Here is a 72,089-nt window from a genome sequence, read left to right on the forward strand (position 1 = left end):
CTATACTAATGAACTTCAGATATAGTGTGAGAAACAGAGTAAGTTATTATTCTCCAAAGCCAATCATTATTTAATTTTTAGGCATATCAAACATTTTGAGATATTTTGATGATCATAGACCCAAGGTTTTATTTTTATTTATTTATTTTTTTACACAGGGACACCACTTCTGATTTTACAAAACCCAAGCTACTGCATTAATGTTTTATTTATGAATATAGAGATGAGAGGTTTTTACTTCTCTCCAAAACTATAATGATTACAGTGCCCATCATTATAAAACTATATTGTCTCCATTTCCCTTTTTGTCAAAATATAAAATCTCAATTGCATCCACACAACCACAAGTAGTTATTTCTTTATGGCTTATTTCATCTAGTGTGGCTAAATTTATTTTTCTTCACCTTTACTACTGTTCTCTTGACATGCTTAAATGATGACATCTCTAGTGTGTAATTATTAAAATCTTGAACTCTTGGACTTCGTCTGCCAGAATCCTTTTCCTTTCATTCACATAGTGTCCTATGTGTATTGTTTTTAAGTTGGGAACTCGGCCCTTTTCTCTCTTCCCCCCTTCCCCCCACCACCACCCCTGCATGCATGAATAGGGGAGCTCTTCTTTTTTTTTCTCTAGCCTTTTATTTTTTCTCTTTTGCTTCAAGTTATTATTAACACACCTTATTAAATATAATATTTCAAGTATTTGGGATATTAATTTTTATTCTACATTAGGTCTATTCTCATTATTTCCTTCTGGAATCAGAAAAGTAAACTTCATATTTCAAAACAAATATAATTGCTGTATCACTTAGATATCCTTTCCCCCTGCTTCTCTCCCAATTTTTACCTTCTCAGTAAATTAGTATTTAATGACTTTGTTCCTGAGAACTATTTTTTTGTTTTTCCAACTATTTCCTTTAATTCTGGGGTAGTTTAAATTGACCATTAAATGGGGCCACCACCACTGCTCTGCTATATTTATATTCTGTTTTTTAACTCCATAAGTGTCTTTCTCTTTTTTCTTTGAACAAATTCTAAAGATGTGTAATGCCTTTCCCTCCTTGTTTTTCATGATAGCTGTATTTTTAACTTTCTTGCATATTTATTTTGTAGCACTTACAAACTAAATAATATACTTATGTCCTTTTTTGTAGGAATGCTTCAAGTACTTCACCTTGAACATCTGTCTTTTTTTCATTGATGATTTCTTTTTGCAGGGTATGCCATTTTGGAAGGAGCTCAAGCTTTTTTGCTCTTTGGAATTTATTATTCAATTTCCTTTTGTGTTTTCTGAAGAAGTACCCCACTTTTTGAATTATTTTTCTTTAGATCTGAAGATCTGACTCCTAGTTATTGGTAGAATTTCTTTTTTGATGTTATTGCAATTATTAAATTTAATTATATATAGAATTTGTGGCAAAAAGTTCCTTTTGGTAGGTAATCTGTTCTAATTTTGATTTAGGATTAGCTTTCACTGGTATTAATTCATCAAACTAGGGTATTTCCTATCATGTCTTGTGAAGAAATTGGCAATTAAGGTACTTTTGGTGTATAATTCTTATTTTGGTGAATTCCAAGAGTTCATAAAGATTAAAGAAAATATCTAGATCTATATCTTTTGGATGATATAATCCAGAAGTAGATATTAGTAGCCTACACACTTTTTCGTTTCTTTTCATTGTTTTTGGTCATGAATGATTCAGAATAAAGAATATTGGATTTGGAATCTAAGGAATTGGATTTAAATTTTAGTTTTACTACTTAATGCTTTTTGTGACTTTGTGCTAGGTACTTAACTTCTTTCCTTGGACCTGTTTTTTCATCTGTGAAATGAAGAATTTAGACTATATAGCACCTGAGATTCTTTCAGTTATGATCTGTACATCTATGATACAAAAATTATGTATCTTTAAGGTTTGCCATGTCAGTTCTGATGCACTTATGGACAAGAGATTTTTAAGAACACATTGAAACAATAATATCTGTCATAAATATTTAAATAGACATTTAGTGATTTTTATTTTTTGGAGTTAACGTTATTTTTTGAAAAAATTATTTCCTTTCCCTTAGTTTTCTCAATTTGAATGGGCAAAAAATTTGGAAAACCCCTCAACAAATAGGCATAGTCCAATGAATCAAATTCCTGTTTTGGCCAAGCATTATAAAAAGCATATTCCATTTTACATTTTAAGTTGACGTACTCTGGAAGAAAGTGAGTGGTGTGATTTATATTTGCTCTTCTGAAATTGTGATCAGAGTTCTAAGATATTTCAAAATTGTTTTTCCTTAGAATATTGCCATTGTATAAATTGTTCTTTTGGTTCTTGCCATGTCATTGCAGTAGTTACTATAGGTCTTCCCAGTTTCTTCTGAATTATTTCCTTATTCTTAAGGTTCACTTAATGATAGCTTATGATAAAATAATATTCTATGATATTTATATTCCATAATTTATTCATCTGTTTTCTAAAGGGGAGTGTTCACCTGCTTTTTAGCTTTTTTTTTTTTTGCTATTATGTTTTTTGGTAAATACTGGTTATTTTCCTTTTCCTTTGACCTATTCATAGGTATATGCCTAATAATGATATCTCTGAGTCAATAAGTAATTTGGGGGGCACACTTAAAGATTTCTTTCCTAAGAATAGCCTGACCAGTTACAGCTGCACCAACAGTCTAACAGTATGCCTAATTTCTAACATCCCTTCTGACATTTGTATTTTTCTCATTTTTTAAAAACAAAATCATAGTGAATTTCTTTTTTTTAAATAGGTATACAATATTATCATAAAATGTTGTTAGAAGAGAGATCTTTATCATCTGTGAGTAGTGTGGAAAGGAAACAAGACTGACAGTTGGTGGGGGAAGGGCAACTGGGAGTGTCTAGTGATACCACACCCAAAAGAAACCACTCCTCCTGAATGGAGGAGGTGACTCTTAAAGGGCCAGACTTGAAAAAATTTTTTTCTATTGCAAAAGGCTTTTCAAGATACAAGATGGCAAAGAAACTATTACTTGTCATGTGTCATCTAGCCTGGATTGGACATTTCTTTTTTTATGTTTTACAACTTATGTTTTGTCACAATTCCAGATTATATTTATTTTCTACTTAGGATCTGTGAAAGTTTGCAATGGCTGAATATAAGTATATATCACTTGATTTCATTCATTCCTACATATTCTATAGCATTATTCTTCTTGATCCAATTATACTATGCCCTAACAAAAGATGCACATCTACTTTTTGGGAAAAAAGCAAAAGACAATGAAATGGCTGTGATGATTTTAGCCATGAGGGAGGAGATGATGCAACTAAAGCAAATGATTAAACAACTGACTGAAGAGAAAAATGTGGCAAAGGTATTAACACACAATATGACATACCTAAAAATAACAATGTAGTTAAGCAAAATAATACGGTGGGGCTGAAAGTGGAATACCAATATTGCCACTCTGAGATCAAACAATCCTAGAACCAGATAGCGGCATAATTCATATTAAAACACATAAACCATTTACAATAGCTGACCTTGAAAGTCTGAAAAAACTGATGCCTTCCTGGTTTTCAGAACCAATGAGATGTTTGAAAGAATTTAAAGGAGCAATTAGGCTTTATGATCCAGATTTCCAGGACACTGAAATTCTTCTCTCGGAATTATTTTCAAAAAGGGAAAAACAACGATTCATTGATAAAACTAGAAACAATCCAAATTTAACATCATGGCCAAAGGAAGGAGCAGCCTTAGAGTTATCTAATTATGAAAATCTATGTTATCTAAGAAAAGCCAGAGAAGATCTATTAGAGGCAATGAAAAGTTTTGCAAAACGTCCAGATACTGGGGGACAATTTGAGAAATTGAGACAGGAAAATGGGGAACATCCATCAAAGTTCCTCGATAAAGTGATTGAAGTAGTAGAGGATATGCTTGGATTTGAAAATTTAACTGAACAAAATCTCCAACACATAAGGAGACAATTTGTGAAAGGCAGTAACACACCTATAAGATCATATTTTGAACTTCAGTGCCCAGACTGGGAAACACTAAGTCTGGAAGATTTAAGAAAAACTGAAATGTACATATTCACAAGTCATAAAGAAATCCTAGAGGAAAAGGATGAAATACTAAAAGAATTTAAAGCCAAGCTCAAGGAGGCAAATAGCTTTTTTAAACATAAAGAAATTGAAGAAATAAAAAATCTAGCCATGCTGCAATCATACAAACCCATAGGAAATTACACACAAAGCAATCAAAGGAGAAATGTACCCAAATGTTTCCTGTGTGGAAAAATGGGTCACATCATTCGAGACTATTATTTAAAGGCATAATTAGTCCAAGCTAATAACTAACAGAGGTGCTGGAAAAGGAATGTAAAGCATAGCAGCAATAACACACAAATAAATACAAAATGTTGTAATGGCAAAAAGTCAATGCAAGTACCAAATTTAGAAACCATAGAGAGATACCTTCAACAAGGAGAGAAACCAAGTTATTCACAACTAGTCTCAGGTGCTGCCAAAGAAAGTCAGTTATGAAGCCAGGTGCATGGGATAACATCAAAAAGGAAAAATGGGAAAGGAAATGGGAAAAAGGAAAAGAAAGGAGACTGCATGCAAATAGAACTTGAGGTTCCAAAAGCACAAAAAACTAAAGAACAGATAGAAGAAGAAATCCAATTAGATAATGATGTAACAGAGATTAAAGAGAAAATTTTTGGAACAGTGGAACAAGCTACAAAGAAAGAGGAAGGAACAGAACTGGCAACAGTCTGTAATACACAAACTTCAAATGAATTAATTGAAGCAATGAGCAAACAACAGAAAGGTCCAATGGGGAGGAAAATGCAATAACTGAGAACATTCAAATTAGCAGACCTCCTGGAGCCAATGACACAGAAAGCAGGGATGATATTACAAAAGAAAATAACAGTGACATAATAGAAAAGTCAACCTTAAATCTTTATGCAGAAGAATTCCAACCAATAGTAACTACACAAGAAAAAGCAAACACATACATTATTATGCCATCCTTAAGTCTCCATGAATATGCAATTCCATTGCAAACTGATGATGAATTGCAAAATGAATGTTCAAAGAAACAAGAAAAATCTGTAGCAGAAGAACAAAACTGGGATATGATAGCAGATCCACAGGAAGGAACAAAGACACAAGAACCAAATTTATCAACACATAATACAGAGTTACAGCATATTAATAGGCAAGAGCTTGCAAAAGAATTGGGGAATATAGAAATCACCAAGCAAGAGTCAGTGCAAGACACGAATTACACAGAATCACTATATTCAATAATGTTTGATTCAGTAATTGAAGAAGACCAAGAACCTTATGAATATATCAAACTTTACAATCAAGATCACAAAGAAGAGATCCATCAGTCAACATGAGAAGTGGAAATCTGACGAAACTTGATAAGTATTAATTCAACACAACACTCTTAGACACAAAACACAAAATCACAAACTGACAAATTGAGAGACCTTGTTTAAATAAACAAATGTCTGAAATTGTATTTATTGCAAAATGTAAATATGTATATAGTTAGTTCCATAAGGTCTTACGGCAAATAGAAAGATCAATAGTTATTTATATTTGATTGATGTCAGGATGTGGAACAATATATATTATTGTATTATATGTAAATAATTTATATAAATAGTGTATATACTATAATTAGGTTAGTAATATAGTGATAGAGTCTGTAAATATTTAGCATAGCATGTATATATGTTGTACATAAGATAATAATTACAATAAGTAGGGAGTAGATTAGAAGTAAGTCAAGTTAAACATAGCATAGACAATTTAGTTATACATAGGAATAGACAAGCTGCATTTGTAGATAGTAAACTTTTAATTGTTTATTGTAAAGCTGATGCTGAAATTGTGTTTAATGGATAGATAGATAGATAGATATAGATATAGATAAGTTAGTCTGCAAATAATAATATATATGAAATAGGAAAACTATTTGTTTTAGTTAACTTAGCAAGACCCCTAAGATTTGAATTTCTTGTAATGGTTTTGTTGTACTGAATTTATTGTAAAACCCCAAACTACCCTTACCCAAACTTTCCTGCAAAGAATTCCTTAGAGTAGATTTAGTAAGTTGGTAACCATATTAAAAATAAAGGTCTTGGGAAGGTCACAACAATAAAAAAAGGGGATTATTATGGAAAGGAAACAAGACTGACAGTTGGTGAGGGAAGGGCAACTGGGTGTGGCAGTTGGGTCTTGTGACTAGTAATTCCTTCCTGCCAGGCTTTACTTCCTTCCTGTTGTTGGAGGTGGGTGGAGTGTTGGCTTCCCAGTCTGAATTTGGATTGGGTCTTCTTGGTTCAGCCCGAAGACACAGGCCCAACCAGTTCTGAAGGTCAGACTTTCTTTTTGCTTTCTGTCTACTGCTAAGATTCTGAAATTGACAAAACTAGTGCAGAGGATGGGAGTGGGAGAAACCCTCCACCAGCCTGTGAGACCTGGCCTTAGCTCCAAAGCTGAAGAAGACTCCAACCTTATTTAGGGACATCCCTTGCCCCTCTGTCCTGATATCTCTAAAATCCAAACTGGTTATTAAACTTTATCTTATTTGAATTCACAGTCAGATAAGTGGACTATCTTTTTCTGGGGCATAGAGGGAGCTGAACATCAGTTCAGTCATTCAATGACAAACAGTCCTTATCGGTCCCTTGCTGCTTCCTCTCGGCACAGGGCATCTCCCTCCTTTGCCTCACCCAGAAATATTCCTCTCTCCCCTCAACTCCTCCATACCCTGCTACAAACCTTCCATTATCCCCCATTTTTCCAATTTCCCATCTTCTTTTCCCAGTAAATATTACAGTAGTTCTGGATTATTAAAAATATTGCACATTTTCTTCAAATATTCTTTAGTCTGATATACCCCTAATTAATTTCAAGCTCAACTATGCCATAACCTGAGCATCATTCATTTTAATCAACATTTCCCCAGCCTGGATACTTAGATCTAATTCCTATTGCTTTTTTTTTTTAGCTGAGGAGACAGTAAAGTGTCATGAGACTTGATTCTAAGGGTGTAAATCCATCTAGAAATTAGAATGCAAACTCCTTGAAAGCAGGAACCATCTCACTTTTATATTTGTATCCCAAATACTTAACACAATTTTCAGTACAAAGTAGGCACTTAATAAATTACTTGATTGACTGAATTAGAATATTTGGGAAATTTCATCACTGATCAGAAGCTCTCTTTTGTTTGTCTTTTACAACCAAACAAATAAAAGGATAGCTTTTAAGATACTGACAAACACTTTTGATATATATGTCTCATTGTCATATGTCTCATTTATTAATATTTAGTTAGTTATTTAACCAAGTTTCTTTCTAGTCTATTACAAAATGTTAACATATGGACCAAAGATATCTTGTTTGAGAAGAACCTTTAAGTTTTTGTTCTGCTGAAATTGTGTGTGTGTGTGTGTGTGTGTGTGTGTGTGTGTGTGTGTGTGTGTGTGCTTTAAATAATAAACAGACCCAGTGGAACTTCTCTGTCATTTGTGTGGTTGTTAAGAGAAGTGCTATAGAAAGTTGTCTGTGAAAACCATCCTGTTATCTTGTCATGTTATCATCAAGGATGCCCTCTTTAATAGTGAGGGGGGGGACTTAAAAGATGAAGGGACCAGAAAGCAGCTGTTTTGAGGGCTGAGTTATGTGTAACACCTTCCTCTTCCTTCACTAAGCTGGGCAACTTTAATGGAGCCAGTCAGTCCAGATCAGAGAGTAAGTCTACCCCTCACAGCTTTCTTCTTTAGATGAATTTGAAAATCCCCCTCCTATTACATAGATGCTAGGAAGGGTAGAGGGAGAGGGGAAAAAAAGGAGATACCTGCTATCTCTTTCCTATGGCAACTTTTGAGGGCGTGATCAAAAACTCTCTTCAAGGAATATAGCTTTGAGTTCCTCTAAGGGAAAATTATAGTCCTAGACTGTCTTCAGTTTAGGGTAAGAAGTCTCAACTCAGTCAGGCAAAAGGGTTGAGAAGATTATCTTTCCTATACAGGTCTTTCAGAGTCTTAGATAAGAAGAAGACCAGAAATCTTTCTCTGGCTCCAACAGTTTTTCTTTTTGAATCTTCATGGAACTCTACCATCCCCCACACAACTTGAATATTCTATTTGCCCCTCCAGAAACATTTTCTTCAACTTTCAGGTTTCCCTTATTTTTGGCTATTTCCTTGTTCCCACCTCAGTGCTTTCATATCCTCATTCCAGCAATATTTAATATAGATGGGAAAGCAGGAATATAGTTTGGTCCTCATGGATTTTTCTTCAGCCATATATTTTCATTTTGACTTTTGTCAAAAATTCTCCATGTGATTCCTCCACCTTCTAGGCCCACCCCAAATTCCTCTTTTCTATCCCTCTTTATTGGAAAGTACCCATAGCAATCCAATTTGTTCTCAGTCACATAATCTGGTCTCTCAGAGATCAATTTTGTCATATAAATTAGATCAGGTTACATAATCTTCAAAAGAATTAAAAAAATAATTGGAGGATTCCTGTTTTTTTCACTCACTTTACTCGTGAATCTTTGCTTTTTGCTATAGATATTAAAAAGACCCAATTAGAATGTACACCCCTGATGCTTATATTTGGTGAAACAGGTAAAATGACTAGGTACTGAACTAATTAAAAAGGAGAGAGGAGGTTGCTATTGCAATCTCAAAGACTATCTTTCTTAGTGTGTTTCTGAAAGAAATGTTTGTTCAATGAATATTGAATGAATTAATAGCCTTGGGAGCTTTCAATCAGTTGCATTTTGTGGCATGGTATGGAGGGGATAGCATTTATGGAATCCTGAGGCTTTTCCTCCAGGTAAGAAGATGCTTCCCTCATTTGACAAATGTGATATCTGAACATAGCATCTGTTAGACACTGGATTTTATGGTAACAGGGGAATTTGAATTTTATGTAGGTGTTCACATGGGTTGCAAGCACTTTATTACCAGGACCAAAATACTAATGCGTATATATCTGCTTTGTAAGAGCATAAAGCTTGCAGAGCAGACTGTAAATTTTAAACTTCCTTCATAGCTAACAAATCAAATGTAATGAGCTATATGAATTGAGAATATGAAAATGGAAATAACTTTCCTTGCAGTGAATGAAAAAAAATAGTTTTCTTTTCTCCTTATTTCTTTTCCAAAGTTAATTTCATGATCACTTTACTCTGGATACACTTTTTGAAAATAGGTAAATGAAAAAAGATATCACTCTAAATCCCTCAGTAATTCATTACAACAATGTATTTCATTTTTTAAAAATTCATTTGAATTTAAAAGCTGTGGTGTTGGCAGTAGTGAGCAATACAATGATGGTGTGTGATATCATTGTACTCATATCATTAAGACCAGAACATATCAGATCTAAAAATCTTTAAAGCCCCACAATGATGTACCTTAAAGATCCAGGGGCATCTAAGCCTATTAGGTAGAAGTCTGTGCAAATACTCAGGATCCTAGGATTAATGAAGCAGAATCAACTACGTTTCAAAATGTGTAGCAGAAGGAAGAGCATATCCTTTCGCAAAGCCCCAATCTAGCATTTAAAGCTAAGAGATATGAGTAACTCAAAGATAGCACAAACTAACATTAAAAATCATTACAAATCTAGTAGATAATAAAAGGAAAACACTGATTTTCCAAAGAGATCACTGGTAAAAGTAGCCCAAAACAAGAAGCATGATTAATTTATACCAGGAAGAAATGAAACAAGATTAAAAAAATAAAATAAAAACTCTTGAAGAAAGAATTTGGAAGACAAAAGTAGAATAGGAGAGAAGTAGTAAACCTTATCCAAGAAGCAGTATTCCTGAAAACTAGGAAAGGCAAAAAACAAAACAAAACAAATACACAAACAAAAATAAAAACAATTACAGCATGAACAAGAAATATTACTATAAATAAAATGAAAAATATAAGGGGAAGTTTAAGTATATGATATAAAAATAAGTTGTGTGAAAAAAGACTAAAGAGAGAGATTTTAAGAATTACTGGATTACATAAAAACATTTTTAAAAGCCTGAACATTATTTCAATAAATCGTACATGAAGCCTCTTTCTCAGCATATTACTTTTTTAGACTTCTCCATCATGCTTCCCAAACCTATTTGTCCTAAAAGATCACCTCAGTCCTGGATTTCATGTCTCAGAAATACCCTCTGATCCCATACCCCCTCCCTATAATTAGATTGTTTTCCCCAAAATTTAAGGTGAGAATCCAGACAAGACATTTCATTTCTCACCAGACCTCCTTAATGAGTACTTACTCATCCTTTTCATCTTCCCAGTGAAATTGCGAGTTGGCTACCGGAATAGTGGGGAGAAGGGATGGAGGGAAATATTATGATTCTTGTAAACAAGGAATAATGTTCTAAATTGACTAAATAGATTAATTTAAAAAATATTGCCATTTATGCATGTGTAAACAGTGTAGACTAGTAATATACAGTGAGAGGGATTCATTTAATAGGGATAGGAAATACAGCTATTATAATCTTGTCCTTTGAGTCATATATATACCTCCATGTGATGAAAGAAATTATATGACAGAAAAACCACATAAATATATATGAAAACTTGTCACAATTTCATCTATATTATTTAATCCAATTATATGTACTAATAGGCAAATTCTGTAAAGGGTATATCAAAAGACAGTGTAATTTTACGCACAGATGCATTTTTGTAATCCCAACTTTCTATATGTAGAACATAAGAATCTCCAAAGAACTGAAAGTTAATACCACACAGAAATGGATTGATTCACTGTAGCTAGGCATGTGCTACAATATATATAATCAATGAAAAATTCTGAAGAACAGAAATAAAAATGTTAAAAAGGGCTTTAAGGAATTGAATAATAGGAGAGAATGCTCCACTGATATCCTTAAGAAATCAGAAGAAAAAGAAGAAGGCCTCCAACACAATGATCAGATCCTTTGTGACAAATGTATGGAAAAATATAGATAAGCATTGCATAGGACGGGGAGGTATTTATAGTTTGCTATCTGTACAGTAGAAGAAATTTTCAAAATGATGAAATGAATAATTTTCATTTGAGTATACTTTTTGTCCAGGTTCCTATAGATGTGGCTAATTCCTATACAAGGCAATGACATGGGAACTGGGTATGGGAAAACTACTATTTCATTACCAATATCATTCCTCCATTGAAAACGATGTAATAAAGTACACAGTAATAAAGGGCCCATAAATGAATAGAGAAAATAATGGAATCAAAAGATTCACCAGGGCACATTAACAGGCATTCAAAACATATAAATCCTTACTTCAAATAACTGTGGCCTCTGAATAACTGAATGAACCTTCATTGATGTTTTCCTGATGTTATGTCTAAATTTGTCTCTTTGAAACCTCTACTTACTGCTTGCTACTATAGGACAGTCCTTAAAATTTTTTGATGATAGCTATCAGGTTCCTTCTGAATGTTTTCTCTTGGTTAAGCATTCCTAGTTTTTTCAACTAATCTCACATGGCATGGTTTATCATTCTGGTTCAGGCACGTAGTTGGCAGAATTGATTGGACAGAATAAGAGACTTGGAGTCAGGAATGAATAATTCTAAATCCTGCCTCTTGAACATAATAGTTGCATAACCTTGAGCAAATAATTTAACTTTCCTTAGCCTCAGTTTCCATATCTATAAAATAGTGAAAATGACAGTACCTATCTCAAAAGATTGTGAGGATAATAAGATAACAGATATAAAACCCTTTGCAAATCCTAAAAGTTCTATATAAATGTTAGCTCTCCTCATTATAATTACCATCTTTTTATCTTTCCAGTGCTTCCCATCTTCTCAGCATTTTATTTTCCCCCCTAAATGATGCCACCCCAAACTGAACATGACACTTCAGGAATATTGAGAAAATTCATCCTAAGGATGTGTAATAGAATGAGCAAGATACAGAAATGAGAGTGGGCAGGAGGGGAATATGGTTTGATTGTGGTAGGGGAATATTATGAGATCAGATGGTGCTATTAACACCTGAAGGAAAAATCAAATCAACTCCAAATTATTTCTCACAGTAGGCTCAGGGAAGGAAGTTGTTAATCCTAAAGGCACAAAGTCAGAACAAGAGTGACTCATCTGGTATGTTGTCCATTAGCATATTTCCTGACACCACCAGCTGTCAGAAAGGAAAAAAGTAAAAAAGAAACACTTTATTTTCCCTCACATTGCTTGGCTTTAATGGGCATTTGAATTTCAACTACCTGGTGGGAGGACATCTTTCACTTCATGCATTCATGCCTTTGCACTTCTGAGGTTTAAAATGTTTCCCCAGAAGGCCCATAGAATATATATTTTCCCATTTGTGATTGGATATTTACACCCCCTTTCTTTGAGTAAACCTTTTTCTATGAAGAGAAATGACTTAATGAAAGCTATTTTAGGACCCAATTATAAGAAAATATATGTTCATTGATGATTATCATGAGGGACGGAAATCATTTTGCAAAAGAAGTGTTTTTCTGTCCTTCCCACTGAATGCAAAGGGTATGTGTGTTGACTTCAGAGGTATAAACTGGCTCTGCATTAATCCCTATTACCACCAAACACAAAATCCCTTACATTCAGTGAGGGATAAGGGAAAAGTATCTAAAGCTAGGTTAGAAACCAACTAAAAACCCAAGACAGACAAACAATTGAGCCAAACAGTATTTTAAAATGTATCTATCTATCTGTATATATATATATATATATATATATATATATATATATATATATATATATATATATAATTGGTTAGGGAAACCAATTAGAAAAAGTGTGATATAGAGAAAAATATTATGGGTTTAGTTCCAGGATGGCTTCAAATCCAAGTTCTTTTACTTAAATGATCTCTGTGATCTTGGGCAAATGATTAAGCTTTTTTGAGCCTAAATTGTCTCACCTAAATTGGTTGAATTAAGAGTCTTCTAAGCTCTAAATCTATGATCAATATATCAAAGCACAAGTTCCTAATCCCTAGCCAAAGTTCTCTGTGTAGACAGATATTTTGGCACAAAATAGGAATTTTACTCAGTCCATAAATGGTATTATGTAATAATTTCAGCTTTAGCTAGAAACATATAGATGAACTAAAAGACAGAGGAATTTTCCTGAGGGGGAAATGGATACATAGAAAAGTAAGTTCTAATTAATTAAATATAATAAATATTTTCTTAAGTTTCTGCCCTGTAAATAGTACTTGGAATTGTTAAATTTATTTGTGGTTGAAACTGAGATATATTAATTAGGTGGTCTCCAGGGATTTAATTTCTAAAATCACAAATATAAATTACTAAATTAAATGGAATTTATGGTAGTTTATCTACAATATATACAATATAAGGAAGATATTAAGGGGGGAGAAGAGAGAGAGAGAGAGAGAGAGAGAGAGAGAGAGAGAGAGAGAGAGAGAGAGAGAGAGAGAGAGAGAGAGAGAGAGAGAGAGAGAAACTCTGGCTTCTTCTGATATCAGTTAGAATTTCTAAGCCCCAATAAGGGGAAGAGAGTCTCAAGAAAATGGCCTTTCCTAGAGGCTTCAGGCCTCCAGAAAGGTAAGGTAACTAAGTCAGCTTTTCACTCACCAACTGTAAAAATGGGGACTTGAACCTGGGACTCCATTTCCCAGAAGTCCTTGCTGACTTCCCAAAATGCCTTGTAACTTCACCTGGGCTGAGAGCGAGATGGGGTATTTAACCTAACTATAAAGGCTACTGGCTCTTTCCTACTTCTGCTTCCCAGCAGACGCATCTCTTTCATGATGTAGGTGAGGGTGTCTAGGCCTCTCTGGGCCTAGACACGTGCTTTCTTATTCTGTCTTTAATTCTTAATCTTTAATAAACCTCATAAAAATATAATACTCCTTGCAGAGAGAAACTTCTACCTTGAAGATAATATAATACTCCTTGCAGAGAGAAATTTCTACCTGCCTTAGTTTCCCCAAAAATTTTAATCTTTACAGTTTATGGTGACCACTAGATTGTATGAGAACTTCTCAAATTTTTTAGCCTAGATTTTTTTTAAGCCATGTTTCTCCAAGATGCTTTTATAGAAAACTCCTCTTTGGAATTTCTTGAGCCCTTCCCTCCCACCGTGCTTGGCTCAGCCACTTCTCCCTGCCTGTGTGCATTCCTGCCTGCAGCCCCCACCTCAGACCAGTTTGCTGTTTGCCGCTCACCTGGTTCCCGGCTGCTTCGTTCTGCCTGCCTGTTGCTCCAGTGGCTACTGCTCCTGGTCTTTCACTCACCTGGCCCACCTGATTCAACCCAGATCTCTATCACCTGGTGACCCACCCACAGGCCCCAGCAAAACTCTAGCCTTGGAGCAGGACTCATTTCTACCAGCTGGTAAAATGGGGTAATTTCCCTTAGGCTAAGATTAAGCCTCCACGTGGACTGGTGGTATCAAAGGAGGGGAGAAAGTAGAGGGAAAAAGAAAGTGATTTTTTTCAAACAGGAACTTAAAAGCATAGCTATTTTACAAGGATATCTTTTAATTGCATTGATCCTTTTATTTACTTCACCTGTGTATCAGGAAAAAAATTCAGCTCCCTACAATCATTTAGCTAAGTATGGGGAGAAAACTCTGCGGCTCAGCATACTGAGTGCCAGGCCTAGAGACAGGAGGTCCTGGGTTGGAATCTGGCCTCAGACACTTGCTGGTGGTGTTGCCCTGAGCAGGTCATTTAACCCCCATTGCTTAACCGATTTCCTGCCTTCTGACAATAGGCATCTAAATGGATAAAAATCCAAGAAACATTAAAGAGACTGGAGGTTATATTTTAAGGCATTTCAGACTCCAATGTTTTATAAAAATCTCTGTATTCTATTGCATTTTACTGTTTGCTTTGTTTATGGATTTAACTTGGTGATTTTAAGTTCATATATGACTACACTCAATATTATTCTGTTACACTGAATCATTTTAATGTACTGAGTTTTAACTACTGTTATATTCTGTTGCTTTTCCCCTATAACCATATTGAACAAATATCATTGTAATTAATCCCATATATGGAAAAACAGCTTTGCTATTTTTGCCTTTGTAAATTGTCACAGAGGATAGATGGACTTCATCCGAACTGGTTACAATTGTATAACAACCTTTGGAAAATTTAATGTGCTAAATATCTCAATATTATGGTGGCAATCACCTTTAAAGATTGTTATAATATTAATTTAATGTTGCCAAGGAATTTACTTATGAAATTCCCAAAATGAAACACTCAAGTCAGAATGGAGTTTATGGTGGTTTAATCACAAAGGGAGTAAGAAAAAGGAGAGGGAGAGAAGGAGAAAGGAGAAAAGGGAAAAAGGTTAACTCAATCTTCTGGCAGAGCCAGAAGAAGTTTAGGCCCAAAGGCCAAGGTAGAGAAGAGAATCAGTCCTTGACTCACGTGACTGATCTGAAGGAAAGCTGTCTGCCAGCCTCCTCTCTGCTTGAACTCCTAGCACCCACTGCCGCCTAGCCCTGACCACAGAAGGTGAGCGAATTCCAGAGGCCGTTCCCTACCTCACTTCCTGTGCCTCACAAATGCCAATGGTGACTCAAGCTTGGCTTAGGACAGCCCAGGTGGGCAGTTAGTTATTTCTGATTTGTCATTGACTAGCACATGCCCGTGTAGTGTGGGTGTGCACAATTTCGGGTGCCAGACCAAGCAAGATGGAGATTTTAAAATTCACAATAACTGATTTTAAGTGTTTTCTAGACATGATTTTTAGAATTTTTTTCTTAACAATCTCTGGTTATTTTGCCTGCCCTTAACATGAGGTGTAAGGCTCATTCTAGTAGCTAAAGTGAAATGCATTTTATAACCCACAACCTTCTTGCATTTCTAAATATGTGAATGGAAGTTGGGCAGTTAATCTCAGGACATTTTATCCCTAAAAAAGTCTCCAAAAAGGAGCATCTCACATTTATACTCTTCAGCTAGCTACTTTACTTCCACCATAATGATGTCTAGATTTCTTGATGATGTTCTAAACCCCAAAATAAGTTTTACTTTGTTTAAAAATATATTCACCAAGGTTGAAAGGTTTGCTATTATTGTAAAAATTGTGACAAATATCCATCAATTCATAGGTTTTGAAAAAATGCCATTCAGCAACTTATGTGAAATATGATAGTGTGTTTGTTTGCTATTGTAATTAATTGGGTTATTGAGAATTTTGGGGATATTGATAACTACATATTTGTACTACTGCTCAATTCATTTGCTTTCATTCACAGTGGATCATGGCCAGATATGAAGAAGAAATGGATCTCATCTTTGGTGAGAAAGCTTGTATTCTATATTTTCTTAGCTGACACAGTGTGTCAATGATTATAAGTTACATTTTCAAATTTTAAAACTTTTATTATTATATTTTTCTTGAATGTGCAATATACTTTTTCAGTTTTTTTAATTTTTCTCTCCTTTTTATATTTGAAGCACATGTCACCAGCATTTAGATTTTCTTTAACTTTTTGATTTGCAGTAATATAAGTTTAAAATACAATTGCTATAATACTAATGCATGTCCTAAAAGCTTGAGACTATAAAAATGATGCCACTAATTATTTTAAAAAATTATGGGACTTTGCTTAATAATTCTGTCTGATTCCAAGACAAGATATACACAACAGAGCCATTGCACAGGGCCAAAGAAAAGCCAATCCAGGATGGATTGAAGCACTTCTAAGCCAATACAAAGATTTTGAACTTAATGTGAAGACTTGGGCTTACTGTGTTTAACATTTGTTATGACATAGGCTTTCCTTGTGTACACACTCACTCTGAAAATACTTACAGATGCATATCCCCAAAACCTTGGCTCCTACTTGGCTTCTATATGTGGTCCCTTTTTTCTGTCTTTCATAGCATGGTACCTTTCTGTAATCCTGGCTACTGACTGGGTAAATTCATCATTGCTTAGATCATTTTACTGGGCCCTAATTCAAGAACCTGTTATAGATTTATTTTTCTTTTACTTAGAATTTTTACACATAAGACTTTGATAGACTATATTTTCATCCAGAAAGTTTTCTTTTTTATTTGGATTTTTCTGATGTCTTTTTAATTTCTCTTACCAATTGATTCATATACCTCATAACTCAGACATGCATCCCTAATTGATCCTGTATTTTTCAATCACCCACAACATCGGGAGATGTAAAAAAAAATGTCATTATTTAAATTGCAAAGTTTAAATTCCTTTTGAGAAGAATTTTAGGTAAAGCAAGATGATACCTCTCTGAATCCAAAAACTAAGCTGTTGGAGAAGACACCATGAAGAAGCCTCCAGACCACAAGCTACATAAGAAGATCAAGAATTGAACTTTGGGTGTAGTTGATTGAGCATTTATTTGTATGTACACTTTCATGCCAAAGGGGACTTCCCCCTAACTGGCTTTTTGTCAATGTGTCCAGCAATTATTGGTTTTGTTCTTTTTTTCCTCTTATCCTCAAATTATTGTAATCTTCAGGTTGATTATGCTTTCATGATCCTTTGGGAAAAAAACCCTTTTTCATAGAGGATCAAACAGGGGAATATAAAAATGGAGACAGAACCTGGGACTCCATTTACCAGAAGTCCTTGCTCACTTCCCAAAATGCCTTGTAACTTCACTTGGGCAAGGGCGAGATGGGGTATTTAACCTGGCTGTAAAGGCTACTGGCTCTTTCCTACTTCCACTTCCCAGCAGACACATCTCTTTCATGATGTAGGTGAGGTTGACTAGGCCTCTTTGGGCCTAGACACATGCTTTCTTATTCTGTATTTTCTTTAATCCTTAACCTTTAATAAACCTCATAAGAATATAATACTCCTTGCATAGAGAAACTAATTTCTACCTTCTTTGTTTCCCCCCAAATTTTAATCTTTACACAACAGTGACAGTCTAAAATAAGTCTGGGTGTCTGTATTCCAGTTGCTCCTCAAGGGTCTGTCTTCCAGTCTCTCCTCTGAGTCAGTGTCTGAATGAATGAGCTGAAACTGAATGCCTCCTTCTGCCTTTTGATCCTCTTTTTAAAGATTTTTTTTCTCTTGTGTCATCTCCCCCAAATTTTCACATCTACCAATCATAGCAGATGCTTTTCTCCAGGACTGCTCATTTTTTAGTTCTCACCTTCTTTGGTTAGATTTTCTCCAGGACTGTCCATTCTTTAGTTCTCACCTTCTTTGGTTAGCTTTTTATTTTTGGATTACTTAACACCTTTTTGTATTAATTCAGCTTTTGTAGTTACTTAACACCTTTTGTAGTTAAAAATCTAAAAATAGATTGTAGCTTACAATTCTAGCTTCACTATAAAGAAAGAGCTAAGTACCTTAATTGTTACAATCAGGAGATTATAATTTTATCTTCACGGTAAAGAAAGAGCTAAGTATCTTCATTGTTACAATCAGGACATAGCTAAGTCCAATCTTCACAGAATATAAAAACAGATGAAACACAAAACTTATTCTTAAGAAGTAGATAGTCTTACAGGAGTATGCATGAAGATAGCACCTTAAATTCTCTGAGATCTGGGAGTTAATTACAAGCAAAAATGATGTCCAGGCAAAACATTCTGCAAAAATTGAGGAGGGAGACTATATTTAGCTGGAGTAGCAAATGAAAGGAAGATTTCATAAAAGAATTAGGAAGGGACTAATTTGGGCTTTGAAGGTAAGGGAAGACTTCAGTAGGCTTAGATTGGTGAGAGATAGGAATCTATTATAGAAAAAAAGGATGCAGGGAGAAGAGGCAGGGTTACAGTCAGGAATAGAGTGCAGAACAGTTTGTTTTACCTGGTCCGAAAGATATAGTAGAACCTATCCACTCCAGTAGCATAATAGCAGATCCTCAGGAAGCAGTAAACCCACAAGAATCAAATTTGTCACCACATAACACATAATTAGAGAATATTACTGGGCAATAGCTAGAAAAATAATTGGGGAATATAGAAATCACTGAAATAGGGTCAGACCAAGACACAAAACCTGACTTAACAACACATGACACAGAATTACAACATGTCACTCAATGAAAGCTAGTGAAAGACATAGAGAGTACAGAAATCAGTGACCAAGAGTCAGACTCAGACCCAGGTGATATAGTACCAAATGGTACAGTAATAGTTGACCAAAACAGTGATGAAGAACAAGAACCCTATGAGTACATCAAGCTCTATCATAAAGTTCACAAAGATTTAAATGAATGGGACACAAATTGGTATAGTGAACACCTGAATTCAGAACAAACAATCTTTTCTGAATCTGATTCTGATGAAACAATTGAAAACATAGGAAACTCTTTATCAGTAGGGGAAATAATTCATATTACAGGAGTCAATAGTTATGAAGAATTTTGTAAGAAATATGACTTAGGGGTCAGTGACACTGAATTGGAAGTAATTTGATAGAGAACAAACTGAAAAAGGGATAAACAATTAAATACCATTATCACATCTGCTTTCTCCATCCTTGAGCATCCCATAACACAACAAATACCATCTATTGTAAAGACTTGGTACCAGGACTGGTTTGAGTTCTACAGGGTAACAAACAACATGAAACCTTATAAGAACCCACACTGGAACTAGGCGTAAGATCTGACACTTAATCCATGAAGTTAGCTTAATCAAATCAGGAAAACCCCTAAGCCATAATGACAAGCCCTGTCCAAAAAAACAAAACAAAACCTGAGACAAGTTCATGAACCCCAGTAAATGTAGATGAGAAACATCCAAGTTATTATTGGAGCATCTTACCCAAACAAAAATTATTGCATGAAACTGAAACAGAATAATGCCCAACACAGATAGTATAAACTTGGGTTAGTTAGATCAGGGAGGATTAGTGTAGCCTTTAAAACACAGGAGAAGCAGTTTCTTGCAAAACCTGGAAGTTTATTTGGGTGGATTTAAAATCCTTTAGAATTAGTAAACATATAAACAAATCTCCATCTTAAGCCTAGACTAAAATATCATTAACCTCTACAATCAACCACAAAAGAATATAATAACTGCCTTACAATCACACATTAAGAAAAATACCCATTCATTACATTAAAAAAAATCTCACTTGCACACATGAAGATGGCACAAACATCCTATATAAATTTTCACTCACATGTATCAACATATTCATCCTTATATGCATGCACATGTTAATCTCATACACATGCATGATCCTGTAGTTCTGGATACCTGAGATCATCTTCCAAGGTGAGTCGACTGGTAAGTATGTATCTTGTAAAAGTGAGGACATGGGACCAGTGACAAACTTAAAGCAACACCAAAAGATGGAAGACACACTGACAACTGGAGAGAACTTTGAATCAAAGACATTATGGGGAATGAACTTCAGGAAAATGGGTAAATTAAGATTAATTGCCAATCATATTAATTTCAATATAGGGAACTGCATCTACATACACATTAGATTCAACACAGGAAGAATGAAGAATACTTCTTCAGGCAACATAAGAAGAGGCTTTCCTGAAGAGGAATAAGTATGCATCCACCACGGCATATCTAGAACACGAAGAAATTTCACACTGACATTTGGGGCTGTGCCATAAATAAGGACAGCCCATAAATTGTATATTTGTAAATAGATCTCTAGTACCAGAGGATATGTATATGTGTATATAAATAACATGTAGCATATGTAAATGTGTAGAAAACCCAGACATGTACATATGCAACATAATAACGATCTAATCCATTAATATAGATAGAAAGGAAAGAGTTAACATACTAACCATTAATAGACAGGGACAGAGTAGTTTAGGGTGGAAAAGGGAATGTTATACCTAGAGAAGTAACATAGGGACAGAATAAATCAGATTTCATTTAGATACAAATTAATATATATACATACATATAATTGTAATGAATTGTTACATTGGAATTATCATTACATAAAATATAAGAGTTCAATTTTACTTAAGAGTTAAATTTTATATTGATTGCAATATGAGTGACTTTTGTATTAATAAATTGTTATATTGTAAAAATTTGTTGGCACATAATCCTAACCCTCTTCCCACAACTCAGTTTTAGCATAAGAGAGGAGCTTAGATTACCAAATATACAGATTAGTATAAGATTTATTATTTTGCAATGGGGAAGGTTAGATCAGAACAATAAGTAACACAGATAGATTAAAATAGACAGAGAAGGTAAGTAACTGGCATGGGCCAGGGTGGCATCACGCGAACAACAGGAAATGGAGGATTTGTGACAGAGACTGGCACATAAGAAAAGTGACAGGTTGAAGAGTATGTAGAACTGATCACTTTGATGGTGGAGGGGCCCCAGAGTTTGGAATATGGAGGAGGAAAAGACTCTGGCTGGTAGAGGGGTTGGTCTCTCAGTTGGGAGAAGCCAAAGAGTGAAGGTTGAAAACGACTTTCTCCTGAGGGTTACTCACTTTTTCCTGTCTGTGACTGTAAATCTTTCCCCCCAACATTTCCCAATTGAAAAGACTAGTGAAGAGGAAACCTGAGAAAGACATTTTAAATCTCTGTCTGACTTTACTTCAGCTCCTGTTGCCCTGGGTCTGAACTATGGCCAAGGGGCCAAACCCAGGTTGAGTCAACCTGACTTTCTCTTAGGGGGCTTTGGTTGATAAGGCCTGAGTTCCCCCCAAACTCAAGCAGGGTTTAGATAGAGTTTAGATAGAGTTTAGAAAGGGTTTAGAAAGAGGCAGGGACCCCCTTTCCCCCACCTTCCTCTCCCATTATTTCCCTGTTAGTTATTCCTTTGTATTATCCTGATTGAGTTGACATTAAAATAGTTATCTTTTCCCCAAGCTGTGAATCAAGTGTGAGTGAACAGATCAAGGGGAGACTCTTTGGTCTCAAGTAGTGGAGTGGAGACAAGAGGGACAGAAAAATGTGGGAGAGCACCCTTAGCTAAGGGGGGGAAGGCAGAAGGGGGAAAATCTCCAAACCCTCTCTCCTCTCTCTGAGCCAACCGTAAACATCAGCTGTCTCCCCTGATCCCCACTTGTTAAAGGGGGGTCTCCAATCTTTATATATATATATATATATATATATATATACTAATAGACTGAACCCCTCAAATACAACTAAATAATCCCTCAAATGCATAGTATATGAAGAAGAGAAGTTTGAGATCATATTGTTAATATGTAGGGATCCAAAATGTCATCATGAGGGGTTTAGAAAGCAAGAGAGGAATCACTAAAGATTTTTAACACAAGAAAAATGATTGTATAAAAATTCATTAGAAAAATCATTTGGCACCATCTTCCTGAGTTTAAATTCAGCTCCATATACTTATTAGCTAGGTACCCTGGGCAAATTACTTAATTCTGTTTTCCTCGTTTTCCTAAACTGTAAAATGCATTGGAAAAAAAAATGTCAAACCACTCTCTGCCAAAGTCCCCAAAAGAAATAGTATCATGAAGAGTCAAACCTGAATGAAAAATGACTGAACAACAACATAATCCTACAAAATATAAAGGTGGTGATTGAAACCATGGGTATAGATTAGATCATCAAGAGAGATTAGACTGAGAAGAGAAAAGGAGCTGGGAAAGAGCCCATGTTAAATAGTTAGGAGGAAGAGAGGAGGAGAAAAGAAAAAGGGAGTAAAAGTTGTTAAAGTGTTTAAAAAAAACCTGTGAGGGAAGAGTAGCAAAAAGTTTGTTGAGGAGAAGGACACCTAAAAGGAGGGAAGCATTCCATAATATAAATTAACTCAAAGGGATTAAAGAAGATGAAGAAAAAACAAACAAATAAACAAAAAAAGACATTGAATTAATCAATAAGGAAGTCCTTAGTGAACCTGGTCAGAACTATTTCAATAGAATAATGACAGATTTCAAGAAGCTGAGGGATGGGTGCCTAGCAAAGCATTAGAGGCATGTGTATTGACTATCCTTTCTCAAAATTTCACAGTAAGCAGAGAGGCATAATAATCATTTGGGTGCCATTCATGGTCAAGGGGTGTTTTTTAATGTGGTTTATTTTTTATATAGTAATTTGTTATTACATGAACACAAGGAACTATAATATATAATAGCTTATAATAAGTACACAAGAGAGGTCTAGATTAAGTGTTCTGCAAAATTAGATGACAGAAAAGAAGAAATAAAATGCCTTGGCAAAGACTAAATTACTCTACCTCTAGAAATCTGGAAGAGAAGTATGGCAGATCACTTGGGGATACTGTTGAGGTTAAAGACTCTAACTCAGTGATGACTGAGGATCATATGCAGATGATTTTTAATTCTGATGTCCAATCTGGGGTAGAGAAGAGGAAGATATTCAGGAGGAGAAAAAAATATAAATGGTGTCTTGTTCAATCAGTAGGATTTTAAAATAAAGGTAAAGAAATTTAAGGTAACAATGTTATAAAGAAAGGATCAGGAGAGGAAATCATACGGTTCAAATGAAGAAAAGCAAATAATTTGGTTTCGTTGATTCATACAGTATATAGTGGGAAGGAATATATGACAGGTTTAGAAATTTGAATGGTTGATAATTGTGGAGGATCTCAGAAGCTGGGCAAATCATTGGCCATCTAATGAAAAGTGTCTTAAGTCAAATAAGAAGAGTAGCTATCCTGGTGATGGTTATATCAATCTGTCTACCAATTAATCTACCAAATTAATATTAATACTAAATACTAGTACTCAAAAGGAGCTATAATGTAACAAGAATAGTATTAGGGCTGTAGAGATGTGTAGAAATTCACAAGACAAAGTTTAAACATGAAGCCAGTAATAAGTTTGTGGCCTCAAAAATGTATATATATATACAAAAATGTATATGTACAAAATGAAAGACAATCAAGATGAATATAAAATTTTCAAAAAGAAGTCATATTAAACCTTATAGGTTTTACATGATACCCATGGTTAAAATATGGCTTTGGGAGAATATATCTCCTTCAAAAGGAACAGGCTAACCCAGAATCAGAGAAGAGAATTATTATGAAAAGTTTAGTTGAAGACCAGGAGGGGAAAAGAAGGAAACAATACTGTCAACAGATTGTGAAAATGGTGTCAAATTGATATAGAATTGGAGACCTCTAAACCAGACCTAAGAATACTTGTGTGCCACATATTGATTTAGAAAACCATGTATTAACATTATGTTCTACTGAATTTTTATTCATTTCATTAAATGTTTCCAAATTATATTTTAGATATCTCAGCTATATTCTGGAATGACATGAGCAGGGCCTACAGCCTGAGGACTTTTGGATTGATACCATTCTATAGATTACCCAAGCAGATGGCAATAATATATGATAAATTTGGGAAACATTGAAAGGTTGTCATCAAGGCTGTTCTAGCAGGGATCAGGAACTAAAATTTTACAGGTAGCTGAGAGGGAGGGAACAGATAAAGAGGAGCACCACTTCCCTCCCAGGCAGAGCTATCCAGAGAAATGGAGTTGGATCTGACTAGAGGTGAAGGGTAAGAGAAACTCCCCTTCAATCTCTTCTCCAATTTTTTCTTTAGTTGATAGTATTTATGATCCCCTTTAGTACATTGAAGATATCTGATTTTTCAATTAGTTAAAATATCTACTCATTAGATAAAGTGTTTGGTATAAGTTAGGAAAGAGGGAGAAGGAAGGCCCTGAACTATATTCCTCTTATAGGTTCTTCAGGGGTTTGAAGTTCAAGTCTAGGGACTAAGCCCCAGACGATCTTAGTATCTTTGTAAGTTAAAGATGATTGTATTTCGGGCACAGAGATACAGCTTTGAAGGAGTCTTCTGACTATTGCCTTCCCTGAAGGGAAAAAGATTGCTATCCAATCACTATGCTTCCATTTTCTGTTAAAATTAGCAATTGGTAGCTAGATATGGTCAGTGGAAATTGCTCCTTCCTCTTCTCAGTTCAAAAGGGAAGAAGATAAATCCTCAACTGCTTCTCTTCTTTTCTTAGCTGGAGGTTCCATTCCCATCTCCTGTTAGCAGCCAGAGTTCTATCTCCTTTTTCCATGAAATAACACTGCCAATCCAGTCTTTGTATTTACCCAAGCAGATAGAAATAGTATATGATAAATTTAGGAAACATTGAAAGGTTGTCATTAAGGCATGAGCAATTTTAGAGAGACACAAATTAGCCAGACATTATCTCATATATTCCCTCTCTGTCTAAAACTAAGATTTTAATAAGTTATTAGCTTACATTAGTGATAATTTTATTCTTCAAAAATATGGGGATCAATGAAATCTGATTCTTATGGACATAATCTTTATGCAGAGGAAAAAATGGTTACCAAAAAAGAAGTGATTAAAAAATTTATTGGACATGACTACTTAATTTTAGCATTTATGATAAAGGGAAAGAAAGGAAAGCATATTTTGACAGTCTGCATATTGAGAGATGTAAAAATAGAGATTTGAACCCCAAATTTCAATCCCCAGAAGTCCTTGGTACTTCCCAGAATTCCCTATAATCTCACCTGGGTCCCCACCTGGGCGAGAACATAAATTGTATTTAAACTGGCTGCAATGCCTACTTCGGCCTCTCTTCTTCTGCTTCTAAGCACACGTGTCTTTCTACCTGGCATGCAAGATGTAAGTGGCTGTGAATGGGATATTCAGCCCTAGGCACATACTTTTCTTATTTTGTATTTTCTTATTTCCATGATTTCTAATAATCATTAATAAACCTCTACAAATATAATACCTTTTATCAGCAGAGACTAAATTTAACTTTTACAGAGAGCACACTCTAAAAAAAATATAAGCTAGGGTTCCCCTAAAATTTTTCAACATGAGAGGGGTGACTCCTAAGAATGAAATCCTGAAGAAAGAAGGGGGAGCTTATGAGCCTATACATACATATATTCCCTTAGATGTATTATACAAATTCATATACATATATGTTCTCAAATATGTATATTTTTATCTATATCAATATCTATAGAAAGCAGCATTAAAGTAGGCACATTACAACTCTTTAGAATGGGTAGGACAATGGAAACCAATAACTGAAAAAAGTCCAATTTTCCACTTCATATTTTGCCTATTTCTTTTCTGTCAAGGACTGCATCCTTTGGGAATAAAAGGAGAAAAGGAAAGTGATCACTAAAACATTGAAACTCAAGTGATATAGAGAGAAGATTGAGTATATTATCTGAACTTATTGAGTTCAAGTGATCAGTTCCTGATTGGCCAATTTTATGCTAATAAAAAAATAGTAAATGAGTGTAGCCCCCAGTAGTGAGAGTAGACTGCAATAAAATCAAAGCCATAGTCTAGATAGAGCCAAACAAGTAGCACTACTCACAGGAGGTCCCAAAACCCATCTCTGCTGTTCTTGGTAAATAACTGGATGTTCTAGACTAACCCACTGAAGAAAAAAATTCCCTGACAAGCTAGATTTCTGGATTTAATGATTACATATTAATCTGTGATTTATTATGCTATAGAAAACTCTGTTTAGAGCCACTGAGGTATACATCCATTATCTGTGTCTTGTAAATCATTACTAACCACTGTCTCTGCAACAGACTTACCTAATCCCTTAGTCTATGTCATTTTCTCTATTATGTGACAAGGAAATCACTTTAAAAGACTGATATATATTAATTTAAGGTCGCCAAGGAATTCAGCTATGTAATTCCTAAATGAAAACTCAAGTCAGCCATCAACCTTTTATAGAGTTTAATTACAAACAGGAGGAAGAAAGGAATTAGAGATAGAGAGAGAGAGAGGGAGAGAGAAAGGGGAGAGAAGGGAATAGGGCTTAAATACCCCTTCTGTTTAGGCTGGGCCAAAAGGCCCAAGCCCTTAGATAGCTGGGGCAAAGAAAGGAGATCAGTCCCTATTACTCACATGACCAAAATGGAGAAACAGTCTCCGGGGCCTCCACCTCCAGCTTCCTTCAGAGCAAGCTTCTCAGAGCACCTCTCCAACCACTCAGAGCCAAAACTCTCCAACCCACCCCTCTGTCCTCAGACCCCTCTATCTTTAAGGAAACCATCCAAGTTCCCTCCCCTCAGTTCTCACATCTACCAATCACTGTCCATCATTTTCCCTGTGCCAATGGTGGCTCTAGCTTAACCCAGGACCGCCCAGAGGTCTGTGGCTTTGCACATGTCTGTTGAAGGTCATATTCTCAAATAATTAAATCTTGATCTTTTGCTACAGCCCTTCCTAAATCCTGTTACCCTGAGTAGGGTAGAGATTGGAATAATTAAATTTTGATCTATGCTGCCTAAATCCTGTTAGGACTGAGTGGGGTGGAAATTGTATTTTCCAAGACCTGGTTCTGTCATTCCAAGTATCTCTATTGTATCAATTCTAAAATCAATCATGACTCAAAGAAATTCCTGTTCTGTGCTTAAGCATAGGTCAAAGCCCTTTCCATTGTTCAGAAAAAGGTTTCTGTCCTAAAGTAATCTTAAGTAGGGAGGAGAAGGAACCTCCCATGCCAATGGGGTTCACATTCCAATAGACTATCAGTAAGAAATTTTCCAAGTATGAAATTTCCCAATGGTGAAATTTCCAACATTTATAAGTCTAAGAAATTTTGAGGTTTACAATTAGTATGTACCCCAAATAATTAAACTTGGTCACTGATCAGCAAAAGGCCTCGAGTCTGTCTATAAGTCTGTCTGTAACCCTCCTGATCCCAAAATCATTTCTGTTAACCTATTCTGTGACCCACAAACTTGATAAATAAGTTTATGGATCCATCGTTAAAGATCTTTGAAATTCTATGAAAATGGCAGAGGCACTACGGGATGGACATCAGCAAGATTAATTTCAATTACTGAGAAAATGCTAGAATTTCTAAAAGGGATATATCATGAATATTCAAGAACAGGTCATTTCAGACTAAGTTCCTTTTTTGACAAAGTCACTATAATTGGAAATAAGCATTTGTCTTTAATGATTGGAAATGCTTTCATAGAACTTATCAGAGTTTTTAAAATTTTATTTTGTTTTTCCCCAATTATGTATAAAAAAGTTTCCAGCATTTAAAAAAGAATTTTTAATCTCAAATTCTCATCCTCCTTTTCTTTCTCTGTCCCTCCTTCTCCTGGCTGAGATGATAAGTAATTAGATATAGATTTACAACTAAGTTTTTCCAGCCTATTTTTCCAAAAATTTGGGAAAAAGAAGGGAGTTGGAAGTGTCAAAGAAGTTTCAGAGAGTTTGGGCCTACATACATTTCAAAAGCCTGTGTGACTGTGGAAAGTAGACATTTTGAGAGCAGTGTTGAATACAGCTAATCTGCCTAGCAACACCACAGCCAATAAGAAAAATTTCCTAGCTGGCTCACCCAAACTGTAATAATTAAAGGAATTATTGAGGACAGAAGAGGTATAAGGAATATGGAAAGTTTTGTAACAGGGAATGGAGTGCTTGAAGGGAGAGAGGGAATATGGCTTCCAGTGAGGTAAAAGGTAAGAGATACCCCTTTTGAGAGGCTATCTTTGAAAATTGGGTTCCCAAGAAATGGGCCACCTATGATAGCCTGAGGGAATGTTTTCTCTATTGATTGATGTTGAGGATACCCCAGAGCAGGTAAGCATGAACCCTCCTGAGGGACAAGCCTCTCCCCAGACCAAGGTTGCCCAGCAGGAGTCCAATAAGGACAGTTTATGGTTAAATGGCTGTCCTTGGGTTCAGCTCCCTCAATGTCCACTTGAAATGAGAGTCCTCTTATCTGACTGCCGATTATTTAACTCAAGATGAATTTGAAAACAAGTTTGGATTGGGGAGGTATCAGGGAAGAGGGAAATTGGGATTTCCCTAGTTTGAGTTTGAGTCTCTCTTAGCTTTTGAGCTGAGGCCAGGCCTCACAGGCTGGTGGAGGGTTTCTTTTATTCCTGTCTATGTTAAGCTATTTTCTTAAGTTCACAGTCTTTAGCAGTAGAAAGCAAGAGGAAGAAAAGGTTCTGACCTTTAGAGCTGGTTGGTCCTATCTCTTTGGGATGATGCCCCTAAATAATGGCCTTACAGATCAAACCACTCCCCTTAAATCCTTTTGTTCAATGACATGATCACAAGAATCCAGGTAGAGCACCCAGTTGGGAAAAGTGCAGGAATAGAGGTATTCCTATCCTGAGATAGGGAGAGAGTGCTCCTTTCAGTCCAAGGGCCAAGAAAGAGAGTCAGGAGACCAACTGTCACTCCAAGTTCCCCTTCCCCCACCAACTGTCATTCTTGTCAATATCTTCTCTCTAACATTCAAACTGTTGTTTGTTCCACCTGAGTGGCAGAAAGTCCATAATTTACTTCACTTTTCCTTTCTACAATGTGCAACCATACAAAACATGTTTCCATGTTAATCCCTTTGTGTAAGGAAACTCAAAAAAATTAAGAAAGAATGTGAAAAAAAGTTTGCTTGGGTCTCCATCAATTTTTTTAGTGGAAGCAGATGGCATTTTTAAAATCATGAATCCTTTGGAATTGTTTTGCATCATTGTATTGCTCAGAATAGCTGAATTATTCATAATTGTTAATTATACAGTTTTCCTGTCACTATGTACAATCTTGTCCTGAATCTCCTTACTTCACTCTCCTTCACTTCATATAAGTCTTCCTAGGCTTTTCTGAGGTCCTCCTGCTTATCATTTCTTAGAGAATGATAATTTTCCATTAAAATCTTATATTATAACTTATTTAGCCATTCCTTAATTGTTGGATATACCCTCAATGTCCATTTTTTGCCCTCAGAAAAGAGCTCCTTTAAATATTTTTGTACATACAGGTCTGTTCTCTGTTTTTTGTTGTTGTTTTTTTATCTCTTTGGGATACAAACCTAGTAATGTCATTGCTGGGTTAAAGAGTATGTACTGTTTTATATCCCTTTGGGTAAAAGTCTGAATTGCTCTCTAGAATGTTTGAATTAGTTCACCCCTGCCCCAACAGTGCATTAGTGTTTCAATTTTCCTACATCCCCTCCAAGTTTTGTCATTTTTATTTTTTAGTGTAATAACCAACCAATCTGTTAGGCGTGGGGTGATACCTCAGATTTGTTTTAATATGCATTCTCTAATTAATAGTTATTTAATACTTTTTGCATGGCCATAGAGAGATTTATTACTTTTTTTGAGACCTGCCTGTTCATATCCTTTAGCTATTTATCAATTGGGGAATGGGGGTGTATGGGGTGTTCAGGGAGGGGTAGTATATCTGGTATGGAGGGCTTGTCGTGCCCTCCTAGGGCAGCTCTCCAGCCTCTGACCCTCACCTGACACCCAGCTCTCACTTGTGGCTCCCAGTAGCTGCTAGCATGCGGCAGCAGCCACACCCCAGGCAACGGCTTCGACAGGCCGGCTAAACCTTGTGAGGGTAGCCATCGGGTCCTTGACCCCTGGTGAACCAGGGCTTTGCTCACACAGCATGTGAAGACTGCTTCGAGGGTGACTCAGCAAAGCACTGTAGAGTGCTTAGGGCGTTGTAGCACAAAAGACAACACGGCCATCCAATGCAGCTGAGGAAGTCTCCAGGTGTAATGACTTTTCGTGCCATTGGACCCAGGCTTCCAACACCAAGAGAGTGGGACTGTCTCTGTGCATTGACTTTTCCACTTAAATCTCCTCCTTCACGCACAAGTGTCTTTGTGCACACTCATCTATCACAGATGAAAAAGCACAAAGACAATCGACATCCTCGGTTACCGAGAGACTACTACTAACTAATTGGGGAATGCCATTTGTTCTTATATATTCAACTCATTTATCTTTGTATTTGAGAAATGAGGTCTGTAGTATAGAGATTTGTAAAAAACTTTCGAACCATAATGATTACTGTGTATTACCATCCTGTTTTCTCCTAGTTTCTGATCTCTACACCCACTAATCTGTCCTCTCTTCTTCTATCAACCCCGTACCCTTCTCTTATCACCCTCCCTTCCTACTTTTATGTAAGTTAAGATATATTTCTATACCCAATTGCTTTTATATGTTCTTCCCTCACTGAGTCAATTCTAATGAGAGTAAGGTTCATGTATTTTCTTCCCCATCTCTTCCATCTCCCACTCCACTGTAAAATCTTTTCATGCTTCTTTTATGTGAGCTGATTATAACCTTCTATTTTTTCTTTTCCCTTCCTCACAATGCATTCCTATTTTTTAGGCTTAAATTTAATTTTTTTATACCATCCCATCATATTCAACTCACATCCTTGATCTCTCTAACTTCTCTAATAATGAAAAAGTTCTTTGGAGTTAAAAGAATTATCTCCCTGTTTGCAATATATACAATTTAATCTCATTGAGGTTAAACCTCATTTCTCTTTCTTGCTTAATTTTTTATCTTCTTTTGAGTCTTCTATTTGAGAATAAAATTTTCCATTCAGCTCTGATCTTTTCATCAGGAATATTTAAAAGTCCTCTATTTCATTAATTACCATTTTCCCCTGAAGGATTATGTTTAGTTTTGTTTATATCCTTTGATATAAAAGGTGCTAAATCTTTTGTTACCCTGACTCTAGCTCCATAATATTTGAATTATTTCTTCTTTTTTAAACCCTTAACATCCATCTTTGAATCAATACTATGTATCGGTTCCAAGGTCAAAGAGTTATAAGAGCTAGGCAATGGGTGTTAAGTGACTTTATGAGAATCACACAGTTGGGAGGTGTCTTAGTTCAGTTATCAATCCACTGAGTTATCTAGCTGCTCCCTTGAATTGTTTCTTTTTGGCTGTTTGGTATATTTTCTCCTTGACCTGAATGTTCTGAATTTTGTCAATTGTATTCTTGGAACTTATCTTTTGCTCATCTCTTTTAGGAGGTCATTGGTGGATTCTTTCCATTTCTATTTTATCTTCTGATTCTAGAATATCTGGACAGTTTGATAATTTCTTGAACGTTAATGCCTAAATTCCTTTTTTTTTTTGATCATGTTTTTCAGATAGTGCAATAATTCTTAAATTTTCTCTCCTGGATTTTTTATCCAGATTCAGTTGTTTTTCCACTGAGATATCTCATGTTTTCTTCTATTTTTTCATTCTTTTGACTTTCTTTGTTTCTCAATGTCTCATGAAGTCATTAGGTTCCACTTGTCCAATTCTAATTTTAAGACATGATTTTCTTTAGGGAACTTTTGTACCTCCTTTTCCATTTGGCCAATTCTAAATTGTAAAGAGTCCTTTTCCTTAGTGAATTTTTGTATCTTTTCCTCCATGTCCTTTTCAGTAGATTTTTATTTATCTTTTATCAATTGGCCTATTCTGTTTTTTAAGATATTAAATCCCTGAACAATTTTTGTGCCTTCTTTATCAAACTGTCGAGACTATTTTCATGATTTTCCTGCATCATTCTCATTTCATTTCTGAATTTTCCTTCTCCCTTTCTCATTTGACTTTAAATTTTGAGTCCTTCCATTAATTATTTTTAGTCTGAGCATTTTTCCCCTTGCAGGTCTTGGAAGCAACAATATTAGCTTTTTTGGTCTTCTTTTGGGCTTATGTTTTGGTCTTTTCTGTCATCCAAATAATGTTCTATGTTGAGTTTTCTTTTTCTTATTATTTGCTAATTTCCAAGTATTTTTTCTTTTCTTTTAATTAAAAATAACTAGTAAATTTGGACTCTGTAACTAGGAGTTGGGGAGAAGGATGACCACTGTTCTAAGCTTCAGGTTCTATGTGCATCTGCCTTTAGAGCTAGCTCAGGGAATATGTAAACTTTAGTTCTTCCAAGGTGGTATAATGTTGGGAGAGGAATGTTTAATACTCTCTAGGCCTATGCTGTGGTCTGTGAATAACCACAAGAACTATTTTACACTGTGATAGAGAAATGATCCAGAGACTTTGAGGGACAGAGCCTGGAGGACATGCCGAAGTTTGCATCCACAGCAACGGGGGATGGTGAAGGAGGTTTGGAATCTTGAGGGAAGAGGAATTTCCAGAGGGAGACAGTTGATCTCTCTCTTGTCTGAGAAAGCCATGGGTGACAAGCTGATCAGAGACTTCTCTTCTGAGCCAAACAAAATCCCTCATTGATCCTAATCACCATCCCTCGCCCCCCCCCCCCTCCCCAAACACCAAGAGTTGTGGCAGAACCTGAGAAGAGTAAGAACAGCATCAGAAGTTCTCACACAGCTCCTGTGATACCCTGAGTATGGACATTGGCTCTGCTGTGCTAAGACCAGGAGTCACCAAACCCTGAGCCTCTTAGAGACCAGGCTGACAAGCCTGTGTCTCTCAACTTTGGGAAGAGGGAGAAAGATTATTTTTGACAGATAGGGACTTTCCTTACCCTCTTTCCTACAAACTCCAACCTGCAGACATCTTTTTTATCTTACCTTAACCACCATTTGTTAAAATAAAGTGTCAGTTATCTTAAATTGATTTACTTGTCATATTGAAGGGGAAGAAAGCTGATTTCTCTCTTTCCCCAAGGAAAAGGTTCATCCATTAATCAGTTATTAGAGGGGAGTAAAGGCAGAGTTAGTGGAGAGACATATTGGAAGAAGACTGAAGCGGGAATCCATCTCACCCTCCTTCTACTTTCTGGGATCTTCTACTCTTTCTCCATTATACAAAACCAACCCCTTAGTACAACACATTGGAACTGTGACCAGACTCCCATGCTCTCCTGTGGCCTTAAGTGATGATGTGTCCTAGTGCTACTCCTCACCCTGAAATTGCAATCTAGTACTCTGGCATGTGTATGCATTTGAACAATATATTGAGTTTTTATACCCAGGGGCAGCAAAGGGACCCCTGTAATGTCCTTTTGGGCAGGTGTATGGCCCCCCTTTTAACTTATGACTAAGAGCTCCAGGAGTTTTTGCTATGGTGGAGTCTACTTTGGCATACTTCTATGTGTTCCATATCTATCCCAATGCAATAGATATTTCATCTTTCTAAGTTTTTGACTAAAAATCATTTCTTCCTGCCATTTTATCAGTTATGCTACTTGAATTCATTTTGGGCCATTATATCATAGTTTTGGGGAGGGTAATTTTGTAGAGATCAGTTGGTTCTATATACCTTTTCAGCCACCTTGACTGCCTTACTGTTTCTTTCCAATAGTTTTTGATGAAGTTTCTCATACTTTATTTTTTTTCCTGGACAAGACTGAGGAGACTTGGCATAGGCAACAATACATTTAGGTGGATTTGGAATTGCTTGAACAACCAGATGCAATGAATAATCATCAATTATTAGACATTACCTTGGAAGAAAGTGGAATGCCACTGAGATTATGTCTTTGTGAATGATTTGAATAATAGCATATGTGGCATACTTATCAAATTTTCATGTATTATAAAACTGGGTGGGATAGCTAATGCACTGAATGTCAGGATTCAAAAATTTATTAGTAGGCTGGGATGTGTAGTTAATATGTAATAAATTAAAATTTAGTAGAAATAAAATTAATGTCTTATTTTGAGTCCAATAAATCAACTCCATGAATACAATTTGGAAGAAGTATGACTAGACAGCAGTTGATCTGAATTTTTTACAAAGAGCTTTAGATTATAGGAGAGTATAAGCTAAATGTGAGTCAACAGTATGATGTAGCAACCTCCAAAAAAAAGCTAAAATGATAATATACTTAATTAGAAGTATGGTGTCCAAGAGTAGAAAGAGCAGTTCTACTATTTTTTTTCTTTCAGACATCTAAAGTATTCTGTCTAATTGTGGTAATCATGGTTGAAACTTCCAGAGCCACAATATGGTATAATTAGTACAAAAAATGGACTCAAAGCCAGGAAGAACTGAATTTAAGTCCTACCTTTGACAAATAATGGTTCCATACCCTTTATTCCAATTCCAATTTAATTTCTCACAGTTTCTGTTAGATTTCTAAGATTGTAAGTTGCAGAGAAGATGCCAATAAATGTTGGTAGAGTGAGTTTTCTTACCTGGGAGTTTCTTATACTAATGAAGTCATTGTTCTAGTTCATGCTACTAGAAAATGATGTCATTGACTTTTTTATATTTTTTGTGTAGATATGATCTATCTTTTCATCTATGATATTATTGGGTTATGTAAAAATTAAATTTTGTCTCTACTGATAGTATTATAATTTATGAGATTTATTAAAGATTATTAGAAATCAAAGATGCAAATTAATAAGCTACATGCCTAGGGATGAATAGTCCATTCACAGCCACTTACATCTTGCATGCCAGGTAGAGAGACGTGGGTGCTTAGAAGCAGAAGAAGAGAGAGAGAGAGGAAGTAGGCGTTGCAGACAGTTTAAATATAATTTGTGTTTTTACCCATGTGGGGACCCATATGAGATTATAGGGAATTCTGGGAAGTACCAAGGAATTCTGGGGATTGAAGTCTGGAGTTCAAATCTCCATTTTTATAGTTATAAGTTAAGCAGGACTATATATATATATACATATATATATATATATATGTACAGAGAGAGTAAGAATTAAAACTAGATTTCATATATAAAAATATTATATTTTAAGGGATTTATTAAATGATCATTAGAACTAAAGTAATAAAAGAGATACAAAATAAAAACCACATGACCATGGCTAATTACCCTGTTAAAACCCCATACTTATCACCACCATCCTTGCCAACAGGTCAAAAAAAGAACTCCCAGAACTCTCCACATCACTGTCTAATATCCCCTGTCTATAATAGGCACCCAGGAAATGTAGTTTTTTTTAGGGGAACAGATTTTCAATTATACTATATATATTGTGGAAAGGAAAACTGAAGCAAGTTTTGGATTTTCTACCACTCGGGTGGAACAAACAGCAGTTGGAATTTTAGAGAGAAGATATTGTCAAGATTGGTGGGGGAAGAGGAACTTGGAGAGTGACAATTGGTCTCTTGACTCTCTTTCTTGGCCCTCAGACTGGAAGGAGTGCTCTCTCCCTGTCTCGGGATAGAAGTACCTCTATTCCTGCACTTTTCCCAACTGGGTGCTCTACCTGGATTTCCGTGATTGTGTCATAGAACAACAGGATTTAAGGGGAGCTGTTTGAACTGTAAGGCCAGTCTTTAGGGGCATCAGCCTGAAGAGATAGGCCCAACCAGCTCTGAATTTCAGAACCTTTTCTTCCTCTTGCTTTCTATTGCTAAAGACTGTGAACTTAAGAAAACTAGCATAGCTTAGCATAGACTAGAATAAAAGAAACCCTCCACCAGCCTGTGAGGCCTGGCCTCAGCTCAAAAGCTAAGAGAGACTCAAACCCAAACTAGGGAAATCCCAATTTCCCTCTTCCCTAATACCTCCCCAATCCAAACTTGTTATTCAATTTCATCTTGAGTTAAATAACCGGCAGTCAGATAAGAGGACTCTCATTTCAGGTGGACATAGAGACAGCCATTCAATCATAAACTGCCCTTATTGGACTCCTGCTGGGCAACCTTGGTCTGGGGAGAGGCTTGTCCCTCAGGAGGGTTCATGCTTACCTGCTCTGGGGTATCTTCAACATCAATCCATAGAGAAGCCATCCCCTCAGGCTATCATAGGTGGACAATTTCTGGGAACCCCATTTTTCAAAGATAGTCTCTTGGCAGGGGGTATCTCCTTTCACCTCACCAGCAGTCGTATTCCTTCTCTCCCTTCAACTCCTCCATTCTTGTTACAAATCCTTCCTTATTCCCTGTCCCTCATAAAATAAATACCTACAATTCCTTTAACTAACTAACTAACTAACTAACTAACTAACTAACTATATACATATATAGTTAGTTAGTTAGTTAATTAGTTGATATATATCTATATCTATATAGATATAGATATAGATAGATATAAATATATCAATCAAAGGGAATGGGAAGGTCCATGAACTTTTCTGCATAATATCAAGCTTGACAGTTGGACTATTATACTTCCATAAATAGTATGATATGCATTTCTTTCTATAATTCAAACATTGGAAAAATAATAACACTGGAAATTAGTTAAGAGTTGAGTGTGAGATAAAATCTCAGGTTTGTTTTGATTCTCATTTTCCCTATATGATTTATTTTTTCTTTAAATAGGGTTTATAATCATGTTTTTTTTTTTAAATCTTTAGACTATTTTGTTAGAATGGCTTCAATACACTAAAATTTGTAATTATATTAAATAGGATTTTTTTTTCATCATGGAAGGATAAGTAAACATAGAGGATTCAGTGTTTGACTTGGAGTAGATGTAAGGATAATTATAGGGCTGTAACCTAATCTAAATTAATTTTGGTCCCCAGAGGAAATCCCAAATAAAATACCCAAATCAGCTGGAAATTTATGGTGATTTTAGTTAATATAGAGGAAAGGGATTAATGAGAAAAGAGAGAAGGAGGGTATAGGATTTCTCCCACTTGGCCTGTGCCAGGGTAAGTTCAAAGACCTTCACAATGTGGTTTCTGAAGAAGATTAGAGGCTTTCTAAGAGGATAATGTTTGGAAGGTAAAGGAGAAAAGAATCAGCCTAAACTCCAAGAGAGCTCAGTTAAGATGTTGCACCTGCACTAGGCTACTCAGCTTCTCCCAGTATAGTATCAAGGAAAACTCACCACCAAACTGGACAACAGCTGCCGCCATGACAATACGCTGGAATGCTTAGCACACTGCCAGCCAGAGCCAGCTCTCCATGGAAAGAGGCCCGAGAGTGGAAGTGACATGAAATATATAGACTTTACTGAATCTCACATGTACTAATGGTAGCTTAAGTTTGACTTAGAACAGCCCAGGGGTCTGTCAGTTGTTTCTGATTTGTCATTTGCTAGCACATGTTTATCATAGGCCATACTCCTAAATACTTAATCCTTAAGTATGGGTGTAGACATTCCTGTTTTTGCTAGACTAGGTAGGGTGGAGTAATCTAAAGTTCAAATATGTTAGGTATGTAGTTTTTATAAAATCTTGCTTCTGACACATATTAGCTTTTTTGACAGTAGACAACTTAAATTCTGAGAGTCCCAATCATTGTTTTAAGACTATAAATGAAAGATGAATTATAGACCTGCACCAATAAGGGAATTTCTATAAGAGAAGTTTCTCTACACTACGGAAACCACAGGTCAAGTTAAAAACAAAAACAATCCTTATATACTACATCTACAATAAAAAAAACTTTCTATTAATTCACAATCCGAACTACAGGTATTTTGATTCTTCTCTCTTCCTCACTCCTGATATCTAATAATTCAATAAGTCTTGTAAACTCTAGGTTTTTAATATCTCTTTAAAATATCACTCTTCCCTTCACCATCACCATATACACTGGTCAGTTCAGTGAAAATAATTGAATTTAACTTAGTTTAGAAAACCAACAAAGTATATCTTGCATGATTGTTTTAAGCTAGCGAAAATTATCAAATTGATGTAGTTCACCCTCAGGTGATAGTGTTTAAACATGCCAGGTTTTGTTACAAATCATGAAAATTTCCTAGATTCAGCTTTATTTTCTGTAAAGCATGGGCATATGAAACATGCGAGCCCTTTTTTAACTCTAGTTTTCTTTTCTCTGGGAATAGAATCCACTAATGGAATCAAGTCGTTCATTGTTTAAATTTTCTAATCAATATCTCATAATTAAATCTATCTGTTTGATTGACCCATCATCTATATACCTGACCTATAGAGACATCTGAAATTTCAAGGTACTGTGTCAGTCATGTATTCATGACCAAGGTTTATTTATTTCTGACCTCTGCTTTGGAAAATTACAGTCTTATTCTCTCTATGAAAAAAAAAAACCTACAAAAACCTCCTAAAATCTGCATAATAAATTTATGTATATGTCCATGTATACATATATATATATATATATATATATATATATATATATATACGTATATATGTGTGTGTGTGAGTGTGTGTGTGTGTGTGTGTACAGATGGAAAATTTGCAATACGTGAACTACAGTCCCAACATCCTTTTAAGTTACATACGTATTTTACGTAAGGATGCTTAGGAGATAAATTTGGCTGAGACCCATGCTGAGAGGTTCTTTTTTGGGAGCTTGTGCTTTTGGTAAAGTGTGGCAGGTGTGAGTCTCTGGCTCTCTTTGTTCTGCTCACTTGACTGAAAGAAGCTTCTTTCTTTTCCCTCTCTTTTGATTTATTATTAAAAATCCTATATATTTTTAAATACTAGGAGTATATATTCATGCCTACCTTTCTTCTCTATTACAGATTATGAGAGGAATTAATAACTTCCCCATATTTATGCTTACATTTATATATACTTATGTATATATTAACATATATGTATACACACATTATATATAATTTAATATATAATGGGTTCAGTGTTGGTCTTGATGTGAGGACATATATATATATGTGTGTGTGTGTATATATATATATATATATATATATATATATATATATATATATATATATATATAACTACATGTATAATACCTATATGCACACATACACAACCATGGGGAAAATACTTGCCCTAGATCCATAGGGATTTTACTTACACTTTCAGATCCCCTCAAAAAAATCCCCAAAACAAACAAAAAAAGCATATTTTACCCCTACCTATGTCAACTCTATAAGTGAAAACACCTGAACAGCAACTAAATAAATTATAGATGTTTTACTTATAGAACATCACAAATCTAAATCATGGAATCAGAGGATCACAGTCGGTGGTGAAAGAGATCTTAGAAATCATCTTTTGAAGGAAGGAAAGAAAAATTTTATAGGCATTGTAATATGTGCTTTTGAAATATTATCTCATCTGACCTTCACAATAACCTTAGAAGGTAGGTCCTACCCCATTTTACAGATCAGGGAACTAAGGTGGACAGAGGTTAAATATCTTTCCCAGAATCACATAGCTCACAAGTGTTTGGGATCAGATCTGAATTTAAGCTTTCTTGACTTTAAACCTAGCACTCTATCCAGTGGCAAGACAAGTTGGGATGTTTTGACAATGGCCCCAAATATAGTAGCAAAGAATTCCTAAGAGGAAACTGCCATGGGGTGAGGGAGGGAGAGTTCTTTGTCTCCACCTCTATAAGTCTCTCTCTCTCTCTTTCACATTCTGCCTCTCTGTCTCTATCTGCCTCTGTCTCACAGTGATTGGTGATGACTTTGTGGAATTTAAAAAGTTAGAAAATCTTGAATTATTATTGGCATCAGTAGCAGTGACCACAGAGAAAGCATTTTCTGATGGCAACACCTACATTCTCACCTGAATGATACACTAAGGGTAAAGTACAGACATCAAGAAAAGGCAGCTTTAGGACTCTACAAAGTCACCAATTCTTAAGCCCAGCAAAGAACCAGGAGAAAATATGCAGATTCTTCAATGAGGAAAAATTAGAATTTTTAGAATCAGAAAATTCGGATCATTAGGAACTGTGAATTTTCCCCTTTTGCCACATTTTCTTTCTAATTTTTTGCTTATTATTTTCAGTGACTTTGCCTCTGCCAGCATAATATACCCTGATTTCAGGGAGAAGGAGTTGTTCTATTATAATTATCCTTGCCATACCACTCTCAGTAATATTCTTAACACTTATTAAGCTTGACTGATAATGATTGTCTAGCACATATGTAGAGATTCATGGGTGACAGTAATGAAAACTCTCTTGAACTTCATAGTAGTAGTCTCTTGGAAACTGAGGATGACTATTGTCTTTGTGTTTTTTTGTGCACAAAGACACCTGTGCATAAAGATTTAAGTGGAAAAGTCGATGCACAGAGACAGTCCCACTCTCTCGGCGTTGGAAGCCTGGGTCCAGTGGCACGAAAAGTCGTTACGCCTGGAGACTTCCTCAGCTGCATTGGATGGCCGTGTTGTCTTTTGTGCTCCAACATGCCCTAAGTACTCCACAGTGCCTTGCTGCGTCCCCATCTCAGCCGTTGAACCTTCTTATTGGTTTCTTCCGTCCATTCAGCTGAAGCAGTCTTCACATGCTGGGTGAGCAAAGCCCTGGTTTACCAGGGGTCGACGACCCAATGGCTACCCTCACAAGGTTTAGCTGGCCTGTCGAAGCTGTTGCCTGGGGTGTGGCCGCTGCCACATGCTAGCAGCTACTAGGAGCCACAAGTGAGAGCTGGGTGTCAGGTGAGGGTCAGAGGCTGGAGAGCTGCCCTATGAGGGCACAACAAGCCCTCCATACCAAAGATATTACTCCTCCCTGAGCACCCCATACACCCCTCTTGAGCGTCATAATTATCCTTAAAAAACTGGAGACAGAAGGGTAGTTATTCTCTGTGGACCTGTCCTGTCATTGTGGGTGGGAACTGGAGAGTAGTATCCCTTCTAAGAGGGCCATATCCATATCATGTATAGAAATAATTGGAAGAGAGGTTGAATATTTGAATATTTTACCTTTTGTCTTGATGTTTTATTAGAATGCACATATCTACTATTGTTTGCAAGTTTTTCCTTTAGTGTATCTTGATGGTTAGATGCTAATTCTCTTCTTCCAGGTACAACTAAGTGTAATGATCCTTTTTGGTTCATGCTACAGGGAAGGAAGCACATAAATTTCATGGTGAACCAGGGCTGGGACTAAGTTTTAACGTGACCATAGTTATCTTTCTTCATCTTTTGATTTACTTGAAAACTTCTGTTTTCATGAAGTGAATCTGATTTTGGTAGAAAATATGGAGAAACTAAGAATGACTAAGAATTATTAGTGACCTTTTATAATTTTGTTAACTTTTAAAAATATTTTTATTTCTATACATTTTCCAGAAAAACATTCATAGGAATTTTAAAATAAACTCAAAATGTAGGTACATCACTGCATTTTTAAACAATTCCAATAATTTATTGTGTCAATAACTGATATTTATATAGTACTTTGGTGCTGGATTTCTTCTGCCTTTTTTTTCCCACCATTGGTCTTACATCTTCCTGATTTCACACTGCGCCGTAGCTTGGAGAGACTTGAATCTGTTCTTTTTAGAAGCAGAGTTTGGATTATTTTGCCATTCCATAAAGGCTTTGTTTTTTTTGTTCAATAGGTCTTCAATAGCAGTGTTCTTCTCATCGAACCAGTCCTGGTGGTTGCGTTGCTTGGGGCCTAGGACTGCTTTTGATGTTTCCATCACTGCGTCTCTGATACGAAAACTGCAAACAATTTTTCAGTGCCCTTAAAACTGTCTATGGGCCATTAAAACTCGCCACCACTCCCTTGCTATCCTCTGAAGGTGACACTCTCATAAAAGATAAAAAAGGCATTAGCAACAGGTGGAAAGAACACTTCAGTCAGCTTCTCAACTGAACCTCTTCAGTCGACCAAAGCGCCCTTGACCAGATCCCCCAAAACCGCTCCATTGAACAACTTGATGTCCCTCCTTCAATAGAGGAAGTCCAAAAAGTCATTAAACAAATGAGTGCAGGCACAGCACCCAGTAAAGATGGGATCCCAACCAAGGTGTACAAGGCCTTAAATGGAAGGCGCTCCAGGCATTCCACATAGTGCTGACCAGTGTATGGGAAGAGGAAGACATGCCCCCAGAACTCAGAGATGCCTCCATCATAGCCCTATACAAGAACAAAGGCTCACGAGCAGCCTGTGACAACTACAGAGGCATCTCACTGCTCTCCACTGCTGGAAAGATCCTCACCTGGGTTATACTCAACAGACTCCTGTCATCTGTTTCAGAGCAGAACCTGCCTGAATCACAATGTGGCTTCCAACCAGATCGCAGCACCATTGACATGGTCTTCACGGGGAGGCAAATGCAGGAAAAATGCCTTGAGCAGAACCTGAGTCTCTACATTGTCTTCATAGACCTGACAAAGGTGTTCAACACAGTGAACAGGGATGCATTGTGGGTGATACTCAGCAAGCTCGGTTGCCCAGCAAAATTCATCAAACTGATTCAGCTCTTTCATGTCGACATGACAGGGGAAGTCCTATCTGGTGGAGAGACTTCCAATCGCTTCAACATCTCCAATGGCGTGAAACAAGGCTGTGTCCTCGCTCTGGTACTATTCAACCTATTTTTCACCCAAGTATTACGACATGCTGTGATGGATCTAAATCTGGGCATCTACATCAAATACCTGCTGGATGGCTCACTATTCGACCTTCGCCGCCTGACTGCAACAACAAAGACAACAGAGACTCATCCTGGAAGCTCTCTTCACAGATGACTGTGCTCTCATGGCCCACCAAGAAAATCATCTCCAAACCATTGTGGACAGGTTCTCCACTGCAACAAAACTGTTTGGCCTGACTATCAGCCTCAGCAAAACAGAGGTGCTGTTCCAACCTGCACCAGGGAGGCCAACTCACCAGCCGTGCATTACAATCGACAGCACGCAGCTTTCTAACGTCAACACTTTCAAGTACCTGGGCAGCACCATTGCCAACGACGGGTCCCTAGACCACGAGATCAATGCCAGGATCCAAAAGGCCAACCAGGCACTCGGGCGGCTGCGCTCCAAAGTCCTCCAACACAGCGGTGTAAGCACTGCGATGAAGCTCAAAGTATATAACTCAGTGGTCCTCAGCTCTCTCCTGTACGGTTGCTAGACATGGACACTGTACCGGAAGCACATGAAACAGCTGGAGCAATTCCACCAACACTCCCTCCGGTCAATCATGAGGATCCGATGGCAGGACCAAATCACCAACCAGGAAGTCCTCGACAGAGCCAACTCCACCAGCATCGAAGTCCTGGTCCTCAAAACCCAGCTACGATGGTCTGGACACGCCATCCACATGGACCCACAGCGAATACCAAGACAGGTATTCTATGGTGAACTGTCAGCTGGACTCAGGAAACAAGGCTGACCAAAGAAAAGATTCAAGAATCAGCTAAAGTCCAACTTGAAGTGGGCTGGCATTACACCAAAGCAACTAGAACTCGCTGCCTCTGACAGAAGCAGCTGGTGAACCCACATTAACCTGCCGCCACCACCTTTGAAGATGAGCGACGTCGATGTCTTGCTGCTGCGTGTGAACGCCGACACCAGGCCACAACCGCACCTCCCGTAACAACTGGCGTCCCATGCCCCATGTGCCACAAACTGTGCGCCTCAGCCTTTGGACTCCAAAGCCACATGAGGGTACACCATAGATGAAACTGCACAGAGACAATAGTCATTCTCGGTCACCGAGAGACTACTACTATATAGTACTCTATGTACATTATATCATTTGAATTTCTGAATAATCCTGTGAGGAAGGTGATACAGAAATATTTAACCTCATTTTATGGCTGAGAATTTCCAGAGAGATTATATGAATTTCCCAAGGCTACACAGTTAATTTTAGGGAAGGACTTAAATCTAATTGTTCCTAACTTTACTATGGTATGAAAACTTCATGTTCCATATGTTTTTATCATCAATTTGGGGTTTGTTTATTTGCATAATCATTAGGATCTGGGAACAGTATAGAATGGAATGGGTTTTTTATATTAGGTACAACAGTTCCTAAAGAATGTTACAGTGGGTTGTAGTAGTACACTGAGGACTAAAATTGTCAAGACACTGAATTAAATGAGTAAGATTACTCACTGTTTTGCCTTCTAGAGGAAATGTATTCATTAGGCCAAATACTATTTTTTAATTGAAATTTATAGGAACTTTCTAATGGCTCATATAGGATGATATAAGCACAGATATTTTAAATTAGAAGGAACCTCAGAGGTAATATAATCTATCTCTTGCCTAGGTCATTGTTTCCCTAAATATTAGTCATCCAATCTCTGTTTGAATTCCTACAGTAGACGAAGACTCATTGCCTCCTGGGGAAAACAAACAAACAAACAAAAACAAAATAAAAAAAATTCTCTGGACAATTCTAATTATTACGTAGCTCTTCCTCATATTCAGGTAAAATGTTCCTGTCTATAAATTGTATGTACCAGTATTTGTTTTGCCCTCTATACCCAAGCAGAATTAATATAATCTCTGAGTAATTACCCTTCAAATATCTGAAGATAATTATAATTGATTGTAATTTACTCCTTCAGTTTTTCCTTCCTCCAAGCTAAAAAACCATCCCCAGTTCTTGTACCTAATGGAGTATAGTTTCAACCTTCCATCATCCTGGTCGTGTTCCTCTGGATCATGCGATATCTAATTCCTCTGGATATACTGATGTTTCTAGAGTTCCTGTTGCGTTAAATTCTGGAAAGATTAGTCTTTCCTTTTTTTATTTGAAAAAATAAAATATTCTTTTCTTGGACAGGAATAAGCTCAGATGGACAGACAGGGCTGGTCATATTGAATCAGAGCTTTCATTTTAAATTTGATTTAAATAGAGGCTCATGCAGACAGTATCAAAGGGATGGAATAAGGAGAGTCTCTATTAATTGCTATTACTTTGCAACCCAAAAGGGAAGAAATTGGACTAGTTTCATCTAGTCTGTATTTCCTTTGCAATGGTATTCTGGATGAACAATAAAAGAACTACAACTAAGCTTGATCATTTTTGTTTCTGAAAGCTATATCATTAGGTAATAATATTAAGAAAAGGACAACCAAGTTGAAATGAGTATTTTATAAATGTAAATGTAGACAATGAAACTAACACTCATTTTGACAGAATGGATAAACAATTTAGTGAGACAGAGTTTTGTGACTAAATGGCCTTAATCTCCTGAAATCAAGCCCAAGACCTTTGTATCACTAAAGAATAATTTAGTTAAAGACATTAATTATACATTATTTCTACTTAACTCCTCTTATATCCTGTTGTATTCAACGTATTAAATTATTGCCAGCATTTCCTCACTGCTAATTTTAAACTTAGATGTGTGGTAAAGAATAAAATGCTAGTTTTTATTGCACCTTCCCAATCTCATTTTCTATTGCTCCTTTCCTATTTTCTTTTGTTTCATTCAAACAGCCTTACTTATTCTTTTTTCTAAAAGGCATTCCAACTTTTATCATATTAAGAGCTTTGGGACAATTTGATGCCTCATTTAGGGAATGCTCTCTTTCTTACTTTGACCTCTTAATATCCTTACATACGTGGAAAGCTCAGAATGAGTGATGAGTTCTGTGAGAGGCTTTTTCTGATTTCCTGTACTGATTTATTAGCTTTTCCCAATTTTGAAATGACTTCGCATTACTTTGGACATCATGATTATTTTAAAATATATTTATTTCCTTGTGTACATGTTGTATATCCTTCACCACATTCCAGTAAAATGCAGACTCCTTGACAGTAGGACTTGTTTATTTTTGTTTTAATCTATGGTAACTAGAATAGTAGACACTTAAATGTTTGTTACTGAATTTATTTGAATTAGTCAACAGTGTTCTCTTTTTAATTGACTATAATTTACAGCGAGATTAGTTTGGTTTAATTTAGGACTGTTTAGTCAATGTGTTTCTATATTTGACCTTAGTTACATAGTACAAATACAGATGGATTATTAGTTGAAAGCATACTAAAAACTTAGTGCAGGTTTGATATACAGAAATCTTCTATATATGGCCAAAAGGAAATGACCACTCAGAACATGGTAGTAGTTTTAACAAAGAAAAAAAGGAAATCCCCCACTTTCTTTTTTCAAGCCTAGACTCAGGAGCTATCTCCTCTTTCCCAGACTCATTTTTACTATAGGATGTCCCTCCCTTAAAAGTGAAAGTAACTTTTCCCTATGGAGTAGTAAAAAAGAATGCTGAATTTGCAATCAGTGGACCTGAGTTTAAATCTTAGCTTTATTACTTACTACTTGTGTGATTTTGGGCAAGTCATTTAGATTCCCTGGGCCTTTGTTTCCAATTGACTAACAGGTTGCCTTTCTAGAGAGTAAGTGACAACTTCCATTAAGTTCTTCAAAGAATTTTCTTACATGTTGCATTATTGTGGCTTAAAAAGATTGAATGGGTTATTATATCCAGGAACCAGAGATACATCAATGTGTAACTCCAAATTTTTAAAATTTAAGAGCATAAAACATTCTGATAAAATTACTTGATTATCAGAGGAGCAAATTGAGATATTTTGATTAAATGAACAACTCCCCATTGTGAATTTCAAAACTACTCCACCTTGTTCAGACCATTCTTTGGAGGATGGGATTTAGCTATTTCTTGATCAATGACAATGAAGATACTTGGAGTAACAGAGTCAGGTCTTGGAAACTGCAGTCTCCACCCTACTCAGGTAGAGATTAGGAAGGGCTGCAGCAAAACTCAAGATTTAATTATTTGAGAATATGGCCCTCAACAGACATGTGCAAAAAAGCACAGACCTCTGGGCGGTCCTAGGTCACCCTAGAGCCACCATTGGGACTTGTGAGGCACAGGAAGTGAGGTAGAGAACAGCCTCTGGAATTCACTGACTTCCTGTGGAGAGAGCTAGGGGGGAGTTCCTGCTAGGAACTTGAGGAAGGAGGAGGCCTGCAGACAGCTTCCCTTCAGATCCCTGAGTCAAGGACTGATTCCTTCTCTGCCTTGGCCCTTTGGGCCTAATCTCCCCCTGGCTTGGCCAGAGGTTGAGTAGCTCCTTTCCCTTTTCTCCTCTCTACTTCTCTCCCTCTCCCTTTTCTTACTCCCATTGTGATTAAACCACCATAAATTCCATTCTGACTTGAGTGTTTCATTTTAGGAATTTCATAAGTAAATTCCTTGGCGGCCATAGTTTTAATATTATAACAACCTTCAAAGGTGATATTTTCACTACAACAACATGTTTCTTCTTGATCTAGATGTATGATACTTCTAAAAGTATTTATATTTATTATATTTTTCAAAATATATTGCCTGTGCATTTCTCATTCATCTAGCTCATTCTCATTTGTATCAGACTTATTTCCTTGCATTGTCTTTTTACCTGTTTTGAATTTCAAAACCTTGAAAGTAGGGTTGATGGGACTGATGCATATTTGTATTCCCAGATGTTATCCCCTAGTGCTAATCACATAAGGTGATTAATAAATGCTTTTTAAATAAACAAACATTATATAGTCATCTAGTTTTCCTAAGCTTCAATTTCCTCATCTGTAAAGTAAATAGATTAGACTCAGGTCTATAAGAGTCTATCTCTAATGACTGATTCAATGACTAAAGTTTACCTCTGAAGATCTGTAAACCTACACTGGGTGAGTAGTAAGTGTGAACTATAATGAAACATATTCCATAGAAACTGACTTCTAGAGATTTAATGACATGGTATCATTAAGATTTTCAACAACAACAACAAACATTGCATAGTGCTTGAGGCTGTATAGATACATAAGAAGCTTTCACTTAAACATTGTTTTTCTGTAGGAGAATTTGTGCCTTTGAAGATACTGAGTTCCTTTTTAGAGATTCAGGAAAATACGTAGGCATTTAATTTTTCACCCAGTTTGGTCTGCTGTGTGAAGGTGAAGAAATAGAGGAAGTGATTGTTTCAATTATAGCGAATGACTGTTGTTCTGCATAAACAAAACATGCGTACATGCTTTGGAACTCTTTTAAAAAAAATGATTTTGTCTGAGAGAATACTAGAAATGGTCACATAGGATAATATTAGTCTAATTGGACATGACCTTTAATAATGCTTAATAAGGAGACCTACTAAAGAATATAGATTCCTCAAATATCCTTTAAAATTAAAGAAATGGTTACCTGTCATAGGCAGAGCTCATTATCCTAAATGTCCCACAAGTTCACTGGAGGATAGCATTATTCATTGATTAGAATGATAGATTCTTTTTTTCTGAACTTATTCCATTTGGTGTCTCTAGGACCTCTCAAGTAAATGGCAATTTTGACTAGAGTTCTGCAAAGATGTTTATAGGGTGAAGAGAATTTGAACTGCTTAGTTTGAGTGAAGTATTCCACAATCAAGGGGAGGTATGTTTAAATTGATTAAGGAACTAAGAATGAGCTGAGTGTTCAGCTCCAAATAAAGTTACACTTAGGCAGATTGAAAAGCTACATTTATTTGGTCCTCTTGCAATCATGAGATTTGTTTTATTAGAATTATTTTTAGCTCTTAGACTTTCAAAAATTTTAAATCACACTTCGATAATCTCTGGCTACTGGACAAAGTAATCCACTTGATATTTTTAAACCACACTAATGCAACATGGAATAAAATACTTGGGAGAATTTAATGGAAGTTGTCACTCACCATATAGAAAGGCAAACTGTCAGTCGATTGGCAACCTAATAACAACCTCTGTGATTTTCTTTACAGTCAAAATGAAATCCTCCCAAATTCATATTCTCATCTAGACAGATGGACATTAAATCAAATAAATTGTCTTTGCATTTGCTGGAATGCATTTTAGAAGATGTAAGTGACTAAAATAAAATTATGGAAAGTATTGATCACTTTAAGCCAGAATGGCTTCATCAAGAACAAATCATTCAAGGATAAACTAATTTTCTTTCTTTATGTGGGAAGAAGGCAGATAGGTTACTAAGTCAGAGGAATGCTATAGATATAGTTTAGCTACCTGGATTTTAGCAAATAATTTGACTGTGTCTCTCTTATGGCTAAGATGGAAATGTATATAGACTAAACAAATTTAGATAAGTTCAAAAATAGTTGACTAATCAGACTTAAAAAAATAGGAATTAAATTTTTGTTGTCACTTTGGAAAATGATCTATGATGGTAGACTCAAGGGACCTGTACTTCTGTGCTGTTTAAAATTTTAATTATTTAAGCCATGCTTGTGAAATCTATAATTGACATAGAGCTGTGATTTATACAGTCATCTATTGACCAACAGATTCAGTCATAAAGATCTTTACAGACTAAAATGATAACTGATATTTTATAAATAAGCTCAAAGAGACAAATTTTTTCAGACAATCCAAATTAAAAAGATTCATGCTTTATAAAGAGATCACAGGTTGTAAACCTTCACTACATTTAAAACTCATTAGATTCATTTGTTGACTGATTGATTGAAGGTATAAGGGTACAACTCCACCATAAAAATTGCAATTTGACTTTTAAAAACTGCTCATTCAAAACCTTTTATTAGATATCTCATAAGAAATTATTCTTGGTGTTACATATTCATATTACTTCTATATACTTTGGATAACATACTTTTATTGGTGATCGTTATCAAAATACTTTTTATCATGTCACTTCCTGTTGTAATTTTATTGATTTTGTTTTTTTTTAAAATATAGTCAGTTCATCAATTTTATTTTTATGTTCTTTCTTATCCTTCATTTAATTAAAGTTCTCCCACTAGCCAAAGTTATAATGATACCTGATATTGTTATCTTCTAATTATTTTTTTATGATCCCCCTTTTCTATTCTGGTTGCATATAATTTCTGAGTTTTTTTAGCTCACAGTGTAAGATGTTGACCTAAACTTATTTATGTCAAACTGTTCTCTAGTTTTCTAAGAAATTCTTCTGAAAAAGGAATCTTTCCTTCAGTAACCTGTTCATGAGTTAATCACACTTAGCTACCATTTTCAATTATTTCTGCTTCTTGATTATTTAGTCTGTTTTAAAGATGTATTTTTATGTTTTTAATGTGTTAAATAGTTTTATTATCATTGCTTTAACTATTTTTGTGGTCTATAATTCCATACTTCTTTCATTTGTACATTTTCTCATTATTTTCCTTGAGTTTTATCAGTTTTGTTTTTCCAAATAAATTTAGTTTTCTTAGTATATAATTCTGCAAAGCATCCTCTTTTAATTTGATTGCTAAAGCACTAACTAAAAATTAATATAAATTATACTGGATATGTTATATCTCTTATTTTAGAATGAGTAAGACATGACTATTAAGTCAAATCTTTTTTGTTTCTTTAAAGAATATAAGCATATTTACATAACTACATATATGTATGATGTCTTTGCATTTACATAATTCTGACAAGTGGATTGGTGGCTTAAATTCAGGATATTTTGTGCACTTTGTAATTATTATGCATAGAATGTAATTGATGTTTATTTTTATTACTATTGTCAAGAGATTTTATTTGTATACTTTATTTTGTCCATTAGAACTTTGATTCACTTGTAAGAGACTCTAAGTCACTGAAAGATATAGGAACCTAGGATTAGCACAGGAGGCTGATGATGATTATAAGAAGAAAGTGTGGTCAAGATGGAAAACATAATCTTAACCAAATATTCTGTCTCTAAACAACATTATTTTTGACACATTGGAAGAAAAACCATATGTCCACACTGCCAATTTGTCATTTGATCTGTAAGAGAACACTGTACCAATTAAGAGTCTTTTTACAAGGGGCAGCTCTATTGCAAACAGATTGTTATTAGGGGAAAATAAAGTTTCTAGACACTACTATGTTCTCTAGAGGGCAAAATGTAGAGCTAGGCCCACGAATGTGATAATGAGGAGGGAAAATTGAGATTTTACCAGGTTATCATATTTCTCACCTTCAAAAAACACAATAGCACTATAATCTGATTATTTCACCTTCCACAAGGCACAGTGCTCTCATGTGGATGATTGCTAGATGGATAAATACAAATAAAAGGTATACATATTTTTAAGAGTATCTACTCATGGAGAACCATGGAATCGATTTTGGAGAGGTATCTTCTAGTGTGAAACCCTGTAAAAAATTGAAATACAAAATGGTGGTGGTAGTTAAAAAGTGTTATCTTCCATAATGGTTTATTTAGTTGATTCTTGATTGATGAGAGAATTTGTTTCATTGGCCAAGATCTTCTGTGACAATTATTAACCTTTGTCTTCTCTTATATTTGAACAGAGGTGAAACTTCTCATATATAGCTGTAATCTCTAGTTTTGGAAGAAGATAAAGAGATGGGGGAATTCATTTGTTTTGCTTGGTTAAATTAAGGTCCATTGCTATGTGTTCTGTTCTGATTGGATAACACAGCATTCACAGGAGTGAATAACTTGTTATCTTTTTATGTGTAGTTCAGTCACAGCCTTTTAGTGAGTTTTGCAATTCTCTGACTTAAAGGGAACTGAAATATAAATTTAAAAGTAATGCTTTCTAAACCCCTTTTTCAAGGTAAATGTAAGGTAACATACCCCTGTATTATAAGGGGGAAGTTAATTTGTACCCCGAGGGGTTCAGCCTTTCACTATTGAGAGGGGAAAGAGAGGAGAGGGTGTTTGAAGATTTTACTCCTTCTGCCTTCCCTCCTTAGCTATGGCTGCTCTCCCCAATTTGCTCTTGTACCTCTTGTCCCCCCTCCACTACTTGAGACCAAAGGGCTCCCCTTGATCTGTTCACTCACACTCAGATTGGGGAACAGATAACTTTTAATGCCAACTCAATCAGGTAATACAAAAGGAATAATGGGCAGGGAAGAATGGGAAAAGAATATGGGGAAAAGGGGTCTCTGTCTCTATCTAAACCTTTTTCCTCCCTTCTCAAGGTTGGGGGAACTCAAGCTTTGGCAGCCTGAGTGCCCTGAGAGAAAGTCAGGTTGACTCACCCTGGGTTTGGCCCCTTGGCCAGACTCAGGGCAACAGGAGCTGAGGTAAAGTCTGATCAGGTTTCTCTTCATAAAGTCCCTTCAATTGGGAAGTGTTGGGGGGAAGGATTTCCAGTCACCAGCAGGAAAAGTGGGTAACCCTCAGGAGAAAGTCTTTTTCACTCTCTTTCTTCAGCTTCTCAAGATTGAGAGACCTCTCCCAGCTCCCAACTCCTCTCCCAGCCAGAGTCTTATCCTCTTGAAGATTCCAGTTCCTTGGGGCCCCTCCCCCATCAAGGTGATCAATTTCACACAATCTTCAGCCTGGCACTTTTTCTTTAGTGCCAGCCTCTGTCACACCCCTAACAATACTATGTGTGAATATAGAAGAGATATTTCCTATCTGATCACTGAAAAATGAAGTACAAAAAGATCAGAAATATTTTTAAAACTATGTACTATGTGAAAACTACCATGCTAAGTTCTAGGGATAAAAAAAATGGTTTAATGTCTGTGCTAAATTTGTAAAATGGAAATACAGGAGTAGGCATTCAAGAGGGAGATTGGTGGGTAGAGGGAAGTACATTTCCCTTTCCCCAAACAAGATTATACCAATGACTCTCAGAAAACTTAAAGGTAGTTGCCTGGTAATGATCTGTCTGGCTCTTGGAACCTATAACTGCCAGAGTACTCTTTCCTGGTTCTTCTTCTACCTATTTAACCACTCCTGAGTCATACCCACTAACTATGAGTGTTCTTTAGGGATCTGTCCTGGGTCCTCTTCTTTTCTCCCGCTATACTATTTCCCTGGATAATCTCCATGGTCCCTTGAAATTTCATTATCATCCCTCTGCTGATGATTCTTCTTATAATTCAACTTTAATTTTTCTGATGGCTTATCCTTTTAGACATCATGAATGGGATGCTCACTAGATACCCTAATACGAACATGTGAACAATTGAAATAATTATCTTTGCCCCTAACTACTCTTCCATTCCAAATTTTCCTGTTACTTTCAAGGGTACTGCCATATTTTCAGCTCTCCAAAATCAAAACCCATGTATTAGTTATCATTGATTCCTTACTATATCTCAGGTGACCTCCTCATATGTAATATATTCTCAAGGCCTATGGATTTCACATTTCCAACATCTCTTAAATAAACTCCTTTATGTCTTCTAACATTGTTGGTACCCTGGCAAAAGCCTCACTCAAATCACTCGTGGACAATTTCAATAGCTTACTAGTTGGTCTGTCTGCCACAAGTTTCTTCCCACTCTAAGCCTTACTTTATTAGACAGCAAAATGATTTTAATCTGTCCATTGTGAGAGTTAAAATAGTGGAAGCCATAAACTGTGGCAGATAAAAGAGTGGTTGGTTAGAATTGTGACCCCAGAAAATATGGTTTCAAGACAGTGTCTTATTTTAAATCAAATATAAAGTGGTTGCCAGGGAAAAATTCCCAAATATGGAATATACCCAAGTCAGCTGGGTTTTATAGAGATTTTAATTAATACAAATGAGGAATTAATGAAAGGGAGAGAGAGAGAGAAAAAGGAAATAATGAGAAAAGGGCTAGACCAGCCTAGGCCAGCATGAGCCAGCCTAGGCTGAAAACCCTAAGAGAGAGATCAGTCAGTCTTTTATCAACTCACTACAAGATTTGTCCAAGCAAGATTCTAGTGTTCAGAGAGACACCAGTTCAGCTTTGGCCAGCTCAATCTCCAGAGAGAGTTCTCTGAGACAGTCCTGAGAGAGATTCCCTTGCTCTCAGCTTATCATCTCCTTTTAAAGAGAATTTTCTCCTATGTCACCTTCCCTAAGTTATCACATCTACCAATCACAGTAGACATTTTCCAAAGGACAGACAATTCTTAATTCACACCTGAGTAGGTGAAACTTTTGAGTAATTCACACCTGAGTAGACTAAAAACTTCTGAGTAAGTTCTCACTTCTTTGCCCTTGGCAAGTTCACAAGTTGTCTGACCTTTATAGGTACTTAGCACCCTTTTGTATTAGATCTAAAAATAGGCACAGCTTAAGAACTTTTGCCTTACTATAAGTATGGGTTAAGTATTTTTCATTGTTCAGCAAGGAGTTTATAATTTTATCTTCCTCTAAAGTATGCTTAAGTAGGGGTGGAGTAGAGGTCTCACATTCCTGATCTAAGTACCTTCATTGTTGAAATGGGGAATGGTCTTAACCAAACCTTATGAAGTAGGGTCTGAGAATTTTTAAGGTTCACACCATGTCACTTTCATACTCAATAAACTCCTTTGACTCCTTATCACCTTCAAGCTCAAGTGAATAAAGTCCTCTATTTGGCCCTCAAAGCATTTCATAATCCACTCATAAAAGTAATTTTATAGTGAGCATTAATATCACCATTTTAAAGAATATTTTGTTAGCTATTAAAATGAATGATTAAATAAAGCATGTTTAAAGTAATTACAATGGACAACATATTATATTGTGTTGGAGATACAAATAGAAATGTATGGCTGTCTGTGTTCTCAAGGGTTCACATTCTAAGGTCAGAGACAATGCACGTTGGAGGTTTCAGCTGCAAGTAAGATGGAAATATTGCTATTTAAATATTTAATAAAATTTGCCTGTAAAACTTGCTTTCACAAGTTCCTCCATTCCCTCTTCACAGAGCTTCATTTGTAACTTGATTCTTTTTTATGAGACTGAATTAAGCTTTCTATTTTTTATTTTGTTAGTTTGGGTATAAATTTCTTTAGATTCTCTGTTTTGTTGATATATAATTTAGTTTAGTTGTGTCTGATATTCCTTTATTTCTTCTCTTTTTACTCTCCTATGTGGAAGAGAAATGAAGAGAGAGAGGACTTGCAAGCCAGGTCATGAAAGAAACAAGGCTGTGAACCAGTCTGTCAATCAAGATGAAGATTCCAAATGGAATGTTCCCAGTAGGAGGAGGCAGTTGAAGCCAGGGAGAGAGGATCTGATTCTGTCTCTCTCTGGGGGTGACTGACCAAGAAAGGAGGCAAGCCTGACTAAAGAGGGAAGAAGCTGAGAACTAATCTTGTTAGCTTTTGTCCCAGGCTTAAGGACTCTTGAGGGGGGCTTCTGAAATTAGCCTGAGAGACCTTGGTGGCTTTGTGGAGAAGAACAGAATAACAGTTGTCCTCCATCTCTCTGATTGTCCCTCTGTCACAGATGTGACTGGGCTGATTCCCAAACCCTCAAATTCTCCTTAAAGTTTAGGGAAACCCTCATCCCTCTTTCCTCAGTTCTCTATCCTGTTGTTTCTCAATTAACCCTTTACCTGAGAAAGAAAACAAGAGTATCTTCATAGTCCACTGGGGGGGGGGGGGGGAGGTGTGAAGCCACAAGCTTCAAGAAGAAAACTGGGAGGGAGAGGCTGGAAGAAGGGAGTGGGGGTAAGGAAGTGTGTGGGATCTGGGAGTGAAGGTAGGAGGACTTTAGGAAATTGATTGATCTATCAGCCATCAATAGAGATTATAGGCAAACCCCAGAGCATTCCCCTTGTGGCAGCATCTCTCTACCTCTAGCAGCATTTCTCATCTATCTCCACCATTGTAACTAAGCAGCATCAGGTGTCCCCCTACCAGCAGTTCTCTTAGTCAAGCCAGAGTACATATCCAGTCACTGCAACAATAGTCACACAGATCATCTTTCTATTACACCTATTAATGATTTTGTTAATCTTTTCACAAAACAGTGCTTAGTTATGCTTATTAGTTCTATAATCATTTTATTTTCAAGTTTCCCTAACTTTCAATTTCAAGAGTTCTTATTTTCTACTTGTTTTAGGGTTGGCAATTTAAATTTTCTAATGTTCTTAATTGCTTGCTCATTATATTTATCTTCTCTTTTCCAATATTTCAATATACTTATTGAGAAATAAGTAATTAAATTTAAGAAAATTAAGAAATAAGTATTAAGAAATAGAAATTTACCTTAGAGTTCTGTCCAGTTATATATGTCATAAATTTTGGTATGTTGTTTCCTTAATATTTTCATTCAGAAAGTCTTATAGACAAATAAATTTTAGCTTTTTCAACAATACATTTAATTCTTTATTTTCCTTTTTCTTTATTTTCACATTAGTTTTCTTACTCTGAGAAAGGAATATTAAAATCACCTGCTATTATGATGTAACTATCCATGACTTTTTCTTTTTTGCAATTTATCTAAGCTTTTCTTTAAATAAATTAGCCAGTTTTGTCATTTGGTTAATATATATTTAAGGATCTCCTGACTATGCCTTTGCATTACCTTTATTGATGGAATGACCTTTGTCTCCTCATCTCTACATCTTAGAGTCCCTAGTATTATTAAAAAAACTTAACAGAATATGTGTATAAAATAGGTATATGCAGTAGATACAGTAGATACATCTGGGTTCAAAGACTTTATTCAAATCTAGTTTCAGATACTGTGACTTTAAACCAGTCATTTTACTTCTCTTTCTGTTTGCCCTTGTGACTGTTGTGGAAGGAGGTACCACCTCAAACTTAACACTATAGTCCTGTCAGAGTCAACTAATATGAAATTTAGGAGAAAAAAAAATCCCTTGGATGACAAAAAACAACCAATCTTTTTTGAGAGAGAAGAGAAAAAAATCAGACCTACTTCTGAATGTTGACTGAATCTGACACCATTTCCCTTAGTATTGTGTAGGCACAAACTAGTTACCCCTGTATTTTTATATGAGATAATGCATATGAAATCCCCTTGAGGAATGTAGCCTACTTCATAAATACAGTAACATAAAGCATCCTCATCATTATTAACACATGTTAAAGGGTAAAGAAAAGATGAAGTCAAATACAATTTAGAGAAATCATTCCAATTTATGTTACAATTCCAAATTTACCAACCAAGCAGTTCTATAAACATATGGATGCAATTATACACTGTGAGTGGGAAGAATTATAATAGAAGCAAAAAAAAAAAAGAATGCTCCATTCTATGGCCTTTAAATAAGAGTAGCTCTACTTATCTCAGAGAATTGCAACACTTTAGGTCAATTTTACAAAAATATAGAAATCATGATGGATAGGTAGATAGAATGCTTGTTCTCATACATATACCAACAGTATAACCCTGGGCAAATTACTTGTTCACTATCTTCTTCAGTTTCCTCACCTAGAAATTGAGAATAATAATAATACCATCTACCTACCTACCTGGGTTACTGTGAAGATAAAATGAGTTAATATTTGTGAAGGGTTTTGCAAATTTAAAGCACTACATAAATACTAATTAATATTAATATTATCATCATTAATTATGGATTCCACATGTAGAGAAGCACAGTGTGGTTCTGTGAAAATAGGTCAGAGATTTGAGTCAGAGTACCTGTGTTCAAGTTCTAGTTGTGGTACTACCTGTATAATGTTGAGCAAATCACTTAACTTGTTTGAGCTGCAATTTCTTCAAATTGGGCAAGTTGATCTATTATCTTTTCTTTCTTTAAATCAATAAACTAATTATCATTATTTAAAAAAACACACACACAAATTCTTTAAAATATAAAAAAATATGAATCTTTATAAAATGTGTGCTGTTTTGCCTAAAGTCAGAAATAATCATTAGTAGATTTCCTCAAAACAACAACAGCAAATCTTATGAAGAGATAGGACTGATCTTGGAAGTCTGAAGACTATAAAATTATATTCATTTTCTAAGGTGTGGTAACAAAAGCAATGCAAAAGGACAAGATATTTCTGGAAACAAAACAAGAACTATTCTCACAATATATTGGAATTCATACACTGCAGAGATTGTTGCTATGCCATGGTGGAGCTAATAAGTCATCATGATGAGAGCTAAAAAGAAAATTCCTTAATATGCGATAGGGGAAGATAGGTACTTTGACTTGTATTATTTTAATATATAGTATAACAAAGTACTGTCAAATGCAAAAAAAAAAATAAGGAAGCCCTGGGAGGCACACATTGACATAGAAACCCCAAAATTAAAATTATGTTGTATGTTTATTTATGTTCTTATTTATTACTTATCTTATCAGTTGTTTTTATTTATTCTATTAAATATTTATCAATTATATTTTTATCTGATGTACTACATTTGGAATTTTAGAGGATCCAGGAATTTAACATGCTATCGTACAGTATATTTATTTAATTGATTAATTAAGAATATTTTTCCATGCTTACATGGAACCCTCCTATAGCCAACGAGCAATTCCACTGGGTTTTAACATGTGACATGGATCAAGACCTATTTCTATATTATTAATATTTAAACTAGATCTAGAGTCTACATCCCCAATCAACCCATGTCATCAAGCAATTGTTTTTCTTCTGAATTTTTACACCCACAGGTTTTTGTTTTTTTTTTTCTTGGTCTGGATAAGTCCCTCAGATTTGACCTGGATCATTTCATTGCTGCTCATAGAAAAGTTCATTACATTTGATTGTACTACAATGTATCAGTCTCTGTGTATAAGGTTCTGCTGGTTCTGCTCCTTTCACTTGCATGAATTCCCAGATTGCTCCAGTTCACATGGAATTCCTCCAGTTCATTTTCCCTTTTTTTTAGCACAATATTATTCATTACCACAGATACCACAATTTGTTTAGCCATTCCTCAATCATAGGGCATCCCCTCATTTTCCAATTTTTTGCCAATACAAAGAACATACCTATGAATATTCTTGTACAAGTCTTTTTCCTTTACAATCTCTTTGGGGCATAAACCCAGAAGTCATATGGCTAGATCAAAGGGCAGGCAGTCTTTTAAAGCCCTTTGCACATAGATCCAAATTGCCTTCCAGAATGGTTGTATCAATTCATAACTCCACCAGCAATGCATTAATGTCCCAATTTTGCCACATACACTTCAACATTTATAACTTTCCTTTCTTGTCATGTAAGCCAATCTTTTAGGTGTGAGGTCATATCCCAGAGTTGTTTTGATTTACATTTCTTTGATTATAAGAGATTTAGAACAGTTTTTCATGTGTTTATTGATAGTTTTGATTTTTTTATCTGAAAATTACCTATTCATGTCTCTTGCCCATTTATCAATTGGGGAATAGCTTGCTTTTTGGTATAATGATTTAGCTCCTCATAAATTTCAGTAATTAAACCTTTGTCAGAGTTTTTTGTTATAAAGATATTTTCCCAATTTGTTGCTTCCCTTCTAATTTTGATTGCTTTGGTTCTGTTTGTACAAACCTTTTTAATTTAATGTAATCAAAATTATTCATTTTATATTTTGTAATATTCTCTATCTCTTGCTTGGCTTTAAAATCTTTCCTTTTCCATAGATCTGACAGGTAAACAATTCTATGTTCACCTAATTATAGTTTCCTCCTTTATATTTAAGTTAATCACCCATTCTGAATTTATCTTTGTGTAGGGTGTAAGCTGTTGTTCTAAACCTAATCTCTCCCATAATGTTTTTCAATTTTCCCACAAGTTTTAGTCAAATAGTGTGTTTTTGTCCCAAAAGCTGGGATATTTGGGTACACTATCTTGCTAAGGTCATTTACACAAAGTCTATTCCATTGATCCTCCCTCTGTCTCTTAACCAGTATCATATTGTTTTGATGACCACTACTTTATAGTACAGTTTGAGATCCGGTACTACTAGGCCCCTATTCTTTACATTTCATTTTTCATTAGTTCCCTTGATATTCTTGATCTTTTGTTCTTTCAAATGAACATTGTTATAATTTTTTCTCATTCAATAAAAAAGTTTCTTGGTAGTTTGATAGGTAAGGCATTGAATAAGTAAATTTGTAATTTGGGTAGGATTTTCATAATTATTATAGCTCATACTACTCATGAGCAATTAATGTTCTTTGATTGTTTAGATCTAGTTTTAATTGTGTGAAAAATATTTAGAGTTGTGTCCATGTAATTCCTGTGTTTATTGTGGCAGATAGATTCCTAAATATATTATATTATCTAAGGTGATTTTAAATGGAATTTCTCTTTCTTTCTTTCTAACTCTCACTATTGAGATGTGCTGGAAATAAATAGAAATGCTGATGATTTATGAGGGGTTTTTATAATCCTGCAACTTTTCTAAAGTGTTGATTATTTCCACTAGCTATTTGATTGATTCTTTAGGATTCTTAAAGTAGACCATCATATCATCTGCAAAGAGTGATAGTTTAGTCTTCTTGTTGCTCATTTTAATACCTTCATTTTCTTTGTCTTCTTTGATTGCTACCACTAGTGTTTCTAGTACAATATTAAATAATAGTAGTGATAATGGGCATTCTTGTTTCACTCCTGATATTATTGGGAAGGCTTCTAATTTATCCCCATTGCTGATGATACTTGATGATGGTTTTAAATATATACTGTTTATTATTTTTAGGAAAGATCCTTTTATTCCTATACATTCCAGTGTTTTCAACAGGAATGAGTGTTATATTTTGTCAAAGGCTTTTTTTCTGCATCTAGTGAGATAATAATGTGATTTTGGTTGGTTTGATTATTAATATGGTCAATTATGTGGATAGTTTTCCTAATATTAAACCATCCTTGCATTCCTGGTATAAATTCTACCTCATCATACTGAATAATTCTTGTAATCATTTGCTGCATTCTTTTTCCTAGTATTCTTTTTAAGAATTTTCATCTATGTTCATTAAAGTGATTGATCTGTAGTTTTCTTTCTCTGTTTTTAATCTACCTGGTTTTGGAATCAGTACCATATTTGTTTCATAAAAGAAATTTGCTAGAACTCCTTCTTTGCTTATTTTGTCAAATAGTTTGTATACTATTGGGGTTAGTTGTTCTTTAAATGTTTGATAGAATTCCCTTATGAATCCATCTGGCCCTGGGAAATTTTTCTTATGGAGTTCTTTGATGGTTTGTTCAGTTATTTTTTTTCTGATATGGGATTATTGAAATATTCTATGTCTCCTTCTGTTAATCTAGGAAATTTATATTTTTGTAAATATTCATCCATATCACCTAGATTGCCATTATTTATTGCCATACAATTGGGTAAAATAGTTCTCAATAATTACGTTAATTTCCTCTTCATTAGAGGTGAGGTCTCCCTTTTCAGCTTTGATATTGTAAATTTGGTTTTCTTCTTTCCTTTTTTAAATTAGATTAACCAATACTTTATCTATTTTTTGTTGTTTTTTGAAAGTACCAGCTTCTAGTCTTAAATTTTATTTCAATAGTTCTTTCACTTACAATTTTTTAATGTCTCCTTTAATTTTTAGGATTTCTAATTTAGTTTTTATTTGGGGATTTAAATTTTTTCTCTTCTTGACCTCTTCTCTACCTGAATTGTTAATATATGCATTCAGGGATATAAATTTCCCCCTGATTACTCCTCTGGCTCAATCCCATTGTTTTTGATATGATGTGTCCTTATTGTCATTCTCTTCAGTGAAATTATTAATTGTTTCTGTGATTTGTTCTTTAACCAACCAATATTGGAGAATCATATTATTTAATTTCCAATTAATTTTTGATTTGCCTCTCCATGTACCATTACAAATTATTATTTTTATTGCATAATGATCTGAAAAGGTTGCATTTATTATTTATGCTCTTTTGTATTTGCTTGCCATGATTTTATGCCCTAGTACATGGTTAATATTTGTGTATGTACCATGTGTTTCTGAAAAGATGTATTCCTTTTTGTCCCTATTTATTTTTCTCCATATATCTATTAACACTGCTTTTTTTAAGGATTTCATTCGCATTTCTTACCTCTTTCTTATTTAAATTTTGGCTTGATTTATCTAGATCTGATAGAGGAAGATTCAGGTCTCCCACTAGTATAGTTTTACTATCTATTTCTTCCTTAAGTTCCAGTAGTTTCTCCTTTAAAAATCTGGATACTATATGATTTGGTGCATACATGTTGAGTACTGCTATTTCCTCATTGTCTATCCTGCCTTTAATCAGAATGTAATTACCTTCCCTATCTCTTTTAATCAGATCTATTTTTAATTTGGCTTTGTCAGATATCATGATTACAATTCCTTTCTTCTTTTTCTCAGTTGATGCCCAATAGATTTTGCTCCAGGTGCTTACCTTTACCCTGTGTGTGTCTACCTACATCATGTGTGTTTCTTGTAGACAACATATGTTAGGATTTTGGTTTCTAATCCACTCTGCTATTGATTTCCATTTTATGGGTAAATTCATCCTATTCACATTCAAATTATCATTACTACCTCTGTATTCCCCATCATTTTGATTACCTCTCCTTGTTCTACCCTTTCTTCTTTCACTATTTCCTTCTACACCAGTGTTTTACTTTTAATCAGTCCCCCAATCCCCACCCTTATTTTACTACCATTCCCACCCCCTCCCTTCTTATTCCCCATTAATTTTTTATTAGTATCTATTAAATTCTGACCCTTGCTCTTTGTTCCCTCCCTTTTGGTATTCACTGCTCCACTCCCTGCCCAGCCTTGGTGTTTTCCTTCTTATCTTCCCTGTAGGATAAGATAAAATCGATACCTTAATCATTAGGGTCTAATGAGTCTAGATGTTCTTTCCTCTCAGAGTTTATTCCACTGAGAATAATGTTTAAATATTACCTATTAGCACTCTCTTCCTCTCCTTCTTATAATAGTATTCTTCTCCTCCACCTCCCATATGCCTCTTACATATTATAATTTACTATTTTTCTTATTCCTTCAAGTTTTTCTTGGTGCCATCTTCTATCCCCCTCATTCTTTTTTTATGCATCATCTTAAACCACTTAGTACCCCAACCTCTACCTATGAATAATTATTCTAACTACTGTTATAGTGAATACAGTTTTTGAGAATTACAAATATTATTTTTACAAATAGGAATATAAACAATTTGACCTTACTGAACCCTTAAAAATTTTTCCCTATCTTACTTGTATACCTTTTCATGTTTCTCTTGAGTATTTGGATATCAAATTTTCCATTTAGTTCTGGTATTTTCTTTACAAATACTTGAAAATCTTGTATTTTGTTAAATGTCCATTCATTTCCTTAGAAGAATATAGTCAGTTTGGATGTGTAGGTGATCCTTGTTTGTAGATCCAATTCTTTTGCCTTTCCAAGCCTTGTAGTAATTTAGTGTGGAGGCTGCCAGATGCTGTGTAATCCTAATTGGTGCTCCTTGATATCTGAATTGTCTCTTTCTGGCTTCTTGCCATATTTTCTCCTTAGCTTGGAAACTCTTGGAGTTGGCAATTACATTCCTAGGGATTGTCTTTTGATGATTTAATGTAAAGGGTGATGTATGGGTTCTTTCAATGTCTATTTTACCCTCTTCTTCAATTTTCTTAGCTAATTTCTTGTAGAATGATGTCAAGTTTTCTGTTTATTTTCACATTTTCAAGTATGCCTATTATTCTCAAATTGTCTCTCTTGGACCTGTTTTCAAAGTCAGTCATTTTCTCAAAGAGATAGTTCATATTTTCTTCTAATTTGTCATTCTTTTGACTTTGATGTTTTGTGAGATCATTAACTTCTACTTGCCCAATTCTAGTCTTTAAAGACTGGTTTTCCACTATGATATTTTGATTTTCCTTTTTGGTTTGATCTATCCTGCTTTTCATGATTTCCAGCAGGTCATTTCTGATCTATAATTTACTTATAATTTCATTTGGTTCCTGGTCTCCTTTTTCCAAGTGGGAGATTCTGTCTTTTAAACTGTTATTTTCTTTTTGAACTATTTCCCACTTTTCTTGCCATGTTTTTTTTTTCCTCATTTGGTTCATTATCTCAAATCTGAACTCCTCAAGACCAATTTCCATTTTTTGGAAGGTTTGGCCGTGTTTGTATGTTTGTTATCCCCTTCTGTCTCCTCTGTATTCTGGAGTTTTTTCTCCATAGAAATTATTGAGGTTCAGGATGCCCATTATCACCTCTATTATTTGACATTGCACTAGAAACACTAGCAGTAGCAATTAGAGAAGAAAAAGAAATTGAAGGCATTAAAATAGGCAAGGAGGAGACCAAGTTATCACTCTTTGCGGATGACATGATGGTCTACTTAAAGAATTCTAGAGATTCAACCAAAAAGCTAATCAAAAATAATCAACAACTTTAGCAAAATTGCAGGATACAAAATAAAAGTGCATAAGTCATCAGCATTTCTATATATTTCCAACACAGCTCAGCAACAAGAACTAGAAAGAGAAATCCCATTCAAAATAACCTTAGACAAAATAAAATACCTAGGAATCTATCTCTCAAGACAAACACAGGAACTATATGAACACAACTACAAAACCCTCTCCACACAACTAAAACTAGACTTGAACAAATGGAAAAACATTAACTGCTCATGGGTAGGACGAGCCAATATAATAAAAATGACCATCCTACCCAAAATTATTTATCTATTTAGTGCCATACCCATTGAACTTGCAAAATTTTTTTATTGATTTAGAAAAAAAAAACATAACAAAGTTCATTTGGAAGAACAAAGGATCAAGGATATCCAGGGAAATAATGAAAAAAAAATACAAAGGAAGGGGGCCTTGCAGTCCCAGATCTCAGACTATATTATAAAGCAGCAGTCATCAAAACAATTTGGTACTGGCTAAGAGACAGAAAGGAGGATTAGTGGAATAGATTTGGGGTAAGTGACCTCAGCAAGACAGTATATGACAAACCGAAAGATCCCAGCTTTTGGGACAAAAATCCACTGTTTCATAAAAACTGCTGGGAAAGTTGGAAGACAGTGTGGGAAAGATTAGGTTTAGATCAACACCTCATACCCTACACCAAGATAAATTCAAAATGGGTGAATGACTTGAACATAAAGAAGGAAACAATAAGAAAATTAGGTGAACACAGAATAGTATATATGTCAGACCTTTGGGAAGGGAATGGTTTTAAAAACAAACAAGACTTAGAAAGAGTCACAAAATGCAAAATAAATAATTTTGACTACATCAAATTAAAAAGTTTTTGTACAAACAAAACCAATGTAACCAAAATCAGAAGGAAAGCAACAAATTGGAAAACTTAATTACTCAAATTTACAAAGAGCTAAATCAATTGTACAAAAAATCAAGCCATTCTCCAATTGATAAATGGGCAAGGAACATGAATAGGCAGTTTTCAGATAAAGAAATCAAAACTATTAATAGGCATATGAGAAAGTGTTCTAACTCTCTTATAATCAAGGAGATACAAATTAAAACAACTCTGAGGTATCACCTCACACCTACCAGATTGGCTAACATGACAGCAAAGGAAAGTAATGAATGCTGGAGGGAATATGGCAAAGTAGGGACACTAATCCACTGCTGGTGGGGTTGTGAACTGATCCAACCATTCTGGAGGGCAATTTGGAACTATGCCTAAAGGGCAATAAAAGACTGTCTGCCCTTCGATCCAGCCATAGCACTGCTGGGTTTGTACCCCAAAGAGATAATAAGAAAAAAGACTTGTACAAGAATATTCATATCAGCGCTCTTTGTGGCAGCCAAAAATTGGAAAATGAGGGGATGCCCTTCAGTTGGAGAATGGCTGAACAAATTGTGGTATATATTGGTGATGGAATACTATTGTGCTAAAAGGAATAATAAAGTGGAGGAATTCAATGGAGACTGGAACAACCTCCAGGAAGTGATGCAGAGTGAGAGGAGCAGAACCAGGAGAGCATTATACATGGAGATTGACACACTGTAGTACATTCGAACCTAATGGACAATGTCCCTGAACAATCTGCAGGGATCTAGGAGAAACAACACTATCCACAAACAGAGGACAAACTGTGGGAGTAAAAACACTGAGTAAAAGCAACTGCTTGACTACAGAGTTTGAGGGGATATGACTGAGAAGAGACTCCAAATGAACACTCTAATTCAAAGACCAACAATATGGAAATGGGTTCAAATCAAGAACACATGTGATACCCAGTGGAATTGCAGGTTGGCTATCGGATAGGTTGGAGGGGGGTGGGGGGGTGGGGTGGGGGAGAAAATGATCTTTATCTCCAATGAATAATTCTCAGAAATGACCAAATAAAATAATGTTATAAAAAAAAGAAATTATCAAGGTTCAAGGGTTTTTTTTTTTCCTTAATTTTTTTGGTAGTTGTAGATTATAGTTCTTGGGTGTTGGTGGCTATTGCTTTGTTAGTTTTTTTCTTCCTTCTCAGTCAGAAGTGTGAATGAAGAGAGTAGGCAAGTCTTTGTATGAGCTAGAGAGTACTTGTTGTCCTGAGGCTATTTTTAGTCTCCATAATATCTGCTTTGTGTAGCCCCTCTCTGCCCTATCTCTGTGCCCAATCTCCATGTTCCTTAGCCTTATGGGGCCCCAAATCTCACTGTTCTCTGGGATAAGTCTGTGGTATCCTCAGTCAGCCAGCCCCCCAAGAACCTGCAGTTTGCTCTGTGCTTACTCTGACTCTTGGGTGAAGTGAGGGAGAGATGATCAGCTCGCCCTTTGGTAGGAGTAATTTTTTTCACCTTCTATGGTGGAAATGCCTAAACTCTGCCCATTTTCAAGGCTGCACCCAAAGAAGAACCCCGTCACTCATATAATTGTGGTTTTTGTCCTTTTGAAGTTCTTCATGTCAGTAGGTAGTGAGGAGAGGAAGCCCCTTGCTTCTACTCTGTGACCATCTTAGCCTGGAAGTCCCAATTAATAAGCTTTTGCCAGTAGAAGGAGATGCAATATTGATCAGGGCTGTTAAATACCTTGAAACAAGAGGATAAACATCTATAGACGGATTTGAAGAGGAAATGTACCTATCAGATGTTGGCATCCAAGGGTAAATCTCTAGTAGTCACACCTACTTATGGCTCAGAGTATGATTCTCCAATTTTTGTCATTTGTCATTTGGGATTTGATGGGCTCCATGATATTGTTTTGCTTGACTTTACCAACTATTGGATCCCTTTTGGTCATTTATGTTTTCATGCTTTCTGGCAGAGGAAGGTTAAAAAGTTCATTTTTTGTGCTTAAATCATACAATGTAATTTTATCTACTGATTAGATTAACTAGATATGGTATAACATATCTCTTAAAATAAATTTTAGCACCATGAAGTAGTCATTGACAGGTAGATCACAGACATTTAAGAGTTGTATTTTGATTTTTGGAAATTTATGCTTATATACAGTAAGGTAAGCAGAAAACTGAAGCAGTTATCTGAGTAATTCAGATTAAAATACACAGATCCTTAAATGGATCAATTTTCACAGGTCATTATTTATTTATTGTTTATTTATTTATTTTGTATCAAGGTTCTTAGCAGACACAATACCCTTAAAATCCAGAAAACCTGAATTTACATCCTCCTTTAGATACTTAGTAGCTGTCTAAACCTGGACAAGTCTTTTAACTTTTGATGCTCAGTTGTTTCAAGTACAAAATGGGGATTAGAAGATGTACCTAACAGGATTATTGCTAGTACCAAATATGATAATATGTGTAAAGTTTTATATAAATATTATTTTTGCTCTTCTGTTATGTATGTGCATTTCATTTTTGCCACTAGAATACAAGCTTTTTTTAGGACAGGAATCGTAGGATATATCTTCGTATCTCTCCTATTATACTACATTGTACTCTATAGACATTTAAGTAATATTTCTAGAATTAATTTTGAAGGTAAGCCAAGATATGTATTTCCACTACATTGAAGAACTCTTCTGATGTCCAGATGACCTTATTTTCTTTAAGGTTAAGTCAGTGGATGGCTCACTCTTCATAGATCCTGCTGAGCTATAAGTGTCTTAAATATGGCTTCAGTGAGATGGTGACTGTCACCTGATGTCCAGTTCAGCTGAGTATGAAGAAAGCTACAGTTTGGGCAGAGTGAGATGATTTCTTAAAAACTTTAATAACTTATGAAAACCATTTACTGAGGCATACTGAGGTTTGTAGTCTACATAAATACTGAAAGTACATGCAACAAAAAAATCATGGCTTCTTGAATTATGGAAGTGAACAGGTGACTAAAATCAAAGTGCATTTGGGATATCTTGACTTATTTACTCCAAATCTTCTGTCTCTTCTTCTTCCCAATGTGGACAGTAAGTATGTCTCTGTTTGTACAAACACAACTAGTACTCAATAACATAAAACAATTTTTTCCACAAATATTCATCTGGGGATAGCCTTCCTTTATTTTCTCCTATATAGCTTATGTCAATCATATTATACATTAATAAGACTTTTGAGTAAATACAACATTATGAATTTTCTACACATATTTTTTAAATGAAGTGAGAGCTTTAAGCTACTCAGATTTATCAAACGTTAATGAGACTTGTGTGATTTGAATGTTATATAACACAAAATAAATAAGACTGTGAGGATTAGGGGTCTTGAAGTGGAAAAATAAAAAAATGTTCTTTATATTTTTTCATTTGTCAAGGGAAAGAAAAAAATTAGTGATGTGCTCACATAAGAATTCCATTAAAGCACTGATAAAATAGCACTTAAGGAATAATAGGCATATCTGGACATTTCCAAATGTTCATAGAAATGAATAAATACATATACAAACAAAAATAATAGATGTACTCAATGTGTGTATGTATAAATGTATATATAAAAATATGTATGGATAAATATTCACATATATTAATGAAGTGGCTGAATGCTTAAAAACTCTATGCCTTCTAAAAATTGAATCCATTTTAATTCAAGGTAGGTCAATGTAGTTTCATTTGGTATCAGAGAAAAAGAAGAGGAAGGTAAACAGTGGAGGGAGGAGAGAAAGAGGAGAGATAAAGAGAGAGAATGATGTGACTGAAAGTCAGTAAATATTTATTATGTGCATACTATGTGCTGTGCTAAGTGCTAGGGATGCAAAAGAGACAAAGGTAGTCTTTGATCTCAAGAAGTTCACCATCAAATAAGGGAGACAAGTAAACAAATATGTATAAAGAACCTATAGGAAGGATAAAGAGGACATAATTATGAGAAGCAAAAGATAGTCTCTACTCTCAAAGAGCTCATAATCTAATAGAGAAGAGAACAAAAAAAATAAATCCATTAAAATTATAATCAAGAAAAATAGGAAACAAATAAATAAGGAAAAGTAATGATTCAGAAGTGTTGAAAAAGGGTTCCTGTAGAAAATGGGGTTTTAGTTATGACTGAAAGGAAGTCATGGAATAGAATAGAATTATTGGGATAATCTCTTATACAAAGCGTCTGTGTTGTTCTTGTTTAGTGTCTCCCTACAGAAGAATTTATCAAATTCTATCTGGAATAGTTTTTCAATGTACAAGGCAGTAGATATTAGATATTTAATTCTTTTACCACAAAAGAAATGCTTAAAACCTGAGTCATAAATGTGTATTATGTCATTCTTCAAAGAGAAACTAGATTGTCAATTCCCTTATGCCTTTGCTGGAGGTAAAGGTTCCTGGAGTATTTTAGAAGTAACCAAGAGTTATTTCATTTTCATCTTGGATCTGTACTCTTTAAGCATCAACTCAACATCCTTACCTCTTAGACTAATCAAGCATTCATAACTCATTCTCCTGTCATTGGTCATCTCCTCAGAGGAGGATATAGTTTAAGGAAGCATCTCGATCCAAATAAGTGGCTGTAGACATCTTGAGCTCACCAGATAGCTATCACAGGCAAAAATGTCTATTTCTCAGAATCAATGAGATTCAGATTTATTCTAATCCAGGCAAGCTCACATTCTTTCTGCATGTGCTTATAGCTGCCATAAAAACTGGGGATCAGGATGGGAGAGAAATTCCCTTTTCTTATACCTGAACATATAAAGGAGAGTTGTCATCTCTGATTACTCCATATGGCTCATGGAGTGGGCATTCTCCAGCAACTCCATGGATCCTCTCTGATTCATCATGAAGATCAAGGAACCATCTAGGAGCCTCTGATCGTGTATACAACTTTAGGAAGCACACATTTGTCCCTTTAGATCTCCAAAATATAGAGCAAGTTATGTAAGGAGTTTTCCAATCCAATCCCCCCATCATATGAATAAAAGAGAAAGATTCTGACTGGTAATGATTGAAGTTATATATAAATGAATTTTTCTTGTGGGTTTCCTTATTCACCATCACCACCACCACCACCATCATCATAATCATCTGTACCTAGGATTTATATAGCACTTCCTATACACCAGGCACTGTGCTAAGTGCTTTATAAATATTACTCATTTGATTCTTAAAGCAACCCTTAGAATTATGTAATATTTTTATCCTCATTTTACAGTTGAGGAAACTGAGTCAAATGGAAGTTAAGTGAATTGCCTGGGATCACACAGCTAAGTGTCTGAATCTAGATTTGAACTTAGGTCTTCTTGGTTCCAGGCCCAGTGTTCGACCTACTCTGTTACCCACCATAGATACCATTTCAAAAGAATCACAGTTTCATTTTACTTTATCTGGGTTCAGATAAGACCTTTGCAGGTATTTTTGGGGTTCTTATTGAAATATTCATGCATATCTCTCTCAATTTGATATTTCTCTACCAACTTTAAAGCCCTCTTGTGTTTTACAGAGTAAGGATGAGCAATTTTTCATTTATCTTGTCATTCAGTTTACTTATATTGTTTACTGTCACTCATATTTCATGTAAATTATTTTAAAATGGTTATTACAAGTAGCACACTATAATTCTTGTGAAATGTATTGGTAAATACCAATAAATTGTGGCAGAAGGTAAATTAAAATGTGCATCAGGAAAATTAAAGTTTTCATATATTAAATATTCAATAAATATTAAGTTGATTATAAGTGATTAAAAAAGAAAATTATTCTTCTGTCAAGAAAAAAAACAATATTGCTTACAATATATTTTCCTCATATATTTTGATTGATTGATTTAATTTAGAAACCAGTCATCAATTAGGATAGTTTCTCTGATCCTTCCTCTCCTAGTCAAATAATAGTTTAATGACTGACACCTCTCCCTTGGTACAAACACTTCCTCTGCCTCTTTCCCTGATTGGTTCAAATGTTAATCTTTTAAAGATAATCACTATAGCTCTGTAATCCATAATTTTCCAAGAGAATTACAGAATTTGGGAGTTGTCTGGAACTTCAGCAGTTATCTAGTCCAATTTGTAATCAATGATTATTCCAAACCAGTATTCCCTTTACCTGCAGATCTTTAAGAACATGATGAATGGGGGTAAAGGGTCCGCTGGGTGGCTCATTGGATTGAGAGCTAGGCCTAGAGACAGGTGGTCCTAGGTTCAAATCTGACCTCAGACACTTCCTAGGTGTGTGACCCTGGGCAAGTCACTTAACCCCCATTGCCTAGTCCTTACCACTCTTCTGCCTTGAAACCAAAACACAGTATTGACTCTAATTCAGAAGATAAGGATTTTTACAAAAAAAGATCATGACTAATAGGACATTTTGGTGGTAGAACATCAATTAATAAATATCCACTTTCAAGAGGCTGTAGGTTCAAGGTAGAGAGTAGACATCTTTTTGAAGAACAACAAGTGGGAGACTTCAGAAGGAATTTCTACTTCTTAACAAATATTCAAGTTCCTCAATGATGACAATGCTGTAACAAATTTGTGTTTTGGCACTGGCCAATACATTGACTTTTCGTCATAGCACTATCTATCCCTTTTGCATTTCTAGCTTCATTGCACTTGAGGGACCAGCCAGAGGAAGGAAACTGTTTTTTGAATCAGTCTGATGATTTTTAAGGTGAAAGAGGTGAAGGAAGCACAAATAGCTGCCCTACTCTTCTTTCTCCTACCTACTGTCCATTTGATCTGAATTGAATTAAACTGATTTCCCCCCTAAATCTACTCTAGCTTGTGATAGGTTAAGCTCTAGTTTCTCCTCATCCTCAGTATTATTGGAATTAAAAAAAGCCCTTGACAACTAACAGTTAAAGTGTCCTACATCCTGCTTAACTCTCCTTCCTTCTTCTTCCCTAGCTAATTCTATTCCTCCCTC

This window comes from Monodelphis domestica, chromosome 3, assembly GCF_027887165.1.
Source record: "Monodelphis domestica isolate mMonDom1 chromosome 3, mMonDom1.pri, whole genome shotgun sequence".
Lineage (NCBI taxonomy): Eukaryota > Metazoa > Chordata > Mammalia > Didelphimorphia > Didelphidae > Monodelphis > Monodelphis domestica.